The 60,948-nt window shown below is 39.9% G+C and overlaps 5 protein-coding genes across 7 annotated transcripts in view; 2 read left to right on the top strand and 3 right to left on the bottom strand.

Moving 5' to 3' along the window:
- Positions 1 to 8,668, top strand: part of LOC144634228 (neutral alpha-glucosidase AB-like) — a 27,760-nt gene extending 19,092 nt beyond the window's left edge. For 2 of the 3 annotated variants that reach the window (XM_078493125.1, XM_078493126.1), the window contains exons 19-29: positions 438 to 539; positions 1,250 to 1,308; positions 1,732 to 1,916; positions 2,865 to 2,929; positions 3,029 to 3,105; positions 3,631 to 3,705; positions 4,184 to 4,297; positions 6,841 to 6,950; positions 7,400 to 7,474; positions 7,784 to 7,887; positions 8,375 to 8,668. In XM_078493125.1, the coding sequence (XP_078349251.1) occupies positions 438 to 539; positions 1,250 to 1,308; positions 1,732 to 1,916; positions 2,865 to 2,929; positions 3,029 to 3,105; positions 3,631 to 3,705; positions 4,184 to 4,297; positions 6,841 to 6,950; positions 7,400 to 7,474; positions 7,784 to 7,887; positions 8,375 to 8,487 (1,079 nt within the window). In that variant the 3' untranslated portion in view covers positions 8,488 to 8,668. The remainder of the gene's footprint in view (positions 1 to 437; positions 540 to 1,249; positions 1,309 to 1,731; positions 1,917 to 2,864; positions 2,930 to 3,028; positions 3,106 to 3,630; positions 3,706 to 4,183; positions 4,298 to 6,840; positions 6,951 to 7,399; positions 7,475 to 7,783; positions 7,888 to 8,374) is intronic. The other variant, XM_078493127.1, reaches the window with a different exon arrangement.
- A 1,836-nt stretch (positions 8,669 to 10,504) lies between these two features.
- LOC144637010 (uncharacterized) lies at positions 10,505 to 28,436 on the bottom strand. The gene is made up of 4 exons (XM_078496188.1): positions 25,739 to 28,436; positions 13,313 to 16,408; positions 12,679 to 12,712; positions 10,505 to 10,559 (listed from the first exon to the last, which is right to left on the bottom strand). The coding sequence occupies exons 1-2, from the start codon at positions 28,434 to 28,436 to the stop codon at positions 13,320 to 13,322; spliced, it is 5,787 nt and encodes a 1,928-aa protein (XP_078352314.1). The 3' UTR covers positions 10,505 to 10,559; positions 12,679 to 12,712; positions 13,313 to 13,319.
- A 6,277-nt stretch (positions 28,437 to 34,713) lies between these two features.
- On the bottom strand, positions 34,714 to 38,006 carry LOC144635479 (tetratricopeptide repeat protein 28-like). The gene has a single exon (XM_078494580.1). The coding sequence runs from the start codon at positions 37,170 to 37,172 to the stop codon at positions 35,649 to 35,651; it is 1,524 nt and encodes a 507-aa protein (XP_078350706.1). The 5' UTR covers positions 37,173 to 38,006; the 3' UTR covers positions 34,714 to 35,648.
- Positions 38,007 to 43,056: 5,050 nt separating this feature from the next.
- Positions 43,057 to 43,560, bottom strand: LOC144637011 (failed axon connections-like). The gene has a single exon (XM_078496189.1). The coding sequence runs from the start codon at positions 43,558 to 43,560 to the stop codon at positions 43,057 to 43,059; it is 504 nt and encodes a 167-aa protein (XP_078352315.1).
- Positions 43,561 to 47,485: 3,925 nt separating this feature from the next.
- LOC144634240 (acid phosphatase type 7-like) lies at positions 47,486 to 60,535 on the top strand. The gene is made up of 13 exons (XM_078493141.1): positions 47,486 to 47,645; positions 48,709 to 48,909; positions 50,119 to 50,301; positions 50,745 to 50,770; positions 51,950 to 52,047; positions 52,463 to 52,525; positions 53,209 to 53,323; positions 54,073 to 54,186; positions 56,914 to 56,974; positions 57,835 to 57,902; positions 57,993 to 58,064; positions 58,636 to 58,773; positions 60,152 to 60,535. The coding sequence occupies exons 1-13, from the start codon at positions 47,552 to 47,554 to the stop codon at positions 60,233 to 60,235; spliced, it is 1,317 nt and encodes a 438-aa protein (XP_078349267.1). The 5' UTR covers positions 47,486 to 47,551; the 3' UTR covers positions 60,236 to 60,535.
- The last annotated feature ends 413 nt before the right edge of the window (positions 60,536 to 60,948 follow it).

Here is a 60,948-nt window from a genome sequence, read left to right on the forward strand (position 1 = left end):
GTTTTGAACATTATTTGCGTCTGAAGTCTGTGGAGTCAATCTTTGCTGAGAGAAGGAGAGGAACACTGATTTATTTCCCCGAACAAAGGTTGATAATCAAGGCTCTTCCCTGCGCCTTCGGAAAAAAAGTCATTTTATAGATGGAACTGGCGTTGGAAGCTAGTCCAGAGTTTGGAATGGCACTTCTTTGTTGTTGTCGTTGTTAAAAAAAATTGTTCGTAGAAAAGAGGGGATTTTTTTGTAAGCAAGTAACTGATGTGTCCTTGAATTAATTTAGCGTATCAATTTTTAACCTCAAGCGTGAACTAACTTATTTTAAATCAGGTTATTGGAATCTTTAGTGTGAAAGGCGTTTATTTTCTAAGCAGGAAAATCCCTTGCGGTTTATCATGCTTTTTGTGCAAACATAACCCTTTTAACTGATTATTGGGTTCCAGGTCCCATTTGGACGGGTGATAACACGGCAGACTGGGGCCACCTGAAGGCATCTCTTCCCATGATCCTCACGCTGAATCTGGTTGGGTTACCGTTTTCTGGAGGTGAGGTGGTTTTTTAAAAAAATTAATTAACTTCTTAAATTTCATGCACCACTGGGGACTATGCCAAGCTCATTGGCGCAGACTGACCATTGTTATCAATGCAAACTGAAATCTACAAGTTCACTAGAGACCATACATACTAAAACAGGCTATGATATACAAATGGGTTGAGTTGTTCAAGGATTAGATAACGCTATCGTCTGGATATAACACTATGCAGTGGATAGTTTAGTTTGTTCTGTTAACACTTGGTGATTTATCAGCCAGAGGCCAGTTGCTCAAAGCATGATTAAAAAGTTGTCAGTGAGATTTTCTGTTTATATCTTTGATTATATTTTTTGGTTATATTTTTATCAGGTTTGGCGTCGACAAGTAAATGTATTCAGAGCTAAGGTTTCGTAGAGTTTGAGATTTAATCTCAAACTCTACGAAACCCTACCTCTGAATACATTTACTTGTATACAAAGGAAATTAAAACCTAGATCAACTTTTTATTATGGATTAGTTTTGATCAGCCTTTAAACTACCCTGGCCAGGCAGGCAGATTATCCACCATTTGAACAACTGGATCTTGATCTTAAATCGAACCTTACAATAGTGCCAAATCAACTGAGAAATGTTAGGTTCGCAATTTGTGCAGAGTGAGAACTATGAAGCTATGTAGCTGTAGCCCTTTTGTTTACCGAATTTGTTTCTCTTGTGCTTTTCAGCTGATATTGGTGGATTCTTCCTCAATCCTGACCCAGAGTTGCTAGTCAGGTGGTATCAGGTGGGTCACCTTTGTGGTGGATTTTGTTACTTTTTTTTTGAAATGGTTGGTCACAGCAGAACAAGACATTATTTTATCACTTGGGTAATTAACAAAAAAATGTGTTGGACACACGTAAGCGCTCAAAACCAGGGTGAAAAGGTGACTTATACTTCATGCTGGCCATTGTCTCAAACTTGCCTCCTCAGCTTTTCGCAAAAAATTAGAAGATTTTGAAAGCGCGATATTCAAGGACACTTAATTTTTGCAAATTTGTTTAATTGTAAACGCTTCACTTTCTTTTTTTTGCGCCATCACAAACACGAACATTTGATTTCACAAAAAAACTCCGTGTAATAAGCCGCCTACTTTTTACTTGTTATCATTTCATTGGGTTGTTATGAGTGGCCACTCTATACACGCCTTGTATCGGATATGTTTCAGGCGGCGGCCTTCCTGCCATTTTTCCGTGCTCATGCTCATTTGGACACCAAGCGTCGTGAGCCCTGGCTGTACGAGGAGAATCACAAGAACATGATCAGAGAAGCTGTGCGTCTGAGATACTCCTTGCTGCCATACTGGTATACTTTGTTCTACCACGCTTCTGACACGGGCACGCCAATCGTCAGGTGAGCGCTGCAGGCTTTTACGTTTACCTCCAGTTACTCATATAGCCAGTGCATAATTTAACATTAGCGTAAATATGAGAAAGGCTAGATTTCCACTGACGCGTGTATTTTAACGTATGTTTACGTGCGTGAAAAAATTAAGAGACAATGTATGAACGACATACGTGAACGTTTACGCAAGTCATCCATACATTGTTTCCAAGTCGGTAACCAGCTATGAAGAAACTGCATGTAAGAGAATTTATCCCCCCCACCCCCCCCCCCCCGACCCCTGGATGGGATGCTAGTCCAAGGTCAGGTTACTCCCCAGCATTCTTTTAAGTTCTCTGCTCGTTGGTGGAGATAGGCACCTTGAGAGTGTCTTGACTAAGAACATAACGCAGTACCCCTAGCAAGGGCTCGAACCTGGACCGCTTAATCAATAGTCCAGCGCAAAATCATAAGGCCGTCGCGTCCCCAATACAGTAACAGCTACTTCGAGAAAGCTTGTCGAAAAAAAAAAACACAAAAGTACACGTGACAAGACCGAAAGGTAGTCTGGGTTTTCACTTTAATTTTGTACCTTGGCCTAGAGGAAATGTACAAGTTTGCATTTTTCACGTGAAGATTTTGTTTTTCCTCTCGGGAGGCCTTTTTTCTGAAGCTTTACTTCTTCTTTGGCATGTCTGAGTTTAAACATGCTTTAAATTTCAACGTGGCTAAAAGTAGCTTGTTTCCACATGTCTGAAGAGAAATAGCCTGTGTACATCCGTCCCGCTTCCCAATTTTTTTTAGGGGAGCGGGACGGCTGTGCACAGGCTAAAGAGAAAGAAAACATGAAATTCGCGTTTGTCATGTCGCCATCTTATTAGTATTCAGCACGTGCAGTAGCTCTCTACTTCTACTTTTTCCGACAACCTTTCTCGAATTAGCTGTATATTGAACTCCAAACGGTTCTTGTTCCACCAGGCCCTTGTGGGTGGAGTACCCAGAAGAGAAGAACACCTTTGCCATGGAAGATGAGTTTTTACTTGGTAAGTGCTGTCTTTTCTCCCCTGTAATGTGTTCAAGTGTTATTGTGTGTTAGGTCCGCTGAGTCTTTCTTATAAACGATATTTCAAATGCAATTTCAGGAAAGGATCTTCTCGTTAAACCAGTCACAACACAGGGACAAAATTCGATGGACGTTTACCTTCCAGGAAAAGGCGAGGTAGGATTGCGTTTATTCGCTTATTAGTGGACGTGCTCGTGCAATGGAAGGCATTGATCATTTTAGTCTAAGGGTTCAAAAGATCAATTCCCTTTACCATTGTCATAACTTTCTTTTAATGATAATTCAGAGAATTCGGTGGTAAGTCAAAACCTTAATCGCCTTTTAGTAAGTTGATTTTTTCTCGCCCGGACAATCACACTATGTCATTGTAAATTATACTCCAGATAGAAATGGTGAATTCGTTCTCCTTTGAGTGCAAATACATCACAAGGTCTCAACGGACGTCACACATACCTATCTCAGGGACAACTTTTTCTTTCTCTTGTGTTTTAACTTCACTATGTCTATACAAACTTTTTTTTCTTCGCCTTTTCGAGAACCTACAATTGGCTCTGAATTTGACTGACAGATCTTCTCTTAAAAATACTGGTTGTTCGTTTTCTTCTCGAAGGATTCTCAACTGCAGAAATAGAACGAAAAAAGGCTTGTAAAATGTTGGACTTGTATTTACTTTTGTTTCAGTTTTGGTACGACTTGCATGATTTCAAGATCTACCGTGGCGAGAGTACAATCTACGTGTCCACTCCACTCGAGAAGGTAAGACGAGTATAGTTGACTGTATTGCACTGGGGGAAGCGTGTTTTATAATGTTGTACAGCTGGAAAAACTATTTCGAGCGGTACTTCATAAAGAAGTTGAAACAATTTTTTTCCTTGTTTCCAAAGAGGTATATATTTTTTAAAAAAGAACACTCGTGAAAGTTTGGATAACTCGAGACGAGCAGTCTCTAAAAAGCGTTTCACTTTTCTTTAAATGAAAAAAAAAAAAAAAATACGGTCATAAGTTATTTGTGAAGGTCGCGGTCATCTGCAGAGCAGAAAGGTTGTTTTCTTTGCTTTGTTGAAGGGGAGCCTTCCTTTTTGTGGTCACGTTTGTTGATATAGCGTTTGAGTTTTGTAAGTCTCAACAATACCACAACTCACTACAGTACAAGGAATGTTTAGAAAAATGGAGAAAGACTGTGCATTGAAAGGTTAAATTCTGTGGTTAATATATTCTTTTTTTTTTCTTTCAGATTCCCTTGTTTCAACGTGGTGGAAGTATCGTTGCAACTAAACAACGAATTCGTCGCTGCAGCGCTCTGATGCACAAGGATCCTTACACTTTGACACTAGCCTTGAGCCCCAATGTAAGGATACAATTACTGTTTATAAACATGTAGAGCCCTACTATAGGACATTAACGCTTCCCCAAGGTCTCAGAAATTAACGCGCATTGGAGGAAAAAATTCTTTGGAATTAACCCTTAAAATACCACGCTTCTGTGATTTTTTCAGCCGTTTTCTGGGCTTAGGCAATCTTTTGAATTTCATGATGGCATATAAGAAGCTTAAGGTCGCGCAGGACCCTTGCAATCATTAGTATGTATTTATTTAAAGAGTATGCACGAACTGCCGGACGACTGAAGCCGACAACAAACGAAATATTCACGAGAATGTTTGTTTTTAAACTCTTTTGTACAAGTAATTACTAGTAATTGTTCTCAGCTTTGTGCCACGTGCACTGGAACATAGGGAATTATCATAATTAGATTCACAGCTTTGAATATATCACACATTGTTGTAAACATTGACTCGGGAGGTCTTCGGAAGCCTCAAAACCTGCAAATTTGTGTCCAAGTTTTCTCCGTCGATATACAATTTCAAGAGTTGATTCACGAGGAACATAAACTTGGTGTACTCTATTGTGCTATGACTAGAGCGAATTTTTAAATTTTCTTCTCAAAATGAAGATAGCACGTTTCAAAGTTTAGATTTCACATTTTTGCTCTCTTAGAAGCGATTAACTTGTAGCAGTTTTTGAAATCGAAAATTCCGTTCTAGTGGTAGCACAAAATAGGTTATGATTTATCACTAAGCTATACAATCATTTAATTTGGTGCGCTGTTCTAGCTGAAAACTTGGACACAAAATCGCATTATCTGCCTCTAAACTTTTAAGGGCTTGTAACATCACAGACAACGGTCATCTCTCAGTAAAAGGACAATCATGATGTAATTCCATCATCCCCGAATATCCTTGGTTAATTTTAGAGGAATCGATGTTCAAAATGTAGTGAATTAAAGCTATACAAGATAGCACTCCGTCAAGAAATTTGGCTAATGAATTTATTAATGAGCAAGGGTCCCGCGCGACCTTAAGTAATTAATATGTGCTGTTTCAAAACACTGAGGGCTCAAACTTTCATTGTGACGTCAGTATTCAGCCGTTGCGTCTTTGATAAGCGAGCACACGGGCTCGAATCTGGCAAAATTTTCGTTTATAAGTGTTTTTCCGAGTCATTTTCCACTGCAGAAGCCCCCAGGCTGGCATCATTAAGCTAGAATGGTGGGTAGAGGCAAACTTCTGAAAGAAACCAGAGGTGAGAGATGATTTGACGATGATTAGAACGCCAAAAACATCTGTATCGGAACATGGCGATTTATGAATGAAATTGTCTCTCTGGCCGTTCTGTGGATGGATTCCGAGACCTGCCAAGGCAAGTTGGACAACTTTTGACTTCCAAAGAATGCAGTCGGTGCAGTATTTTGCCGGTAGGATTGGGTGGCTCGACACTTATAAAAAAACCTATGAAATAGAGGTAGGTGGACTTGCATTTCGCCGACAAGGCAGTTTTACCCAGACATTCCTTTCGGTCACCAATAAGGAAATTGCAGGTTTGCAAGCATTGCTGTAATCGAATGGTGATTGCTCAGTCTGCTGAAAGATTTTTGAGAATTTTTCTTGTTGAGCGGAAAGGAATAGGCTCGAAGTTTGCTGCAAATGTACACTTTTGGATTCAGAATTAATTTTTCATTAAAAAAACTGAAAGCGAAGATGTATGTTTTTGTTGTTGTTCTATGGAGTAAAAAACGGGCATTTTCGGATTTGCTTCAGAAAAAAACAGCCATATACAACGGAAATCTAGAACTGTAGTCAGTTAGTTGGCTTTTAAAGCTATGAAAATTATCACTTTGCCATAACAAGGGATCATTACTATCATGTGTCCAGATATGCAAAGGCTGCAGATTTTTTAATCACTGCTGGTATTTTCTACGCAAATATGCGTTGTTGGTAGTTTAAGGGTTAAGGAAATTAAAGCGAGGGACGGTGCAAATTCTTAAAATGAAGAGAATGAACGCGATTTTTTATGTCTCAAGATATTTTGACTGCTGTACCGCTCTTCGAAAAGCAAAATAAACTGGAAACATTGCTAATGACGCATCTTAAGGGCTTTACATTGTAAGAGACTAAAATAGCGTACGGAAAAGAGAAGGTTATTGTTTCCTAGTTGCCATATGTTTTCGGACAATGTCCAGTGTCTGGAACGCTCCACTTCAATAATGTCGCGGAGATTTACGCTCATAAAAATTAACGCGACTTAAATAAACGCCAATTTTGAGAATTTGCGTTAATTTCATGGAGCGTTAATTTCCTGTAATAAGGGTTTGTCACCGACAGACAGATAGACCACCAAACCCACCTCAAAGATAACTATGCATACAATTTTGAAGGTCGAAATTTGCATGTACCAGTCATTGGTTTGACGAAATACCCCAATTGCCAGAGGTTTCTTTCTTCAATTCATGGGAAAGGTTTCGAAGCGCGAAAAAGCACATAGAAAAAAATTCTGGTACTCAAGGCACTGGTGGAATGTCCTCTTTTAAAATTGGCTTCCTTTTCTTTCCTTCCAGGCCGAAGCTGAGGGAGACCTTTATGTGGACGATGGTTACACCTTTGATTACAAGAACGGTGCTTATGTGTACATGAAGTTTACATTCCGTGGTGGGCGACTGACAGCAAAGTAAGATTTCTTTTTCCTGTGTTCTTTCTATAACTCATTAACGTTTTTTTTTTTTGTCGGTGTCGGTACACGGCGTCGTATTTGGACTTGGTTTATAACAATTGGCCGCGAAGAACAACAGGCAACAGGACGAACGAAAAATCTTAACGCGATTTCGGTGCTAATGAAAACGGGCTCAACTTGTTCAAGAAACAAGTTTTGATAGCTTGAAGAGCTCAAGAAGAAATGCTAAGTTAATCTGAGTTTTGGTTCCCAATTTCGATTAATTTGTCGCTAGCGCAATCAAATCAGAAAGAGATGATTCCAGAAGGGTGCCTTCTCCCTTCCCGTCACCCCTTGCGCCTTCTCTGTTCCATAACTCCCGAGATTTTCCCCGGAAATTTCTGTTCGAAGTTCTTGATCTTTTCAGCGTGCTTTTAAACTAGGATGTTTTCCGTTCCACCCTGTAGGAATGAATCTAAACCCATTCCCCTTCAGCCTCAGACTGAAGATTCCGGGATTTTATCATCCATGTGGAACTTCTTGTTAGTAGCTTCATTGTTGTTTTTACTCAATGTATGTTTTGCTATTGTGGCGCAGATCGCAAATCATTTCGTTTTTGGTATTTTTGTTTGCATGTTCTTGTCACGGCGTAAAAAACGCTTAACTGAGAGCGCACGGGAGTCAATGAAAACTCACGAGGCTAGGTGGTGAAACAAAAGAGTTTGAACTCTCTTTTAGCTCTCACACCAACCCTAACATTTGTTAACCAGTTATCTCATGTTATTTACGTAAATGGCTGCAGAATTGATTTTCAAAGCACTAATGATGCCTCTTGCGTTTTCTTTTTGCAGACGAGAGAAGCCCAACACTCAATACAACACTGATGCATGGATAGAACGCATTGTTATTCTGGGAATAAGCAACGCTCCTAAAGGAATCTTCCTTACTGCTGATGGTATGAATATTTGTTTTTTATGTTTTCTCTAAAGCGTTACAGTGGGCTTTTCATTCTTTTAAAGTTTGTACGCTATACCACCCTAAAAGGGAAATCCCGCTAGCTAGCATATTTTACAGTATCTTTAGATTTTTACCTCCCTACACGCACTTCGCACCCCTCTCTCCCCGTGCATTTTTCCCAATAGACCACATTAGTATTCTCGGTACTGGACTGGAACTAGCCTGCAATAGAGGCTAATTTGGGGAATCTTTTCAAATGCAAATTTCATAAAGCTCTTTATAGTTATATTCCCCCGCATTAGCCTCCATTGCAGGCTAGTTCCAGTCAAATACCGCGAATACGAATATGGTCTATTTCACAGTCCTCTGGAAAGTTCTTCATTGCTGATCATTTTTATTGATGTACATTTAGTTAAACAGGTCTCAATAATTTGATTTTTGTCTTGCAAAGGTGATCATTAAAAATTCAACTCTGTTTCTTTAAGGTGGCGAAAACAGGCATCTTCATTTCACTCACGATTCTTCCACGAACACAATGACTATCAAAAAGCCAGGAGTCAACATCGCCAAAGAATGGACCATCTCTATGCACGCTTAGATTAGATTTCATTAAATTATCAGCCTTTTTTACACTATCCATGTTTTTGGGAGATTGTTTTCACGATAGCAAGACGGAATCCTCTCGTCTTTAATGGGGCACGGATATCATCCAAGATGCAAGAAAAATTTTGTAACGACTTGTTGAAGAAAAACAAATAAAGTGATTTGTATAAATAGAATAGTTGGCTTGTAACGTGTTAGTAGACCTTTGAGAACTCCAACCAGAGATGTTTTTGTAGATAAGCCGCACCCCCGATTTTGAGGGAAAAGGTGCGGCTCATAAATGGATCTTTACGGTATATCATGTGACGTCGAATTAGCAATAAGAGTGCACGCTGTTTGGGAAAAATTTCTACATATTTTACAAAAATCGTAAAGCAAAGCTTGAGTAAATGGGGAATTTTCTTCACTCCCCAATTCTAACTCTGCTTAAAGTCCTCCGTGGAACTTAGCTCTGCAAAAATTCATTTAGTGTCTGCTCTCTTGAATTGGTCATTACTCGGGTTAATTTTTTCGCGCACATAACAACGAATTAATGGCACTGCAAATATCCTTGTAGAACTAGAATCTTATACTACTGAATGAATCACAAATATAAGCAAGACCCCCTATAGAAAAACTTCGAGAGAAGCGCTCGGGCACGGATTGATCGACTAATAAAAATATTTTCTATGCCAAGTCATCGCTCTAAAATGCCCGAAAAGCGCGGCCAATAATTGGACAGGTAAGAGTTTACTGATTCCGTTTTTGTTTTTTGACCGTAGAATGTGCTACACTTGTTTGCTGCAACGAAATGATCAGGTCTCTATTTGAAAAGGCTTCAAGCATTTATTATTACTCTTCTGCCAAGCTTAATTAACAACTATGACTGCAATCAAACTTGTTACGATTGACAATTTAATCTTACAAAGTTTAACCTGCTTAATTACCTACAAACATCCAGTGAAACGTTTCTCAAGGTAAAATTAGAGAAGTTTCCTAGATATGTAAGAATCTCGTCACTATAGGTGGCAATCTTTAGCAATCTACTTCGACGGCAAGTCTCAACCTGGCCCCAATATAGCCTGCGAGCAGGCTCTCTATTCGGGGGCAACGTGAATATATTATTATTATTGAATTTTCTCGCGCCTTCGGCGCTCGAAGAGTTCATTATTCACGTTGCCCCCGATAGAGAGCCTGCTCGCAGGCTAATTCCCATACCACACCCTGATCAAGGCCGTGAGGAGATCCATGCCCATAGTAGGATTTAAAGCTAATTGATTACTTGTAAGGAAAAGTACAACATACGATAAACTGTTTCAATACTGTGCTATCCATGACAAGGCCTCAAGTCCGCAGACTCTCCTGGCACAGTAACAATTAACTTAAACTTGTAGTATTTACAATCTGCTAATGGTTACTTTGCAGTTTAAAATATCTTTAATACAAAAGTACCGCTATATATATCAATTTTTTTTGCCTGCAGATAAGTAATTCATATATTTTACAATATTCCAGCCTACACTCTGAGAGGCTGGGGAAAACACTCAATTGGAATGATCTGACTTAAGTTGCTTCGTGCTCAAAGGTTCTAAATTTTGCTCGTTCTAAAATTAAACGCATCAAGCTATTACACAAGCTGGGTCTAGGTAAAGAGTGTAATGTATATTAACAAAAGAACCTCTAAATGAAGGCTTGCAATATTCGAGTAAAGTTTCATCCGATCCGAGGTTTGATCAGGTTTAACTGTAATATAAGTTTTCAGGGAGAATTAAATTTTATTCTTAACTCGAATAATCAGTCTACCGATCACTTAAGTTAAAGTGTACGAAGGCTTGCATGAGCATGAACATTGATTTCTTCTGTTTTTAAAGTTTCCTTGATCGACAACACTGTTGAACCAAACAGATATTCAAGCGGTCATCTGTAAACTCCAATTTCCCGCGAACTCCTCAGTCTGCTAACCAATCAAAAGTTAGCGTCGCCACAGCGGTCATCTGTAAGCGGTAATCAATAAGCCCACACGGAGATTCCTGAACAAACAGCAGTGTCCCAAAGGTGTTGATATCTTGGACTTCTGCAATTCAAAATCTGGAAGGGAAAAAGAAATGGCTCTTCAGCCGGTAGAGATATTTGAAGAGGAAAGAAGATGGAAAACAAAGCTGCAACCAAAATAGGTGTTTTTTAAAGGAAATTGGCTCTAGATGGGTGATTATTTTATCAATCAAAATAAACAAAGAACAAATGGTGATGATGTTTTTCGTAAACTGACAAGTGGCAATAAGGCAAGTAAAGACAAATACTGTCTTTACTCTCCCAGGCGCCCATTACGCGTAGCGAGCTGTTGTGTTAAAGGGACTGTGTCGCGGATTTTGAAGCCAAATCTAGGCATGAAGCACGACCATCAAATTCGGTGAAATATAAAAATAACCTTGTAAAACAGTGAAGGAACATTTCAATAACACAGAAAATACAAAAGACGTACGGATGGCCAAATGCAACGACGATTGATATATTGTTGGGCTGAACAGTTTTCAGTCTCGTTTGCTTGAAACTTTAAATTTTAACGCCCGGGAGACACATTTGATTGCAATGAAGCTATGGTTTTGTCATTTAGATCCATAGAAGTAAATTCTTTGCAAACATTAAAGTGCCAATGAAATGAGATTTTCGACCCCTCTTTTATTGCAGAAAATGAAAGTATATGTAATTGGCAAAACTAAATAAAATAAACTTAACTCAGCCTTGATACAGTCCCTTAATAGGCCCCCTTTACATGGAAAGAGGATGATCCTAGTGCCAGTATCATCCTAGAAGGTTCATTTGGTTTACATGCAAAAATGGGACTTCTGGGATCAGCGTTTCATTTGGTTTACATGCAAAATTTGGCAGAACGGTTCCAGTACTTTTTAGTACTTACTCAGTACTTTTTTACATCAGTTGGAGGCTCGCTAACCTTATCCGTACCAAATTCTACCGGAAATCTTAAAGCCAGGCGACGATGGACTTCAGTGTACAATTCCTTTAGGTCCGCTTCAAAGTCAACGGCATTAAAATCACATACCGTTTTGTAATCCTTGATTTTTTTAATGAGCGCCTCAACATACTCCTCTTTCCAACTCCATTTCGCTCTTTTTTCTCTTTAAAGTTTTTGGTCGACCCTCTGGCTGCTCAACTTCGGCTTGTTGGTAGTCGTCCACCACATGTGATGAAGAGGCCGCCATGTTCAAGATGGCGGGTGTGTGCGAAGAGAGCCCTGGGCCTTTCGAGCCTGTTTACATGGAGCTAGGATGATCCTTGCGCTAGGATCATCCCTCGTCTCAGATAGGATGATCCTAGCGCTAGGATGATCCTAGCACTGGAACCAAATGCAGCCCTTCGCATGTAAACTGAAAGCTGAAAACATGTCGCGCTCGGATGATCCTAGTGCTAGGATGATCCTGGCACTAGGATCATCCTCTTTCCATGTAAAGGGGGCCTAAGTTGATGCCAGAGCTATTGTACAGACCGGGCTATTTTTAAACTCCAATTTCCCGCGAACTCCTTTTCTGCTAACCAATGGAAGTTAGCGTAAAGGACCATAAAGGGTAGCAACTTTCGGGTTGAACAGAATTTATATTATATCAAAGCAAAGTCAACAAAATCAAATATTAACATAAAGGTCATCAAAACAATATCAATTTGATACAGCTTGTCAAGTTACGTTTGTAGTCGCTATTTTCGGAGAGTTTATTTATTTTATTTATTTAACATTTCTTTATACACGGTTAAAAATTATCACGTAATACTAGTAATTAAAGTTTTATAAAAATTAATACAAATACACTATTAATCAACAGTCCATGCTAAATACTAATTACCACTTCAGGGGGATAGTAACTTTTGGTGTTGTAATTATTAGCTTTACCATTTACAACTGCTCAAATGCTATAATCAAGACGAACCATTGCCATCGGTCCATTTACGAAAAGGTTGTCATTCTTTGTTCTTGATCAAAAGGCCCACTTCACCTTCAACAATTTTTTTTACCTTTTAAGTAACGTGTATCATTTACGTAACTTAAAACTCCAAGTTTCTTTTTTTCGACCCTCACCCTTGTAAAACTGTTCTCTCCGTGAAAGATATAACGACGCTAAAATAATTTGACAGGAGGAATACATAATTATTCGAATCCTGAAAAAGGATATGACAACTTCTAGTAACTTCTCACCAAATTGTTTTCTCTGTACTTGATTATTCAGCATCTGCAAGTGGAAACAATTCATTTATTCTTTCTGACCAAGAATTACACCTTAAACTTACACTTATTAAATTATCCTGTATGTGTTAGCGAAGTTCGTGTCGACTGTTGCTGGAAAATGCGTAAAGAGAGATGGCACCGTATTTTCAGTCATGATGACTGCATTGGCTTGCAGGACGAGAGAACAATGGAATACACAGTAAAAGTTTTCAAATAAATAATAACTGATGACCACTGATTAATAATGTGAAGGTATATACTTTTTCTCGATGTTCTGTCTCGACACTTGAAAAGCTTTTGAAAGTTTATTTACACCCACACTGCAGAGAAACAGCGACAGTTCCCATACCATGAGTACGTAAACATATATAAGAAAATACTGTAACGAAAACTGCTTTTCCTTCTTCGCTTTCTACGTGAACATAGTTTTTGGAACTCGAGCAACAATGATCAGCTGTTCGCGAAATGACACGGTACCCCAGAAAGCAAGAAATTTAACTAAATGCTAAAGAAAAAATATACCACGCGAAACAAATTTACAAGTGCCCATTACTACTAAAAACAAACTTAACGCTGTTTAAAGCTACCAAAAGGTGCTACTTACAATGGGCTTACTGATTTTCTCCAAATTCTATGGTGACGTCATCACCGATGAGTACAAACGGAGCCCAGTACTTTACGGCACCAAACTTCGCTGATTCTCTAAGGCATTTCATAGCCCGGTGAAGAGCTACACTGGCGCTACATCCACGAACAAGATGTCTGTAGAAACATTTCATAAACTCCAAAGTAGCTTCGTCATCAATTGCCCAGAGAGACACCAGAACAGAACGAGCACCCGCAGCCAGGAAAGCTCTCCCAATACCGATCACACCATCAGCCGTAACCTTTCCTTGAGCGCTGTGACAGCAACTGAGCACAACAAGCCTTGCACGCAGCTTCACTGCTTGCACATCTGCCATTTTCAAAATGAAATCTTTCTCTTCAGGGATCTTGGATGCCCTTGCGGGGTTTGGTGCCAAAGCAATTTCCCCATTTTCCATATTGCCATGTGCTGCAACGTGCACCAAGGCAACTGAACTGATTCGTCTTAGCACTTTGTCCTTTGTTGCTTCTTTTCCAATGAGAGGAGGGATTTTCAGCATGCGTCCAATCGTCTCTACTTCCTCTCTTGCGCATGGCAAAGGTGATAAAATGGGCTCGCCCATCTCGTTTGTAACTTCCTCCAACCATGGATCTCCCACGAGCAGCGCCCCAGTCGTGTTATGGCAGCCCTGAGAACAACCTGTGATCAGTTTTAAACTTGTTAGTGAAGGAAGAATTCGGATCCTGGTAGATTCACTGAGGTATCTGGAAGCTTCATCTACACACGCAGCATAAGGGAACAACCATAGTGGGCCATCCGGGACAATGATCAACTTATCGCCTTCAAGCAAATCTGCAATGGGGCCAATAACACAATTATAAAAAAGGCGCAAAGAATGGTTATTGTACTGTAATGGCTTTACTGTTTCCTGAACGAATTCTTCACTTGGTGGTGTTTTCTTTCTTAGCTCATCCAGTGCACGATTTTCACAGGCGACTCTACCAGTAATTTGATGTTCTTTGAAGAACTCTTTCCTTGCAGACTCCAAGAAAGCAACGGCATCTTCACCTGCTAATTCTTTTTGTCTAAAGTAAACATTCCTTTCTTGACAGAGTACCCATAAATGAATATTGTTACTTTCAAGTGCTACAAAAACTGTTTGTGTAGTTGTATTACCTAATATGCTTGAGATCGTTAGCTCAGAATCAAATGACATAAACGTTTCCAATTTAGAGTCATATTGTAACTTGATGAGATCTTTCAACGCCTGTGCTCTTCCTTGCTCAGCAACACACAAAGCCTCATCAGTCCTCTGTAGCTTTATTAGGGTTCTCTCAAGAGCAGTGTAAGCATGCTGAAGAGAATTACGAAATGATATTTTCCACACATCTTCGGACTGAAGAAGAGCTCTCACTTTATTAAACAGTTTAACACTGTATCGGTAATAACCGAGAGCTTCATCCAAAGAACCCGAGATTTCAAAGTCAATTCCTAGAAAATAAAATGCATGTCCTTCCCCAGCCTTTTCTCCCAGCTCTTTGGTAATGCTTAGATATTGGTTGTGGTACTTAATGGCTTGCTTAAAATCACCCAGACTATGGTAAACATTGCCAGGATTGCCATAAGCACTTCCTTCCCCGGCCTTGTCCCCCAGTTCTTTGGCTATGATAACAAGTTGGTTGAGGTATTTGAAGGCTTGTTCCAAATTACCCAGACGCTGGTAAGCATTGCCAAGATTGCCATAAGCGCATCCTTCTCTATCTCTCTGTCCCAGTTCTTTGGCAATGACAAGAAGGTGGTTGTGGTACTCAATTGCTTGTTTGAAATCACCCAAATTCTGATAAGCCCTGCCAAGACTACCGTAAGAAGCTCCTTCTGCAGCCCTGTTACCCAGTTCTTTGGCAATGCTCAGATCTTGGCTGTGCCACTCAATGGCTTGTTTGAAATCACCTAGACTATGGTAGGCAATGCCAAGATTGCCATAAGCAATTTCTTCTTTATCTCTCTCCCCCAATTCCTTGGCAATCCTAAGCATTTGGCTGTGGTACTTAATGGCTTGTCTAAAATCGCTCAGACACTGGTAAGCATTGCCAAGATTTCCATAAGCATGTCCTTCTCTATCTCTCTCCCCCAGCTCTTTGGCAATGCTAAGATCTTTGTTATGGTACTCAATGGCTTGTTTTAAATCACCCAGACTCTTGTAAGCAACGCCAAGATTGCCATAAGCACGCCCTTCTGCAGCCCTGTCCCCTAGATCTTTGGCAATACTAAGATGTCGGTTGTGGTATTCAATGGCTTGTTTAAAATCTCCAAGACTCTGGTAAACAGTGCCAAGATTACCATAAGCACTTCCTTCCCAATATCTCTGCCCCAATTTTTTTGCAATGCCAAGTAGCTGATTATCGTAGTCAATGGCTTGTTTAAAATCACCCATCCTCCGGTAAGCATTGCCCAGATTTCCACATGCAGTTCCTTCTGCGGCCGTGTCTGCAAGTTCTTTTGCAATGGTCAGGTGTTGGCTGTAGTACTCAATGGCTTGTTTAGAATCACCCAGACTCAGGTAAGCATTGCCAAGATTACCATAAGCACTTCCCTCCCTATCTCTCTGTCCTAGTTCTTTAGCAATGCTAAGAAGTTGGTTCTCGTATTCAATGGCTCGCTTAAAATTACCCAGACTGTTGAAGGCATTACCAAGATTGCCATAAGCACGTCCTTCTCCAGATCTGTCCCGCAATTCTTTGGCAATGCGTAGATGTTTGTCGTGATACTTAATGGCTTGATTAAAATCACTCATACTCTGGTAATCAATGCCAAGATTGCCATAAGCAATACCTTCCCAATTTCTCTGCCCCAGTTCTTTGGCAATACTAAGAAATTGGTTGTCGTACTCAATGGCTTGTTTCAAATCACCCAAACACCGGAAGGCATTTCCAAGATTTCCATAAGCACGTCCTTCACCAGCCCTGTCTCTCAGTTCTTTGGCAATGTTAAGATCTTGGTTGTGGTACTTAATGGCTTGTTTAAAATTACCCAGACTCTGGTAAGCGTTGCCAAGATTGCAATAAGCAGTTCCTTCTCTATCTCTCTGGCCCAGTTCTTTGGCAATGCCTAGATCTTGGTTGTGGTACTCAATCGCTTGTTTAAAATTACCCAGATTTCCGTAAGCATTGCCAAGGCCTCTACAGGCAACTCCTTCTAGAGCTCTTTCATCCCGTTCTTTAGCAATGCTCAGATTTTGCAAGTAGACCTCAATCTGTTTCTTTGACATTTGTGTAACTGTATATTATTTCACGAATTTACTTGGCTGCTGTCAAGTACACATCATATCTACTAAAAAAATGAAATATAAATAAGTATTTCGCCATGTTGCCAGATACACCTGGAAGGCCACTGGCATTGGACAGTAAGTCTCTTTTGAAAGTTCAACCATTATATTACAATCTAATATATCCATCTGTGTAATGTTTTGCAATCTTCAATGCGATACCTTTTTCAAAGGTAGTGAACATACCATGCCAATGAAGTCATTAGCAATTAAGATATCAATTTAAAAAGATACGAATTAACCGCGCTTTGTTAAAATTATATTTTTTTTTCATTGATAAAATTGAATTTCCGGGGTTTAAGTAGTAGATCTTTTGAACAATGAGGTACTTTTTTGTTCAAACCGAACGAAGTCATTTGCATGAGTTAACTCACATCTGCGACTTATACCACAAGCAAAACTCCTGTTCAGCGTCGTCTAATCGGGCAGGTTGGTATTTGGGTGGGTGAGCAGCTAGCAATACCCCGTGTTGTACGCTTGGTTTCTTCATACCATGGCCTACGCCACGTTAGAAATTTGGCTTATGCGTGGTCAGTACCAAATTCAACTCGCAAATCCAACTCGAGTTCTTACCTCGGTAAATAGACAACACCTGTAAACTCACTGTTTTCCATGTTTGGGAAAACTAGTGAGCATCTGTGATGAGGTAGCCTGCGAATACAGCCGCCTCTCATTCGCTCCCGCTACGTGCGGGAGCGAATGAGAGGCGGCTGTATTCGCAGGCTAGTGATGAGGTTACTGGCCGATGTAAAAGCAAACCTGACGCACGAACTACATGCAAATTGACTTTAATATATGTATACTACTCCTAATTGCAACAGTAACGTTGTCATAGAAAAAAAAAACAAAATGAAGAAATCAAATAACAATTGATTAGCTTTATCATCATAGCTGGATGCATTTACAGGAAACTCCCGAGTTTATATTTGTACACATATTAATCGCTTTATATGATAAATTGATTTACATAAATTTTGAGGCGTTTTGAGCCCGTTTCTTTGGACGAATTTCAAACATATCGTTGTAATGCCTAATAAATTCCTATTTGCCTTTTGTAAAACCTAGAAGATAAGCATTTCATTAAAAGCAACTGATTCGATTCAACGCCAGCAATTTCATGACTTACAGGTTTTGAAACGGAGACGTGCCCAAAATCAGTAGCTCTTAAGTTCCAAAATTGTCACGAAATCCACGGCAAGTTAGAATTTTCATCCGACAACAAAGCGAAATAATTTTTATAGTCCTTTTCCGTTATCTATGAGAAATTTAAAAAATCAAATTTCTGACAAAACAGCCCATAGGGTACAAGCAGTAAGAAACAAATTTTCCTGTAACAATACAATTCAGTGATTTTTATTTATGGAAAAAATTGTTAAAGGACCCCACTCAGCCTCCGCCATTTTCGATGGCATCGAAATTATGAAAATTGTATGACGAAGCGAAAGCTTATTGCATTGCTTTTAGTTGTATCACTGGAAGTCTATTTAACTATCGATAATTACCTTTTTCAGTTTCACAGTGAACTCTTACTCTAGAATGTAATACCGAAATTATCGCATGTGAACAAAAACAAACATAAATTTGCGTTCAGTCACACAAAACTCTGTCAATATCTGTTGCTGTGTCTGCCCAGTGTAGTTCATTCGACGCGGTTATTTTAGTTTACAATTCAGTTACATTAAACCCAGAAGTTGGATATAACTCTGAATAAATGTCTATTTGGCGGAGATTTCTGGTCACGAGAAAGAGAGAAGTTTTAGCTGCTACTGTTGGTAATCTGTAATCAGTGTATTCAGTACTGTTGTTGTTCAATATAACCCGAGTCTTCATGCGGTGCTAACTCAAATGTTACTCTTGCAATTGACAAATTTCAAGAATAGTCTGTATAAATGTTAATCTTTTATCTTTGTAAACAATTAGGGCCAAAGTCGGAATGACTTTTTGGAAATCAATATTCGAAATAAAATACGAAATGGGAGGCAGGCATCACAGAAAAAGTAGGCAAGCTTCAACAAGAGGTCTTTTTAAGAAGACAGAAGGTTAACTTACCTTTGGCCAAAAACGCAGCACATACGATGCCATGAACCGTAGATTTAACAAAACGTGCGCAAGTACAATTTATGATAGCGTCAGTGCAATGGTCCATTTAACAAGGGCAGTGATTTTTATCACGAAATCGATGCATTTGCATTTTGATTTCGTAATCAAAACAGGACGTTTAAACAATCACGTTTATTTATAATTCTTCGAATTCTATTTCATTACTCGTTTGTGGTTCCATTCCAAGATTCCGTTGCAATTATTTGATGATACTGTCTGAACACTTCGTTTTTACGCTGGGTGACGTTGAAAAATATAAGACCATATAATTTTTTTTTCTTCAGGTGGCTTGGCTATATATCCGTCTTCTCGAGGCACTGCAGCTCAACAGGCATGAGTAAATCTGTAAACAGGAAAATAGTAATAGCATACTGTAGCCGAACCGGTTAATTAATTGTTCACGTGAATACAGTGAATGGCCGCTGTGTATTGGCTACGGTATAAAAGAAGAGGGAGGGGGCCCCCCCCCCCCATTATTTGTTTCCTCTGTTTCAGTGGCATGCCTGTAAACTAGCTATCTCGTTGAGATATGAAGCTAAGTCCGCATGACCACTATAAACATAATATATATATTTTTTTAAATAATGATTCTGACGATTGTAGACTCTGTTTCCATCTAAAAATCTAACGGGATCTCACACCGCTCCGAGGGAATTTTCTAACTTTGAACTAACAATGAGATGTATCGTAACATTCTGGCCCCAAGTTGGTCGAAGGGTGATTGCGCTATCCACTGGATAAATCACTATTCATTGGAGAGCGTAGTATGTTTTTTCAACACTTATCAAAAATCATCGCCTTAACATTTCCATGAAACGCGGCTGAGACGCGAGGGCTTACAAATTTTCCCTTTGTTTTAACCCTATTCAGACCGGGGGGGGGGGGGGGGGGGAGGCCCGCGCTGACTTTGAACTTTTATAACTTTTTTAAGATTTAACCAAACACTGCCAAACTTTCTGAGTTTTCCTAAAATTTATCTGGCAACAAATTGGTAGGGTTGGATGATGTGTCAGGAACTTGACATCACCATGGCAACGGCATTTTGACAGGCATGTTTTCCCAAATTTGTAATTTTGCGTGTTTCTGTTAATAAAAATCAACTTAAATGGCATTATTTTTACATTTTTACGGGTTTAAAGCACATTTTTATTCATTTTGAGTACTTTGCAATGATGTTGGGTGGTTTTCTGGCATTTTGGAAAAATTTTGAAATCCAAGATGGCGGATCCAAGATGGCGGCTATTTGACATCATGATGTAATTGTCACGTGATGTGACGTCAACATCCCACGTGACGTATACCAAAAGAAAGAGTTTCGGAAGTACAATACATCCTATAAGTGTCATGGTGATTGCTTAAATATTCTGGAGGTTACATAGGGGGGGGCTTCCAAAGCCCCCCCCCCCCCGGTCTGAGAAGGTCCAAAAAAGCCCGGTCTGAATAGGGTTAAAGCGCAGACTTAGATACACTCGCTTGCTGCAACAAAATGATCAGGTCTGTATTTGAAAAGGCTACAAGCTTTTATTATTACTATCCTGCCAAGCTTTTAAATTAACAAATATGACTGCAATTATGAATGTCCATGCACAGGTACAATTAATAATTTTATCTTACAAATGGTCTTATAAAGTTTAACCATTCCTTACCATCATTAAATAACGTTGGACATGTTTGTCATTCAGCTACCACAAACTTCCAGTGAAATGTTTGTCAAGATAATACTAACAACGGGCTACCTTTTAGATTTAAAAATTTGTCACTCATTGGCAATCCATAGCACTCCACTTCGACGGCAGGTCACAACCCTGCGCCCATTCCCATAGGACGCCCTAGTCAAGGGCCTGAGGAGATCCATTTACGCAAACATATCCACATTAGAATTAAAAGTGATTGATTACTTGTGAAAATTCTTGTGAAAATTAGTTCAATACAATGCTATCCTTGACACGACTATAGGTCCACAGACTGTCTGTGCACAATTGCAGTGAGCTTAACCTTACCGTATTAATAATAATGTGCTAATGGTTACCCCACAGTATAAATGTCCTTTTAAAATATTAAAATTTTATTGTATTAAAATACAATGCCTGCAGATATGAGTCTCACGTTTACAATATTCCAGCTGCTGCTCTGAGAGGCGGGGGGAAAAATCTGACCTTAGTTGCTTAGTACTCATGATACGTTCCATCTGAGAATGAACAAACTAAAGAACGATTGATCAATCGTTGATAAGTTTGCTCATTCTAAAATGGAACGCATCAAGCGATTACAAAAGCTTAGTCGAAATTAAATGTATTCTTCTTTGAAAAATGTGCTAATTTAAAAAAAACTCCAAATAAGGGCTTGCAAGGACTTCGATTTCTTCTGTATTGCTGTATCATCGACACCACTGCTTCACCAAATCGATACTTGAACGGTTATTTGTAATACATTATTTAATTTACAAGATTAGTTTCCTTATATTAACAAACAGCCTCAAGAAAAGGTTTCTAAAGGAAATTTGCTTCAGATCAAGGCGTCCAGACATTAATTTCGCAGACAAGAAGCATTTTTTCTGATTTGGCTGAAGTTCCCTCAGATAACTGCCCACTTTTGTTGCCTTTTTTGTTCAAGCAAATCCCCGTTATCAAACACCCAGCTTTAAGGTGGCTCCGTAGTTATTCCAGGCGCACTCGTCCATGTCAAACTTTGCGTCATAACTTTTTCGGCTTTGACGCGATAGCTATGAATCTTTGGGAAAACTTTCACCTATCATTTAGTAATGATATGATTTAATTTGATTTCACTGGTGAAAAATATTTTCAATGTTACTGGCGTTTAACTGGGCCCCACGTTTTGAACATCGTCGGAGCAGAAGTCCGGAAATACCAAGGTCATGTAAATTCAACGCTTAGATTCTATTGAAAGTTTCCATACTTGACGCTCGTCGAAGTAACAAGCTACGACCCCAAATTTTCGTGAGAAGCCTCTCCAATGCTTGCTAAATCGGAGTGCCTAGCCGATTGTTAATCGTACGAACCGTTAGAAAGTATTCGCTAGTTCTGTAAACATTATAAAATGCATGAAAACGTTCTCCAACCTCCAAAGTTGCGTTTTGCAGCTTTTTTTTGAAAATTAAAACGCAGTTTTGCTTCAAACTCTTGCCACATAAATTTCAAGGTACTGCAAAATGTTTGCATCGATTTGTGTTGCTGTGCCGTGCCGTGCGCTGTGAGCTGGAGAATTCTTCTTGGAATTGTAAGCTACTTCGCGACTGATAGTAGGCGAGTAGTTTGTTTATATAATTACGAATACGAAATGAGCATGTGCGTCATTCATTCCAAGAATTCGCACCTATGATATGGCGGCGTCAGTGATATGCGTGCTAACCACCCCAGGAAGGGATGGGAGATGTACTCTCCATAAGACAAATCATGAGGTGGTGTTATTAAATGTGGGGATTAAAAAAAAAAGTTTTTTCTGGTTTCCGGGTTTTCCCTTTTTTTTTTTTTTCGGGGTTTTCCCCCCCCTTGGGCCCCCCCCTTTTTCCCTTCTTTCCGGGGGGGGAAAAAAAAAAACCCCCCCCCCCGCGCCCCCCCCCCCCCCCCCCCCCCCCCCCCCCCCCCCCCAAATGTGGGGATTACGCTAAAATTACTTTTTTTTCTAACAAGATTACGAAAACACAAACCTCCACTAACAGCAATAAGTTGCATTAGTGCTTGCAATTTTTATAAACGGTGCACATATAGTTTAAATTCTTTGATCCTCCCCTCCTGACGTGGTTGACGCGCATATCACTGACGCCCCCTTATGAAGGTGCGAATTCTTGGAACAAATGACGCACATGCTTATTTCGTATTCATAATTATATAAACAAAACTGCTCGCCTGCTTTCAGTTGCGGAGTAGCTTACAATTCCAAGAAGAATTCTCCAGCTCACAGCACGGCACAGCAACAACAATCGATGCAAACATTTTGCAGTACATTGAAATTTATGTGGCAGGAGTTTGACGCAAAACCGCGGTATAATTTTCGCAAAATGCTGCAAGGAGGGTGAAAAAGGTTTTCATGCATTTTGTAATGTTTACAGAACTAGCGGATACTTTTTAACGGTTTGCACGATTAACAATCGGCTAGGCACTCCGATTAAGCAAGCATTGGAGAGGCTTCTCACGAAAATTTGGGGTCGTAGCTTGCTTCGTCGACGAGCGTCAAGTATGGAAACTTTCAAAAGAATGTAGGAGTTGAGTTTACATGACCTTAGTATTTCCGGACTTCTGCTCCAACGATTTTAAAGAAACTTGGCTGTGGTGTGTATTAAGTGAATATAAGCTGATTCCAGAAATTTAGCAAAAATATATCAGCAAAATTTTTTACCGGGACGCGATTTTGTCCAAAAAGTGGGGTCCAGTTAATCGCCAGTAACATTGAAAATATTTTTTACCAGTGAAATCAAATTAAATCATATCATTACTGAATGATAGGCAAAAGTTTTGCCAAAGTTTCATAGCCATCACGTCAAAGCCGAAAAAGTTATAACGCAAAGTTTGACATGGACGAGTGCGCCTGGAATAACTACGGAGCCACCTTAAGCCAATGATACACGGTTCAACATTTGTTGACCGACAAATGTCGCGACAACAAATTTTTGAACTTGTTGAACGGAATAGAGCAAGGTTCTATACTGTTCAACAAACAAATGCTCAAAAGTAAAAAAAGCAAACCCAGAGACAATTTCTGTGACAGGTGCTGTATTCCGCACTTTAAACAGACAAAAAAAGGTCGATTACCAATTCTTAGAAATGAGCCCCCCTCGCTCACCCTCTTACAATGTCTCCCACTTCCGTCAATTTTGCAACATTGCTTTTGGGAGGGAAGGGGGTTCATTTCTTAGAACTGGTAACCAAATGTCATGTTACTGTTGTTTAAAGTTTCCAATGGAACTTTGACTCGGAATGAAGACATTTAGAAGTTTGACCATTGTGGTAACCCACAAAATCTTGCAAGCAACAAGAAAATCTCTACCTAGTCCCTAGTATCTCAGATTCTCCACACGCACAGGTGAACAAACAAGTCCACATGAAAAACTAACACTGGTGAGTTATATTTTGTACATTATGTATTGAACGTTACTTATTCAAGTAAGGTACGATGTATTCTACTCCAGTAATTGAATACGGTGTCGCCGTGGCTTTATAAAATTAACAGTTACACAAATGTCACCATTAAGTAACAGCAGTACAGTCATAAAAGCTTTCAGTTTCAGTTTCCAGTCCCTTTTAGCATCTTGCTGTCCCGGGTCTGTTTTCTCAGCGTTGGTCTGTAATGTGGCTCTTATCACTTTCTCCGAGAAAGCATTATTTACCGTTCGGGCAATAATGATCAGTTGCTGGAGCAGTGTAAAATAGGGAATCAAAAAGAACCCCCAAACGAAATGAATTCAATTAAGAGCTGTCTAAAAATTAACGCCAAACGCGAAACAAAATTCAAAGCACTCATTAAAACTAAAAGCAATCTTAAAACGCTGTAAAAAGTTTAAAAATAGTACTAGTCGCAATGCTCTTACTGATTTTCTCCAAAAGCTAGCGTGACGTCATCACCGATGAGTACAAACGGAGCCCAGTACTTTACGGCACCAAACCTCTCTGACTCTCTAAGACATTTCATAGCCTGGTTAAGCGCTACACTGGCGCTACAGCCACCACCCAGATGTTTGTAGAAACATTTCATAAACTCCATGGTGGCCTCGTCATTAATTGCCCAGAGTGACACCAGAACAGAACGAGCACCCGCCCCAAGGAAAGCCCGTCCAATACCAACCACACCTTCAGCTGTTACCTTCCCTTGAGCACTATGGCAGCAGCTAAGCACAACAAGCTTTGCTCGTAGTTGGACAGCTTGTACATCTGACATTGTTAACAGATAGTCTTTATCTTTAGGGATCTTGGACGTCCGATCGGGATTTGGAGCCAAAGCAATCTCACCAGCTTCCATATCGCCATGTGCAGCGATGTGTACCAGGGCAACAGAACTCATTCGTTTAAGCACTTCATTTTTAGTTGCATCTCTTCCCGTGAGCGGTTCGGTGTTCAGAATCTCGCCTATGATTTTTACTTCTTCCTCGGCTCGTGGCAAAGGCAATGGTCTAAAACGCTTACCCCGTTTCCTCTTTATTTCCTCCACACATGGATTTCCCACGAGCAGCGCCCCAATCTTACTGTGGTAGTCCTCAGGACAATCTGTGATCAGTTTTAAACTCGTAAGTGAGGGAAGCATGCGGATCCTGGTAGATTCACTGAGATATTTAGAAGCCTCATCCACGCACGCAGCATAAGGGACCAAACATAGTGGACCATCCGGGACAATGACTAACTCGTCGCCTTCTGGTATGTCTGCAATTGGGCTTATTATAGAATCAAACAACAGACGCAGAGAATTGTTTTTGCTGTCGACTATTCCTTGAGAAGATTCCTTATTAGCACGTGCGTCACCTTCTGGATCATCCAATGAACGATTTTCGCATTTAACACGAACACCAACACCAATTTCCTCGAAAGCCTTTTTTAAAAGCATGGTGGCATCGCCGATGTTCTTTTCTTTAAAATGGACGTCTGTTCCCTTGAGTACCCACAAGTAAATTGTGTTCCTTTCCAATGCTACAAAAGCTGTTTGTGTAGATGTATCACTTAATATACTCGAGATCGTTAGTTCAGGATCTAATGACCTAGAAGCTAGCATATCAGAGTCATATCGTAACTTGATAAGATCCTTCAAGGCCTGTGCTCTTCCTTGCTCAGCAACACACAAAGCCTCATCGGTCTTTTGAAGTCTTACTAGAGTTCTCCAAAGAGCGGTGTAGGAAGACTGATACAGATTACGGAAGGATATTTTCCAGTCATCTTCCGACTGAAGAAGGGCTCTTACTTCATTGTACATTCTTACGCTGGATCGATAGTAATCAAGAGCTTCAGGCAAAGAACCCGAGCACTCGAAATCACTTCCTAGAAAATAAAATGCACTTGCTTCTTCAGCTCTTTTACCTAGCTCTTTGGCAATGCTCAGATAGTGGTTGTGGTACTCAATAGCCTGTTTAAAATCACCCAGACCCTGGTAAGCACAGCCAAGATTGCCATAAGCATATCCTTCTTCAGCCCTTTCCCCAAGTTCTTTGGCAATGCTAACATGTTGGTTGTGGTACTCTATGGCTTGTTTAAAATCACCCAGATTCCCATAAGCATACCCAAGATTTCCGTAAGCACGCCCTTCGCCAGCCTTGTCCCCCAGTTCTTTTGCAATATCAAGATGCAGGTTGCAGTGATCTATGGCTTGTGCAAAATCACCCAAACTATGGCAAGCTTTGCCCAGATTTCCATAAGCATCTTTTACTCCAGTCCTATTCTCCTGTTCTTTGGCAATGCCAAGACTTTGGTTGTGGTACTCAACGGCCTTGTGGAAATAACCCAGACTCTGGTAAGCATTGCCAAGATTGCAATAAGCACCCCCTTCTCCAGTCCTATCCCCCACCTCTTTGGCGATGTCAAGATGTTGGTTGCAGTACTTGATGGCTTGTTTAAAATCACCCTGGCTCTGGTAAGAATTCCCAAGATTGCCGTAAGCACGTCCTTCGCCAGCCCGATCCTCCAGTTCTTTAGCAATGCTAAGATGGTGGCTGTGGAACTCAATTCCTTGTTTAAAATCACCAAGACTCTGGTAAGCATTGCCAAGGTTGCCGTAAGCACCACCTTCTCCAGCTCTGTCACCCAGTTCTTTGGCAATGCTGAGCTGTTGTTTGTGGTACTTGATGGCCTGGTTGAAATCACCGAGACCCTGGTAAGCATTCCCAAGATTTCCATAAGCGGCTCCTTCTCCAGCCTTGTCACCCAGCTCTTTGGCAATGTTAAAATCTTGATTGTGGTACTCAATGGCTTGTTTAAAATCACCCTGACACTGGTACGCATTGCCAAGATTGCCGTAGGCACGACCTTCTCCAGCCCTATCTCCCAGCTCTTTGGCAATGGTAAGATGTTGCTTGTAGTGCTCAATGGCTTTGTTAAAATCACCCAGACTCAGGTAAGCATTGCCAAGATTGCCATAAGCACTTCCTTCACTATGTCTTTGCCCCAGTTCTTTGGCCATGCTAAGATGTCGGTTGTGGTACTCAATGGCTTGTTTAAAATTACCCAGGCACTCGTAAGCATTGCCAAGATTGCCGTAAGCATCTCCTTCTCCAGCTCTGTCATTTAGTTCTTTGGCAATCGTAAGATGTTGGTTGTGGTACTCAATGGTCTGTTTATAATCACCAAGATTCCGGTAAGCATTCCCAAGATTGCCATAAGCACCTCCTTCTCCGTACCTATCCCCCAGTTTTTTAGCAATGCTAAGGTGTTGGTTGAAGTACTCAATTGCTTGTTTAAAATCACCAAGATTCCGATACGCATTCCCAAGATTGCAGTAAGCAGATCCTTCTCCAACCCTGTCCCGCAATTCCTTGGCAATGTTAGCATGTTGGTTGTGGTACTTAATGGCTCTTTTAAAATCACCCAGACTGTGGTAAGCATTGCCAAGATTGCCATAAGCACGTCCTTTTCCAGCCATATCCCCAAGTTCGTTGGCAATGCTTAGGTCTCGGTTGTGGTAGTTAATTGCTTGGTTAAAATTACCCAAACTCTGGTAAGCATTGCCAAGATTGCCATATGCGTCTCCTTCTCCAGCCTTGTCACCAAGTGCTTTGGCAATGGTAAGATCTAGGTTGTGGTACTCAATGGCTTGGTCAAAACCACCCAGTCTCTGGTAAGAATTGCCAAGATTGCCGTAAGCACGACCCTCTCCAGCTCTGTCGCCCTGTTCTTTGGCAACGCTAAGTTGTTGGTTGTGGTACTCAATGGCCTTTTTAAAATAGCCCAGACTTTGATAAGCATTGCCAAGATTGCCATAAGCACCTCCTTCTTCAGCCTTGTCACCCAGTTCTTTGGCAATGGTAAGACCTTGATTGTGGCACGCAACGGCTTCTTGGAAATCACCCTGACACTGGTACAAATTGCCAAGATTGACATAAGCACGTTGTTCTCCAGCCCTATCTCCCAGTTCTTTGGCAATGCAAAGATTTTGCTTGTAATGCTCAATTGCTTGATTAAAATCGCCCAGGCTCAGGTACGCATTGCCAAGATTGCCATATGCACATCCTTCTCTATCTCTTTGCCCCAGTTCTTTGGCAATGCTAAGAAGCTGACTGTGATACTCGATGGCTTGTTTAAAATCACGCAGACTTTGGTAAGCATTTCCAAGATTCCCACAGGCAGCTCCCTCTTCAGCCCTGTCCCCCAGTTCTTTGGCAATGCTTAGATGTTGGCTGTGGTACTCAATGGCTTTTTTAAAATCACCCATACCCCGGTAGGCATTGGCAAGATTGCCATAAGAAGCTCTTTCTCCAGCCCTGTCCCCCAGTTCTTTGGCAATGCCTAGATCTTGGTTGTAGTACTCAATGGCCTGTTTAAAATCACCCATACTCTCGTAAGCATTGCCAAGATTGCCATAAGCAGCTCTTTCTTCAGCCCTGTCTTCTAGTTCTTTAGCAATGCCGAGATGTTGGTTGTGGTACTCGATTGCTTGTTTATAGTTACCCAGCGCTGCGTAAACAATGCCAAGACCTTGATAGGCATCTCCTTCAAAAGCCCTGTCATCCAGTCCTTTGGCAATGCTAAGATATTGCTGGAATTTTTCAATTTGTTCTGTTGCCATTTTTTAATGCCTTTATTAATGTGAGAAATTTGCTCGTAACGTACACACCTGGTAAAAAGTGAAATATGAATAAGTATTTTGACAGGTTGACTAAGACATTGAAATGTTGCCATTTTACAATTTCCCATCTCGTTGGGGAGGTGCAGTTGTTATTAAGCAAAACAGGTAATGCCGTTTCCATTATGTTAGTTAAAACAGTCAAAACCCCGTATTTCGAACTCTGAAGGGATATGAAAAACAGTTCGAGTTAGTGGGGGTTCGAGTTATCGGGGTCGATTAAATATTTAATTTGATAGTTTACTGATTATTCAGCACTTCAGTGTACAGCACAACACGACTATGCATTCTTATGTTACGATCGGGAAATGGCTGTCACAGGATGTTTTGCAGATTTAATTGCAAAATTGAATAGTTTAATTAAATTTTGATTTAGTGGCTTTTAAGGTTAAGGTAATTAGTGCCGAAGCTTCTAGAAAATCTGAAATATATCGAAAATAACTATAAATAAAGAGGCTTTAGACCCATAGTGTTAATTGATTAAGAATGCGACCCCGAGATCGCCTTTTTTATAGCCACTGAACTGAGGCACGGCCTGCGCCCATTCCTGTACACCAAAGTGTTTTCTTGTATTTAAGTTCTTGTTTTGTGATTTTTATGTCTTAAAAACTAAGTTTAGGAATATTCGTGATTGTGAACGTGAGTTCAGTTCACTGATAATGGAACTAATATTATATCGAACTGTCAACCGTGGAAGATCGGATCTCAATCTTGTCATTTACCCCGTGAGAACTACTTTTGCTAATACCACCAAAACCCCTTCGGCAACCGAAATAACGCAAGGAATTAATGTATCTTAATGATTTTGTGATCCATTAGTAACTAGGGAAAGATGATTTAAAAGATATGCATGTAATTAAGCAGCTAAAAAACATATATAAGCAACACTGTAAAACTAATAATTTAGAAGGAGAGGAGAAGAAGAAGGAGAAGAAGACAGTAACTTGTGAGTGAAGAAGCTTGAAAGAAGCTATAGATGGAAGTCAAGACTCGAAGGAAGTAAATTGTAAGTTAAGACCAGAAGTAGGCAATGATGAAAATTACAAGAAAGAAGATGTAAAATCAAAGAAGACCATTAGTCGCTTGCTGTTCGACAGCTGGAGTACCTCAGCTCTGAGCTAATCCCCGTCTCAGCTAATTCCCTACAGAAAGAACGCTTTCACACTATCGAAACTCCAAGAAACCTCCATTCACATGGCCGTGAAATACGTGATCTGTTCGTTGCACTTATTAAAATCATATTGCTGTAGTGTTAGTTTTTGCGTTTAAATCCGATTACACGACAAGAAGAAGTACTGGGGTATTTCAGTAGGCATCCATAGCGAGTTTCAAGAACCAGAATTCGAGTTATCGTGGTAAATTTGTAAATGTGATCTAGAGAAACGAAATTTATTCCGAGTTAGCGGGGAATTCGAGTTAACCGAGTAAAACTGACTTAAAAGTGGGGTCAAATCAAAGGGTAATGGGACCTAGTTTGAGTTAGCGAGGAGTTCGAGCTCTCCGAGTTCGAGTTACCGGGGTTCTACTGTAAGAGGTGTTTTTTGTTAAAAAAAAAAAAAAATAGCGAAAATAAGCAGCGGGGAAGAAATGGGTTAGACGAAGTCTATACCAGCCAATGGCTTCCACAGGTTTATTACCAGACTATTCCCATTCCCCTATTCGCCACCTCCAACCACTCCGATGGATCCGATTTACCTGGCCACGAATTAACCAAGGAGGCTTGAAAGAGTTTCTTGTAATGTTAAAACAATTGCAATAAAATGTACGCGAAATGTGCAATCATAGAACTGATACATATGTTATTCTATAATTAACGGAACAACGCTTATCAGAAAGAACAAGACGCTGTTATAAGTGTCTCTTTGGACGTCTTCTAGAACTAGTTCTTTCGCTGAAAAAGTTAATTGCAGGGATTTTACACTTCCTGCCCCCCCCCCCCCCCCCCCCCTTACATAATGCCTTCAATTGCTGCCTACTTTTGCTCCCAAACTGAAACGCGCTACACAAGGAGTTAGGGCGCACTGAGCTTAGGCGTTGGCGGATTGTGCTCCTAAAAGTGGCATATTATGCTACTAGCAGTGCCCAAAATTTTGCCAAATTGTGCCAAAAAATTATGCCAGGATTCCCAAATTATGCTCCTGATTTCCGAAATTATGCTCACAAAATGACGTAGATTCTCGAATAGAGGCGCGCAATAACGACACCAAATTATGATGTTTTTCAAATGAACGGTTTTTGTAAATTTATTTGTGTTTTATGGCAGTTTGTCTCGGCCGTCAGCCGTCAATACTACTATTAGCGTAGCTAAAACACGCATTGCAAGAACATACTACCTAAATTTAATTTATTTCTGTAGAAAATACACCAAATTTACTAAATATTATTATGAATTTATGCTCCAAAAAGTGCTAAAATTTACTAATTATGCCGTGCTCGTTTAAAAAACTATGCTTTTTTGCTTCAATTATGCCAGAAATTATGCTAGCACAATCCGCCAAGGCCTAATTGAGCTATCCATCACTGAAATGGGGGGATGGGGGTGGGTGTGCCAAGGAGTTTGTCAATGATTGTAGTATCGAACTGCTGATTAACTACATTATTGATACTCTCTTTTACTTTTAACCCCGGACGCGCACCACACCCCCACCACGAGGGGGGGGGGGGGGGAGGAACCCCCCGGAGTCGAAAAGGAAGCGAAATCGCACGAGAAGAAGCCCAGCACCACAAGAGAAATTGGCGTGACGTCACCACGTACGTGACGTAAGAGGCCACTGGAGCCACTGGAAAGAAGAAAGGAAGAGAAAGCAGAAGAGGGAGAAAGACGGGAGTGAATGACGAGGAAGACCGCCGAATGACGGCCAGGCAACGCAAAACAGGAGACATGAGACACAAAACGAAAGGAGAGAACAGCACGAAGAGCAGAGAGAACGCATGGGAGGGGGGGGGGAGCACCCCCCCCCCCCCCCTGTACGTCGAGGGTTAACTTTCAAATCTATCTGCCAATGTACACATTTTTGAAATAGTAGGAAAGCAATGAACTTAAAAGGCCGTTTACACGACAGAAAAAATGGCACGGACTGGTCAACAGGTGTACCGTGCCAAGGTACACAGGAGTATCATAACAATGTCATAACGGATGTGTAGAAGCAGCGAAGTATTGGGCATGCTCGCTCGCATGAAGTTCAGTTGCGGAAACATGACGATTCTGTTGGCTTCAAAATGAGAATTTTGCATACAAAATTTGAATGCCAATGGTTTGGTTTCGGCTGCGCTTCGATCATAACTTCTTAGAACGTATCCTTCAATAGATTTGCTGCACGGCCGCGACATTTACTGAAATCAATATCAGGTATCACTTGAGTCATGATCTGCTTTTGGTTCCAGACTGAAAACCGAAAATAAAAAGTAGGAATACGGGTGAAAGGTTTAGGAAATCAGATCATTTAGTTAAAAAATATAAAATGCGAATAACGTCAATAAACATTCTTTCCAAGAAGACCATTCCTGCGGTTATATCGTTTCTTTTAATTTACCGCCAAAACTATAATTGTCACCCAATCCTCGACCATTATATGCAATCGGTTGTTAAAATGAACTGATTAAGGTTTGTCAACAGAGGATTGTCTTGCAAGACCTTAAAACCAACTAGAAGTGCAGGAATGATTGAGTTTTGTTGTCGAATTTGACGCAAAATGATAAAAAAATATCGGATGGAAGGTAATAATTATTGAAGATTTTTTTTATGATTTCAGTCACAATCCGCGGAAAGATCGGAAAGGTCGCTTCAACTGAAAGTCTTAATAAAGCCATTTTAAAGTAATAGATTCGATTCAATGCCAGGAATCGGTTCGATTCAACATCAGGAAAAGAAGAAAAGTCTTTTGTTATGGTAATGACGTTAATTTGAGCAATTTCATGACACACCACACAGGTTTGAAACAAGAAGCTCTCAAAAAGACGTGCCCAAGATCTGTAGCTCTAAAAGCATAGCTGGATTAACACAGGAAGTTCAAATTGTCATGAGACAAAAAAGCTAAGATTGTATTCCTTGTTCGTTTTCTGGGAATTCTAAAAATATCACATTCTACAATCTTTATAAAAAAGATACGATTTTTGACAAAACAGCTGACGGACTTTAATATGTTGGTGGAAAAATAAAAATTCAGAAAATGAAACAATTTCTGCATTGGGCCACAAAAGTGACACAATACTTACCCTGTCAATATCTGTTGCCGAGCCTGCCCAATGTAACTCATTCACGCGGTTATTTCAGCTTGTAACGTTTAAACTAAGAAGTTAACATAACGGGCTAGAGTAAATATATAAAATAGCTGAATAAATTTCTATTTGGCGGAGGTATCTGGTCACGAGAAGTTGAGAAGTTTGCTGTTACTTTAGTTAACTTGTAATATGTTTTTGAAGGTTATAACTTAGTAGTGGAATAGAGTTTTGATATGAATTCCATTCACGTACTGTTGTTGTTCAATATAACAACGAGTCTTTCTGTGGCACTAACTCAAATGTTACTCCTGCAATTAACAAATTTCGAGATCTAAGTCTGCCTTGAAAACAAAAAGGTAATGAAGTCATAACCTACCTTTGACCAAAAAAGCAACACACACAATGCCAAGCCAGTAAATAGATTTAGCAGAACGTACGCAGGTACAATTTATGATAGCATGAGTGAAATGGTCCGTTTAGCAATAAGGGCAGTGATTTTTATCACGAAATCGATGCATTTGCATTTTGAGTCCGTAATCAAAACAGGAAGTTTTTACAATCACGATAATTCCTCGAATTCTTTTTCATTTTCCTGTCCGGTTTGAAGATTCCGTTGCAATTATTTGATGATACTGAACATGTTGATTACCTTTCTTCGAGTGGTTTGCTCTAAAATATTATATTTTACCGTCTTTTTGAGTCACTGCAGCTAATCAGGCCCGAGACAAGCTATAAACAGGAAAATAAAAAATGATAATAGAATGCTGCAGCTGAAAGCCGTATAGATAAAGTGGAACGTATAGATAAAGTGGAAAATTGAATATTTGCAAAAGAGAATCCCAGCAACCCAAACGTGAATTAAGTTAACTCAAAACACAAGAAACGAGGTCTGGGACCGAGTAGCGATGTTCTCACAACTTGCAACGCGATCAATTCACGATCTAGTCAGCGGTCTTTTCGCGCAAAATGGAAGCTATAGCAACCACATACGATGTCGTGGATTCAGTGATTGTAAAGGGGTCACAACCATCTTCACTAAAAATGTAAATGCACTGTTTTTATCTCAAAATTTCGACATCGTCGTGTAGTCATAAAAAAGCAGAACTTTATGATGTCGTGTTACTTTTAAGCGCTGAAATGCAAATTATTGAACCACGACTTTTAACGCGCGTGGAGATTAAAAATGACGTAAAACAAGAACGACCAAGTCAACAAACAACCTCGAAACAATAGGGAAAGAACAATAGCTCAACCGGCACGGGAAAATGGGATTGATAAAAACTCCAAGTGTATTGCAGTATCAGTGATTGCACCAAATCGATATTTTATAATCGAACGGTTATTTGTAAGTAGATCATTTAATCTCAAACGATTAGCTTCCTGAACAAACAGCCTGAGAAAAGATGTTTCCCAAGGAATTTCCTCTAGATGGGTGCAGATTTTAATTTCGCAGACAAAAAGCATTTGATTGATTTGGCTAAAATGTTCTCAGACACCTACCCTCGTTTAGTTGACAGTTTTTGTACAAGCAAACCCCCGTTATCAAACATCAAATGTTGGAGCGGTATTTGGATAATGTGTGACAAAACTTAACATATCCGAGTCAACAATCCTTCTGGTCTACGCCAGGGATCGAGACCTCTGGCCGGCTTCAACACCGGAAGTCCGCTATTCACGGACTCATTGTCAAATCTGATTGGCTAAATATAGAGAACGAGTTCTTTGTGCATGCACACAAATCGGGACCGACCAGAGGTCTCCATCTTTGGCGCAGACCAGAAGGATCGTGGGCTCTGGGGACGAAATGGGGGGGGGGCTTTTCCCTTTTTTTAAATTTTTTAACCAATTTTCATTTTTTTTTTTTTAAAAAAATTCCCCGAAAAAATTATCCCCCATTTTTTAAAATTTGAGGTTTTTTTTTTTGGGGCCCCCTTCAAAATGTTATAATTAACAAGAAACTCTCTACTTAGTCCCTGGTAACACAGATTCTCCAACAAGCTGCGACAAACATGTCCACAATAACACTAATATGAATAATATTTTTGCTCATTACATATAAAAGTAAGATACATTGAATTCTACTCCAGTAATTGAATGTTGTGTTGTTCGTCGCTGAATAAAATTAAATGTTGAGCAAATATCATCGTTTGACATCAGTTCGCATTGAAGCTGTTAATTTATGTTTTCAGTCTCTTTTTGCATTTGCTGTCCCAGCACTTTTCTCTCAACGGCGGCCTGCAATGTGGCCCTTATCAGGCTGGGTTTACACAGGTTCTACGTGTGGCGGTCATTATGTCATCGCTATGACGTCATAAAAGCGTCATTCGTTCCACAGTCAGCAGATGGGTGAGAACAATTATGGGAAATGCATCGGATGATCATCTCCAAATCAGACACGCCAAAATACCAATACGTTAGCCTCCCATAAAAGATATCTTTTATTCTTCCGGACCGAAACTTCCGCGTTAAATTTACACTAATTAAGTTATCCTGGAAAATGTTTTGTCTCTTTCTTCGCTTTCTACGAGAACACAGTTTGTAGCGTTCGGGCAATAAAGATCAGTTGTCCGCAGACATGTATACGATAAAGAGTCAAAGGAAACCCCAAAACGAAATACAGTCAATTCTCGTTATAGCGGTCACGCTCGGGGCGTCCTTTAGTGCCCGTTACAGCGAGAGTCCGTAATAGCGGGAGTCATTTGCAGTCAGAGAGTCCGTAATAGCGGGAGTCATTTGCAGTCAAACCTTTTTCGCCGGGGATCTGGGTTTTGTCCGTAATAGCGACTGTCCGCAAGGCGAGAATTGACTGTAAATTCCATTAAGTATTGTCGAAATTCACATCATTCGGTCCAAATTTACAAATACTTATTAAAACTAAAAAAAATCTTAGTTACCCAGTGAAAAGATTAAAAAACAGTGCTACTCACAATACTCTTACTGATTTTGTCCAAAATCTATGGTGACGTCATCACCGATGAGTACAAATGGGGCCCAGTACTTTACGGCACCAAATTTCTCTGACTCTCTAAGGCATTTCATAGCGCTGTTAAGAGCTACACTGGCGCTACATCCACCGCCCAGATGGTTGTAGAAACATTTCATAAACTCCATAGTGGCCTCGTCATTAATTGCCCAAAGTGACACCAGAACAGAACGAGCACCAGCACCCAAGAAAGCTCGTCCAATGCCGACCACACCCTCAGCCGTAACCTTCCCTTGAGCACTATGACAGCAGCTAAGGACAACAAGCTTTGCTCGTAGCTGGACAGCTTGTACATCTGACATTGTTAACAGATAGTCTTTATCTTTAGGGACTTTAGACGTCCGAACGAGATTTGGAGCCAGGGCAATCTCACCAGCTTCCATATCGCCATGTGCTGCGATGTGTACTAAGGCAACTGAACCCATTCGTTTAAGCACCTCCTCTTTAGTTGCCTCTCTTCCAGTGAGTGGTTTGGTGTTGAGTATCTTGCCAATGATCTTTACTTCTTCCTCGGCCCATGGCAAAGAAGCTAATCTGACACGCTTACCCCGCCTCCTCTTTACTTCCTCCACATATGGATCTCCCACGAGCAGCGCCCCATTCTTTCTGTGGTAGTCCTCAGGACAATCTGTGATCAGTTTTAAGCTCGTTAGTGAGGGAAGAATGCGGATCCTGGTGGATTCGCTGAGGTATCTGGAGGCCTCATCCACACACGCAGCATAAGGGACCAAACATAGTGGACCGTCCGGGACAATGACCAATTCATCGCCATCCAGCATGTTTGCAATTGGGCTCATTATAGAATCAAACAACTGACGCAAAGAATTATTTTTGCTGTCCTCAATTCCCTGAGATGATTCGTTATTGGGCGATTCGTCTCCTTCTGGCTCATCCAATGAACGGTTCTCACATTTAACATGAGCACGAACGCCAATTTCTTCGAAGGCCTTTTCCACAAGGAAGGTGGCATCTTCTATACTCGTTGTTTCAAAATGGACGTCTGTACCCTTGAGTAACCATAAGTAAATAGTGTTTCTTTCATGTGCAACAAAAACTGTTTGTGCAGATGTACCACTTAAATCAGGTTCTAAGGACCCAGAAGCTAGCAATTCAGAGTCATATTGTAATTTAATGAGATCTTTCAAGGCCTGCGCTCTTCCTTGCTCAGCAACACACAGAGCCTCATCAGTCCTCGCAAGTTTCACTAGATTTCTATAAAGAGCGGTGTATGCACACTGACACGCGTTACGAAAGGATATTTTCCAATCATCTTCGGACTGAAGAAGAGCTCTTACGTCATCGTACACTTTTACACTGGATCGATAGTAATCAAGAGCTTCATGTACAGAGCCGGAGAATTCAAAAACCATTCCTAGTGAATAAAACGCACGCCCTTCTCCATTCCTGTCCCCCAGCTCTTTAGCAATACGAAGACCTTGGTTATGGTACTCAGTGGCATGTTTATAATTACCCATACTGATGTAATCATTGCCGAGATTGCCATAGCTAATTCCTTCTCTATCTCTCTGCCCCAGTTCTTTTGCAATGCTAAGGGCTTGGTTGTGGTTTTCAATCGCTTGTTTAAAATCACCCAGACTATGGTACGCATTGCCAAGATTACCATATGACCGTCCTTCTCCAGCCCTGTTTCGCAGTTGTTTGGCAATGCTTAAACTTTGATTGGTGTACTCAATCGCATTTTCGAAATCACCCAGACTCTGGTAAGCAATTCCAAGATTGCCAGAAGCAGTTCCTTCTTGATCCTTGTTCCCAAGTTCTTTGGCAATACTAAGAGCTTGGTCGTGGTACTCAATGGCTCGTTTATAATTACCCAGACAAACATAAGTATTTCCAAGACTGCCATAAGCTAATACTTCTCCATCTCTCTGCCCCAGTTCTTTGGCAATGGTTAGATGTTGGCTGTGGCACTCAATGGCTTGTTTAAAATAACCCAGACTCTGGTAACTATTGCCAAGGTTGCCATAAGCACTTCCTTCTCCAGCCCTGTCCCGAAGTTTAATTGCAATGCTTAGATATTGGTTGTGGTACTCAATGGCTTGCTTAAAATCACCTAGACTGAAGTAATCATTGCCAAGATTGTTATAAGCACTTCCTTCTGAAGGCCTGTCCCCCACTTCTTTAGCAATGCTTAAACTGTTGTTGTGGAACTCAATTGCTTGTTTAAAATCACCCAGTTTCAAATAATCACTGCCAAGGTTGCCATAAACACGTCCTTCTGCAGTCCTGTCACCCACTTCTTTAGCAATGCTTAAACTGTTGTTGTGGAACTCAATTGCTTGTTTAAAATGACCTAGTTTCAAATAATCACTAAGGCTACCCCTCTCTTCCTTTGTTCCCGCCCCCCCACCCCCCCCCCCCCCCCCCCCCCTCCCCCCCCCCCTCCCCCCCCTTCCAACCCCCCCCCCCCCCGCCAAGATTTCCATAAGCATCTTTTTCTCCAGCCCGGTCCCCCAGTTCCTTGGCAATGCTTAGATGTTGGTTGTGGCAATCAATTGCTTGTTCAAAATTACCCAGCCCACAGTTAACAATACCAAGACCTTTATAGGCATCTCCTTCCACAGCCCTTTCACCCAGTTGTTTGGCAATGCTAACATATTGCTTAAAGTCCTCAATCTGTTTTTCTGACATTTTAAGATTTTTGTATTAATGCTAGGAATTTGCTTGTCAGGTACACGCCTAGTAAAAAATAAAGTATGAATTAGTATTTTGGCAGATTGACTGAGACATTTTTATGTTGCTATTATTGTAGGTAGTAATAGATTAATGTGTTTTAAAATAAGCAACGGGGACAAAATGGTATTTAAACTAAGTCTGTATTAGCCAATGGCATCCACAGGTTTACTCCTCGCAATATTCCCATTCATCACAATGGGGCTACTATTATTCAGTAACGTATCAATGCTAATCGGAAAGATCAAGACGCTTTAACAGCGACTTCAACCTCGTCTAAAAAATTTAGTTTTCCTAGAAAGGTGTGTACATTTTCATAATTTTATAAGTATATATTTATCTTGTGTTGTGCAATTAAAAATAAAACCTCTCTAGATTAAACGTAAAATTCTAGAAACGGAAAATAAGTAAAAACATTTCTTCAATTCATTTCTTCTTCGGTGGTCTTTAAGTTCCCGAAACGTTCGCAAGCAGGACACCATGTCAACGAAAACATGCCGAAAACATGTGAGTGAAAACGTTTTTTTCTTTTTCATGGATGTTTTTTCTGTAATGTGCTAAATGAGCACAGCAGTGATATATCAAGTTTAAAACACGAGGCGACGCCGAGTGTTTTCGATTTGAAAAGAAAAAAAAAGAACTGCGAATTTATTGAACGGCTTCAAATTCCTCTGATATAGATCAACTCATTCTTCAGACACTGATATTTAGATTTTGCCGGTTATTTTGGTCTAGAAAATGGGACGTTAAGTTTAGCCGTGTATTTATCAGACATGGAAACACTTGTTAAACATTAATTTCTTTTGCATTTTTCTTTATGAATTATTAACGAGTTTTTAAATGTATGCTAATATTTCTTCGCACATGTACAAAGCGCAATTGTTTGTACTCCTTAGGTACACGCTTTTGAAGGAATGTATTAGAAGTCGTGCAAAACACTCACAGCACGCGCTTTATCAAATCTAAAGCCTGGGGCGCTTTCCATTCGACCAAAAATTCTGGTTTGAGTTTCCGGAAAATTCCAGTGGCGAATGGAACAGCATTTTTCAACTTTTCCGGTTGACTGCACGGAAGGCAAAACAAAATTTCCATGTGATCAGGTTGTGCGTCAATATATGGGAAATTTCTACGGTGCATTAAATTAATGCTCTGTGGCCGGTTTCCTGCACATATAGTTCGATATTTTTGCAAATAAAAAGCATTCCGAGCACTGAAAATAAACGCCATGAATGACATCGTGGCCACGAATACAGGGACCTCTCAAAAGGCACACTAAAAGCAACGAAAACATCGCCAACCCAAAAAGTTTAATGAGCTAAACTATGGCGTAGCCTGCACGCGCGTTATAAATATTTGTACATTTCTTTGCTGCCGCCTGCAAAACAACAACGAAAAACAACCGAGTTCACCTAAATTTTTTGTTTGGATTTTCAAGAATGCTTCCTTAACACATGTAGCTGCTTTCAGCCGCACAAATCGCTAAATTTTCTGCCAAAGGAACATAGGCTGAGCGTAAAATGGTAGCTTTTTCCAAAATTTCCGGAAAAGAGGACAACCTCGCAAGGTAGACCCAAATTTTCGAAAACAATTTCCGGGAACTTTCAGTTCCATTTGATTTTGCTCCTGGAATTTCCGGGGTTTTCGGTTGAATGGTTCGCATTTCGGAAAGTCAACACTTTCCGGATTTTCTGGGAACTTTCCCAGGAAATTTCTGTACCATTCGCCCTTGTTCCGAAATTTCCGGAATTTTTGGTCGAATGGAAAGCGCCCCTGGTTTTCACTTGCGACGCAAGCACAAGCGCAAGCATATATAAGCGCAATCACGCAAAAACGACGAATTTTGATCCTTGTTCTTGTGCTTGCCGCAGGCACAAGTACAACCCGGGAAGTACAAGCATAAAACTGCAATGCGCTTGTGCTTTGCTTGAGTCGAAGCCGTTTTCACGGTGAACTAAGAGCTGTTATTCTTGGGCTTGTGCTTGCGTCGCTAGTGAAAACCAGGCTTAAAAATTCGAGGTAGCGAAAACACTGCTGTTCGTGTTTTAAACATTACTTGGAAATGATAATTTGTCTCTTTTTTTAGTTTATTTCTCTGCACGTGTTCTTGTGGTGTCAATCCATGTACTTTATTTAGCTATTCATGTAACACCTTTTGTTTAAAAAACTTGTATATTAACTTAAATATTCAAATTTTACTCGATGTCAATCGATGTACTTTATTTAGCTATTTCAGTATTGTTCAAATCTTGTATATTAACTTAAATATTCAAATTTCACCCTCACACTGTAACTGAAGATGACAGTTGAAACTGTCGAAACATGACTTTAAAACTAAGAAGTGACGTCTTTTTCTTGAAACATATAGTGAGACCTTTTGACAAAATCAGTATTTGAAATGAGATATTGAGAAATATAACAGAAATTCAAAATGCAGGGAAGTTTTGACTGTTGACAGTATAATCGTTTCAATTCAGCGAGAGAACCGATTCGAAGTTTATAGTGGACAGAAGGTTTACGTACTTACCTTTTGCCAAAAAAAGCAGCCCACACGATCCCGAGAACAGTAGATTTAGCAAAACGAACGTAATGTACGAGTTATGATAGCATGAGCGGAATGGCCGTTTAGCAATGCATACAGGGTAGTTATGGTTATTGACAAGAGATCGATCGTATTTGGATTTCGTGATCAAAACAGGAAGCATATTGTATTAATTCTCATTATTCTCTTTAGCGATAGCGTCATGACGGCGGCGCTTATACCATCAGGCGGTGGCGTCTGTTTTTCTGTTAGCGATCGATCGATCAATAACGTGAACAGAAATCAGCTTTAAGTTATGTTTAATAAATGAGCAGCAGTGTTTTATCAAGTTAAAAACACGAGCCGCAGCCGAGTGTTTTAGACTTGATAGAACACGAACTGCGTATTTATTAAGCGGCTTCAAAATCTTCTGATGTAGATCAACTCATTCTTGCACTGATATTTAGATCTGGGGTTATTTTGATATAAAGTCACTCATAAAAAATTTCTTTTATATTTTCTTTGTGAATTATTAATGAGATTTTGAACTCAACAAGAAATCGCCGCGTATAACAAAAGCAAAATACTCCCGGGTAGTGAGACTGGAAGTTTACTTAAGTGCGGAGGGCAGCACCCATAAGTAAGCAAATCGTACCTTATTGCTACTTATTTCCGCGGGACTTAATTTTTGAGATTGTCAAAAAATCGCGAAATTAAAGACCCGCGAAAATTGATTTTCAACGTTTTCTATTGTATTTTTTATGTTAATTACGTATTTTTGGCCAACTCGCAAAAATTAAGTCCCGCGAAATATGCCCGTTACATTTTCGCGAATGTAAGTTCCCGCGAAAAAAAGTTACAATAAGGTAATCCATTGATCCCAGAATTTTTGGGGGTCGCCATCCCCGTACGTACGTACGTACGCACCGATTAGGCCTGGGGACGACGTTGCCCGCCCGTGGCTAAAGAAAAGTAGGGAAATTACAAACAGCAAATAAAGCTTGCAGACCAAGACAAAATATAATCAACGGATAAAATTACTCGACGACACTACACAGCAAAACATCTGAGAGGTTTATTATCCAACTGCTCTATTTTAATTTGTTTGTCTTTTTTCATGTGTGAGTGTATCGAAACGTCGATGCGCCTTCACGCAAAAAAATGTGGCTCTCTTTTGATCGCTGCACGGTTAAACTGTAATTTTATTGGTCTTTGGTTGCAACGAGCAATTGACTTTATCTTCTATCGACTAATGATGAGGACGTTTCAGTTAGAACTAAACGAAGTTATGGATGAAAACGGGGGGAAATTTGTTGCGCGTATTGTAGTTCCCGACTACACTTAAGGCCTCTTTAAATGGACAACAGTTGTTGCTGGTAGGAGAGTTATCTTCTACCCCCAGCCAAGAGTTTGACCCTCTGATACGCCTGCTCTTTAAAGGGACCATGTCACGGGGATTTCGCGGAATTCTTTGTCTAAGCTGTTCTGAAATAAGTGGTAGGCACATTTACCCATGAAAAACATTATCTTTGAACACTTAACTGAAGATTAACCTTTATTTGGGGATAGAAATCAAACTTCGGCTATAAATATCAATTTTTTTTTTGAGTCGAGCGGAAACAACTTGGTGTAATTCGTTCTCGTGAGCAGAATTTCCACCCCGCAAAATGCTCCACGATTGTAAACCGGTAAATATTTGGGAGCAAGATCCTGAGGAAAATTGAGCAAACTTAAAAAATGCTCCCTCGTGTGTACTGTTCGAGGAGTTCTGCCTCTGGGGCGTGTTCCAGAAGCAGAAACACACGTGTGTGCCGACCTTTATATTCCGTTCAGTAACGCTCTTTGAACTTCATCTCGACAACATTATCCTCAACTCAGTTGACAGAGGGGGGAGGTACAGAATAGGGAGGGGGGAAATGGCCAAAAAATTAGGGAGGAGGGAGAAATTTTGGCTAAAAAAATAGGTAAGAGGGAGAAATTTTAGCTTAAAAAGTAGGGAGGGGGAGAAAGGCGCAAAAAGTAGGGAGGAGGGATAAATTCTCGCAAAAAGTAGGGAGGAAGTAGAAATTCTCTCAAAAAGTAGGGAGGAGGGAGATTAACCCTCCTGTCCCTCCCCCTCTTGACAAGCCAGAGGAAGCAAAAGGTTGTCTTTAACCAGATTTATCTTTCTTCGAAATGATTTCATCCCAGCCTGGATAGAACAGTTCCTTCATCCTCTTGGCGTGCTCGTCAAGATTCTTTGCTTTAGACTTGATGAATAAACCTAACGGACTTTCTGGATTATACCACGTGAATGCAGCGATGAAGGCAAACAGCACTGCGTCAACTAGACAAGGCTTGTCTCCAAACAGAAATTTCTTCCGGCCCAAAATTTGCGGCACCGCAAGCAAATCTTTCTCACCTATGCCATACAGGTCTTGTTCGGAGTGTCGACCAATGCCGTGCGACCACAGATAATTTCTGTATTGCCTCTGGAACCAGTAAAATGCCAGATATTTGACTGGAAAGAAGAGATGGCCGAGCCAGTTATCTCTAACAAACGGCGCATAGTCAGAACACCAGCGATAGTAAACTATGGTCCTGTGGAGGGGAAGGAAGCGAAAAGAGTAAAGGTTGCGTTCATTCCTGCCAGGGTAAATTCCGAGAAGCGACATGGCCCGAAAGGTAGCAACAGCAAATAAAATAAAATCGCGACAAATGACAACCCCTATGAAAAACTTAAACTCCGACAAGAACAGGCAATTTTGCTTCAATTTAACAAATAGATTCCATTTTGCCGTGCGTCTGTTCAGTTATAGATCACAGATGACGTCAAAATGTGGTAAGAACAAAAAAAGTGGCCCACGAGCCGCAAGGCGAGTGGGTCACTGTTGTTCTTACCACATTCTTACCACAGTCACACCACCGCGTGACGATTGGTTCTTACTTATGATCTATTAGAGTACAGACGCATAGATGACGTCACTCGGTGATGTGACTCGCGCGCGTGATCAAAGTTCATAGTCCAAATCAGAGTTTTATTATATAAAACAAATAGATTTAATTTCGCCGTGGGTCTGTTCAGTTATAGATCACAGAAGACTTCAAAATGTGGTAAGAACAACAGTGACCCACTCGCCTAGCGGCTCGTGGGCCACTTTTTTTGTTCTTACCACATTTTGACGTTATCTGTGATCTATAACTGAACAGACGCACGGCAAAATGGAATCTATTTGTTAAATAGAAAACAGTCGCGCGCGCGTAGCTCTTTGAGGGGTAAATTTCCTTGATTTTTGTCCTCAAAGTGCACAATATTGTAGTTTTTAGACTGCAATCCTTTAGAGTTTCTACTAAAACAATTAGACTACTCGCCCTCGTTTTCTATAAGCGATAGTCAACGAGGCGCAGCCGAGTTGACTATTTGCTCATAGAAAACTCGGGCTCGTAGTCTAATTGTTAAATAGAAAACAGTGGGAGAACCAATCAGATTCGCGGATTTCCAATAGAACACAGCTGAGTTTCTACTAAACTACATGTAGTTATTTTCGCGGGAACTTAATTTCGCGAAAATGGAACGGGCATATTTCGCTGGACTTTATTTCCGCGATAAGGCCAAAAATGCGTAATAAGCATAAAGAATACAATAAAAAACTTTTAAAATAAATTTTCCCGGGTTTTTAATTTACCGATTTTTTGAAAACCGCGAAAATTAAGTCCGGCGAAAATAAGTAGTGGAACCCCGTTAATACGGACACCAAGGGGACATGCCAATTTGTCCGTATTAACGGGGTGTCCGTATTAAGCGGGTTCTCAGAAAAAAGTCACGGACACACGTTTTATCGATATACAAGAAATAAAACGCATTTCAACAGCAACCGAACGTGTTCTATAAAGTTTCCTTTGTAACTGAAACTAACCGTAACCGTTCTTAAAAAGTTTTTTCTGAAAGAGTCGGTAGTTTAACTTTGCACGAACGCTGTTAGCTTGCGACACAACCAGGCGGACCGACAAAACCTTTGCAAGGCACGCTTTTAAGCTACTCTTTGTAATAAAATCGTTTTAACTCGTCGAATTCTGTCATTATTTGACCAGGGTAAAGTTAGCAAATAATCGCGACAATGAAAATTGACAGTGCAGAGATAAACAGTGTCCGTATAGCAAGGTGGATAATGTACAAGAGTTTGTCATTGGGGACACAGAGAAGTGTCCGTTGTCCGTAATACCGGGGTGTCCGTATTAAGCAGGTGTCCGTAAAGCGGGGTTCCACTGTAACAATAAGGTAGAAATTGATGGAGGGTGGGGGCATGGAGACTACATGTGTTTTCGTTCTATCTGTGTTTTATAAATGACTTGTACCCAGCTAGGTTTGGACCTTGAACAAGTACTTTTTTCACTGATTTTCAGTGAAATAAAAAGTTACGTAAAGGTTCAGTGGTTCTCATATAATCGCCCTGATAGTTCCTATCGCCTCTGTCACCAAAAAGTTTTCTTGCGATCGGGGAGTTTATATGAGAACATTACACAGACGATCGCTGACGTCTGCGGCGATTGGGGCGACCACGATCGCTTGGATCGCCCGATATATCGATTTTTTGATGACGCGCGGAAACAACTTGAAAACGTTAGTCTAACTTTTTCACGGATGCAATCCTTTTTCATATGAGCGTTCCGCAGCCAAAGATGCTTGATAACAGTTAAGTGCTCTTATATTTTGTAATAAAAATGGACTATTATTTTTAGGTTTCCTGCGACACAAATATAAATTTTGGCTGTTCAAAGATCTGGCTGTTCAAAGATCTGGTAAAATCTCTACGGGAGGGTCAAACTTATACGGCATCAGCATCCGTAATGCCTACAGTTGACTCCCGATAACTCGAACCTTCAAGGGAAATTGAAAATGGTTCGAGTTATCGTGAGTTCGAGTTATCGAGAGTTGAGAACAAATGATCGGAAATATGTAAAAAACGGCGTTCACTGTATTTGATTCATACAATGTACGTTTTAATTTAGTTGCAGAGAAGTCGAGTTAAAATGGAACAAAAAGTCATTGCATTACTGTATAAATCAGAAAGTAACATCACGTGAAACAAAACAAAGCAAAGCAAGGGAAACGAAAATTTGGTTCGAGTTAGCGGGAGGTTCGAGTTACCGAGGGTTTGAGTTACCGAGGGTAAAATTACAGTAAATTTATAACGAAAATCCAGGGAAAATCGATTTTGGTTCGAGTTAGCGCGAGGTTCGAGTTAGCGAGGGTTCGAGTTATCGGGAGTCGACTGTAATTAATTCGTTTTATAAAATTTAAAATTAAAGTATCTCAATTCAGATTGAAGAATCACTGGAAAAAAAATTAATGAGGTAGAAATATGCTTGACTACCGTATTTACTCGAATAAGCGCCGCCCCCGAATAAGCGTCGCATTTGTCTCGCAGAAGAGTGCGATTATGGCTAAATCGGAGAATAGTAAAATATGAATTGTGACGTACAATTCTTCCGATTCTCCGATTATTCTTATTCTCCGTGTTCTACACGATTGTCCGATTTTTCCGATTATACGATTCTTCCGATTGTTATTTTGCGATTTTTCCGATTCTCCGTGTTCTACACAATTCTCCGATTTTTCCGATTAAACGATTCTTCCGATTGTTATTCTCCGATTTTTCCGATTCTCCTAGTTCTACACGATTGTGCGATTTTTCCGATTATACGATTCTTCCGATTGTTATTCTCCGAACAGTTAATAAGCGCCGCAGTCCCGATGCGTTGGTGATTCGAGGAAGTCCGTTAAATTAAAAACAGCACTACAAAGCAACTTTAAAACAAACTTGGACATTTCTTTTCATCAAAAGCGATGTTTTGCGTTCAAAGTGATTGTTCTACCACTCGTCTATTAGTTTTTCTATCCAACATTCTTACAATACATAGATTTGAAAATGTTGTGAAGGCCGCGAACTTTGCCAGGACAGCTAACGCTACATCTATCAACATCAAGAGACGAAGACTGATAATGAAAATATGACCCTGGCATCACAGGCGGACCACCCTATGTGTTCGTGGTTAATAATTGTTGACATAAGGTCATGTTGAAATCAATGGCGCATATAGAAGATATATAGAGAAACATTACGTCGGCTTCGATTTACTACAAAATATAAAGTTTACACTAAATGATTCAATAAAAGTTAAGATGAAATGATGAATGAGTCTTGTGTCGTGTTTTTTGCCGCCCCGAGCCCTTTAAGCCGTTATTTTTGCGAGATCATTTAGCGACCGGTCGCTAAATGATCTCGCAAAGATAACGGCTTAAAGGGCTCGGGGCGGCAAAAAACACGACACAAGACTCATTCATCATTTCATCTTAACTTTTATTGAATCATTTAGTGTAAACTTTATATTTTGTAGTAAATCGAAGACGACGTAATGTTTCTCTATACTGTCTATATATCTTCTATATGCGCCATTGATTTCAACATGACCTTATGTCAACAATTATTAACCACGAACACATAGGGTGGTCCGCCTGTGCTGGCATACTTGAAACACTAGTCGGCGAAAAACAGACAGAACAGAGGAACGAGATCAGATGCATTTCACGTGACATGAACCCAGACCTCTGCGCGAGCGGATAACAACAAACTTCGTCAAGAACGCAGTGTGGCGGCGTCGAACATGTTGAGGATGATTTGGTTCGTTTTGCTGATTTGTCTTCATTTTTCACATGGAGCTGATCCTCAACCTGAACAGATTCATCTTTCAAGTACAGGTAAGGGAAAAAAAAAGCTATCAAACGGAAAACATGTTGGAAATCACGAGTCTCAAATGTTGCATTGTTGTACCTATTCAAATCTCCTTTCAAACTTCAGATTGGACAGAAAATCCATGACAAACATCGATTATGGTTGTGCAAATGTCTTGAAATTAGAAGGATTCTTAAGTTTAAGAGTTATATCTTTGATCGAACTGAAGTTAGCGCTGAAAAAATAGCGAAAGCGGCTAGAAGTGTTTTGTTTGTCTGTTACATAAAGACATATTAAAGCTTATTATTTGGTTTGGTCAAGAAGCTGTCGACTCCAAAATTCTGTTCATGATAAGACGTTCAATCGCACGCTTTCAGTGGATCTTTGTCCAATCTGATCTGAAAAGAAATAAAATTAAAGCTAAGTTTGTGGTGGTCTTTTACAGGAAGTCTTTGTTTGCAGAATACATGTAAGTAAGCTTTAAAATTCCCAAGTTCACTCAGTGGGGTATGTGACATGAACTTCTCGATTTCAATGGGAAATTCAAGACATTTTGAAACCAAGGTTTTAAATAATAATTTAATGAAATTTGTCGAATAAGCCAATAGTACATACCGGTACATGTTCAACAATGCACTACAAATCTCTCAGGAAATTTCAATTTTGTGACAGCCATCTTGAAAAATAAAGAAAAAATAATGTATGCATGCATACAGGCATGATTCATTGGGCAGACTGATAAAAATAACAACCCAATGCCAAGTAATTTCCGTAAAATGTTCTCCAGAAGACCTTGGCTGATCTGCTGGTGGCCGAAAAATAATGGTTGAGAAATACAGTTAAATGCCGATAACTCAAATGTTCAAGGGAAAAGGAATAGGTTCGAGTTATCCAGGGTTTGAATGATTAGAATTCAAGTGTAACAAAAATAATGAAAGAGGTGGCGAATTGGTCCTTCTTCTCGGTGGCTACAGCTGAGAAAGATTAAGACAGATAATGAGCAACAAACTTGGAAAATTGATTTCTACCATTTTTTTTTCAAGATGTGCCATTCCTAAAATTTTGAGAGATGCACTGTTTTATTTTCAGGAGACCCAACAGAGATGATGGTTACATGGGTGACATTAGCTCCCACAAACTACTCTATTGTAGAGTACAATAAAGCTGGTTTTTCCCTGACATTACAAGCTTCTGGTGGCGTAACTAAATTCACTGATGGCGGATCAGAGCATCGAGTATTGTATATCCACAGAGTGAAACTGACAGGACTGGTTCCTGATCAATCGTATGGTAGGTACACGGTCATACTGTATCCTATTCAGAAAATCTACAAGAAAAAAGTATAGACTGAAAATTTTTGTCAGTGGCTAATTTTCTAATCCTGGAGAATTATTTATGGTTAGCCTAAATAACAGATTGGTCAGCATAAGTAGTACTTGAGTTAGCCTATTAAAAGCTCTCTGGTCAGCCTCTACAGTAGCTAGTTAGCTTATCCTTTTAAATATTCAGATATTTGGGACTTCTGGCTCCTTTGGCTTGTGAATTATGGTTACCGTAGTCATTCTTGTAAGCCTATATAGATAGGGCACTCTAGTTAGCCTACAGTTAGGTAATGTTTAATAAATGAGCAGCAGTGTTTTATCAAGTTTAAAACACGAGATAAAACACGAACTAAAACACGAGATAAAACACGAACTGCGAATTTATTGAACGGCTTAAAAATCTTCTGATGTAGATCAACTCATTCTTGCACTAATATTTAGATTTGGGTTTATTTTGGTCAGAAAATTGGACGTAAAGTTTAGCTGTGTCTTTATCAGATATAAAGACACTCATTAAACATTAAACAAATTTCTTTTGTATTTTCTTTATGAATTATTAATGAGTTTTTTAATTAATTACAATAGGTAGCTTGCGGGTAGCCTTTAAAATGATTAGGATTTTGGATTTCTGGTTTGCATGGTTTGTTGGGTTGCATATTGTCGCAATGTCCCCACTTATATAACTCTATGTGGATGCAAGACAATAAATTATTCTAGACAGCAGCTACAAATTTTGCCAAAATTTAATTGTCTCATTTATTTTGTATTATTATTGAAATGTGAATAAGAAATGTTTAAACATGAAAAGAGCTGAATGGAATTTTTTTCTAATTATATTTTTATATTATTTTTACATATTGTAAACAGCGCTTTAGAATATTTATAGTTTTAGCGCTATATAAATGTATAAATTATTATTATTAATTTTCACCAGTTTTTCAACACTGGTTTCTATCATGTAATGCAGACATGTAACTACAATCTGTTTCCATGATATCTTCAGTGGAAATCATTATCTAGATAATGTGCCTTCAGAATTTTCTGACAGGGTTGTACTGTAGTTGAGAGATTTCAGTGGTAGTGTGTCCGTTGAATGATATTATACACGATTGAAGAATGTGTCCAGCACTAATGCTCATTCCACTTTAAATTCTTGCTTGTTATTTTAAACAATCAGAGTACCATTGTGGTGGATATGATGGCTGGAGTGCACTGTATTCATTTAAAGCTCTCAAGTCTGGTGTGGATTGGAGTCCTCGCATGGCTGTGTTTGGAGATATGGGAAGTGTTAATGCAAAATCTATTGCCTATCTGCAGGAAGAAACTCAACAAGGAAAATATGATGCTTTCCTTCATGTTGGTAAGTGTGACGAGTGAAAATTTAGAAACTGAGGCCGGTTGTTCTTGATTTCAGATTCTTAAAGTTTTCAGTGAAGTTTTCTGTTTATACTTTCTATCCCCTAGTTTTAATGTCAACTAACCTCAAACTCCACAACACAACACATTCAAGTAATTAAATAAACACTTATACAAGAGAAAATGAACCCTAGATCAGCGTCTGGGTTAGTTGTGGGTTAATGTTAAGTTAGCTTTTGAACAACTTTACCCAATTATCAACAGACGGTATATTTGTTAACAGAGGGTTACAGGATTGAAGTATTTCATGAAGATCAATTGTTAAGGGCAAAATGCCAAATGATGTGTCTACCCACTTCCTTTTCCTATGCTCCTATGACTATTGTTTTTAATTGTTTGTTCATATTATTTTTGACACTCAATTTTTATATCTTTTTTTTTTTTCAGGTGACTTTGCATACAACATGGCCTCTGTAAGACATTTTTCAGCATTTTATTTCAACCAGTTTTAACATTCTTTGTAGGGGTATAGAATGGTTTATACACTATAATTTTATAGAAACAGCAAATGTAAGCAGAGTCTCAGATTCTCATTTTAAGTCTGGGAACCTCTTGAGACATGTTTCTAGAGCAACCCTCCAAGATTACTTTTTTCCTAAGTGGCCATTTGGCCACCAACTACTCAAGTTTTGGTCGCCAGTGAAAAATTTTAGTCACCAAATTAAGCTGATACTTTCAATCATTCCTCTCAATTTTAGTCGCCAGGCTGGCGACCTTGGTTCAAATTTAGTCGCCAGCTCCAAAATTTTAGTCGCCATGGCGACTAAAATGGTCTTAACTTGGAGGGTTGTAGAGGCAAGCCATAAACAAAATTCATATGATAGAGTTACATGTCAGTGGCAGATCCAGGCCTTCAAATAAATGGGGGCCCAATCATCCAGACCCTGGAAAAAGAGGAGGGCCTGCCCTCAAAAATAATTTTCTTTGCCCTTTATGCCTCAGTTTGGTACCCGGAAAGCACCCAGAAAGCCATAGCAAAATCTCAAACCTTATGATTGCGTCGTTTTTTTTTTCATGATATTTTTAATGTAAACATAGGCTCCCTACATACAAAGTTTTAGGCCTAAACAGATACAACTAAACAGATGTAACTAAAAATGGTTTTACGGGCCCAAAAAGTTACCGGGGCTTTCGAGAAACGGGCCCCTGGGCCCCTCCACTATATCTTCCACTCCATGAACTCAAAATTGGTTAATTGTTTTGAAATCATTTGCTTGTAACTCCAACCTTTATGACCAACAGCACTTGATTATCACATCTTAGGCTTGATTCTTTAAAGATAAGAACGTCACAGACTATTTTTTCAGATTGGAAAATCTCTCTCTGATTTTCAAACAAGGATCACAGTGTCCTGTATATGAAAAAAATGAATAAACTCTGGGTAACTTTTTTGACAGGCCCAAATCTCTATGCAGTTGAGTTCACTCTTTTTCTGCTTAGTAATTTTAACCATTAAAATTGCTAGAAAGAAAAATTATTCTTGAGTTTACTTTTTTAAGTTCAGGATTTGGGCTTTCTGTGGAAAACATTACAACCAATAGATCAAGACTAGAGCTCTGGACTTTGAATGTGTTCTTTTTTTACACAAACAGGATAATGCACTAGTAGGAGATGACTTCATGAATCAAATTCAGACCATTGCTGCTTATGTACCATACATGACATGTCCAGGAAATCATGAATATGCTTAGTAAGTTGTCAGTGAAATGAATTTAATTTATGGTTTAATAAAAATATCATGATATTTAAACATGTATCATTTATTGCTTGCATGAATCCATGTACTCCTAAATTAATGGAATGAAACCAAATGCTAAATGTATAGAGATGTCAGCTACCAATTAGAAAGAGACATCTGTTGTGTCAAATTGCCAAAAAAAAAAAGGAATCAATGGATTGGAAAGCCCTATGTACAAAATGTAGCACCCAGTATAAGCAGAAAACACGCAACAAAATTTATAACTAAATAGTTTTATGTTCAGGACTGTAATGATCAATAACTTGCAATTAAATAATTATTCCGTGTTAACGTTGCTGTATGTACATTCAAACATGTACAAGCATGTCACCTTTTTCACTTTAATTTATTATTTCTTTTCTTATAGCAATTTTTCAAACTACAGAAACAGGTTTTCCATGCCAGGAAACTCTGAAAGTATCTTTTACAGGTAAAATGCATCAGAATGTCCATTTTCAGTACTTTGCTTTTATTACAGAAACTTTATTATTCCCAGCAAAGAGCTAGGAAAGTAAAATAATAGCAAAGCACGTCAAAACTCAGACAAGACTCAGACAAACAAACGAAAATAGCGGATAATTTTACCAACACTTTCACAGCTGGTGTCTTTTATTAAATTAATAAAACAAAAAACAAAAACTTCTCTTAGATTCCGCTCACTTTTCTGAGCTTGGTAGGGGTTATATTCGTTTGCATTCTATTTTTAGACCTCACGCGCTTCGCTGGAAATTCTAATTAAGCTTCATACATTTCCTTATAGTTTTTGGTCTTTTAGGAACCCTGACCTACCCCCCAGAATTTTCCAATGTTCACACACTAGGGTTTTTTTTTTACAGAAAGTTACTTTTTTGATATCGTTAATTTATCTGAGGTAACAATTGACCTGGTGATGAGGCTCAGGAGGAAAGAGGGTGGAAGATGGGATTTCAGAGATAGTAGGAATAAAAAAAAAATTGAAAAAAATTGCAACATTGTTTGAGTATTCTGCAATAGAAAGTAAACAGTACAGGAAGCAGAGGGCTCACCCCCCCCCCCTCCCCCTGCTTTCCCCGGCTCTTGTGTACATTGCATCTGACTAACTGTGATCTCCCATGTTTTTGGTTCATGGTTTAGTTGGAACATTGGACCTGCGCACATCATCAGCTTTTCAACAGAAGTCTACTTCTTCTACCAGTATGGAATTGAACAGATTGTTCAACAATATGAATGGCTTGAAAGAGACCTGCAGGTTATACAAAAAAATCTCATTTTCCAACTACAGTATACTTGTTCACAGGAATGCTTATTTTACACACTACATTCATAATTATATTACCAAAAGGAATGTTTTTCAAAGAATGCTTTAGCTAGGAGGCACTTGAACGGATGAGTTTTCTGCACGTTTTGTTCTAAACTGCGATCAGACATTCTTTTTATCATGGCGGGAGGAAAACTCGCCGGGGGGCACCCTGTATATTTTTGGGTGGGGGTGTGCCACTGGGACTCTGGAACCCTTACCCTATATATATACCAGACCATCTTCAGTTGGTTTTGCAACCCTATACTGGACTAGATAACGAAAATCTCTACCCTATCCCAGACTTGCTTCTTTTTAGAACTGCATCACTATAAGTGTTTTTAATGGAAACCATCTGTCAACAACGTTGTCACAATGATTTTATTTACGTCTACGGAAGCCTTTTTCTCTTCCGAGTTTCTATTCCTATTCTGGACTTTATTCTTCATACCACTGATCAGTTTCTCGGCAAATGATACCCTATTCTAGACCAAAACTCTCTGATTTCTATACCCTATCGCAGACTAAACTCCTTGAAAACCATACCCTAAACAGCGGCACATACCTATATAGCTCATATAATTATGGGAGTGCCCCCCCCCCCCCCCCTCCAGGGAAAACTCGCAAAGGAAAAGAAGGCCTGATCGTAGCTTAGCCTTGTTGCAAAATTCCAAACAACTTCACTTTTTATGACATGTTAGGAAGCTGCTTCTCCTGAGAACCGTGCATTGCGTCCCTGGATCATCACAATGGCTCACAGACCAATGTACTGCAGTAATTCTGATGGCGATGACTGTACCAAACACGAGAGTAAGGTATGTTGACTATAATATACTCTCTTTCAAAGAGGTTGTTATTCCACCCACCTGGAAAACTCTCGTGGCTTTAATGTAAAGATAACATGAGTTTCTACAAACTATAGTTCGACTTAAAAGTAAGTTACCACCTCTCGTCTTGTTGCCCATGAGACGGGCTTCGAAACTAGCCTGCGAACACAGACGTATTTCTGGCTGTCGTTTCTCTTTGCAGTCAGAAATACGTCTGCGTTCATAGGCTTGTTTCGAAGCGGTAATTTTAGAATAAACTGCGACCAATTATCTTGCGAGAAGACGAGTATTCTCTCCCGATGTGTCTGTGACGTTAGGTCGGATTGTTGGTTGTGGCCATTCCGTCGAAGTTCGGTTGTTTGCAGTGGTTTTGAAAGGGACACTGTCACCAGTTTCACTTCAAATACTCAAGTGCCTAAAGACATCTGGAAACTACGAATAGTGGTCCAATTTTGCTAAAAATCACCATGCAAGTGTACTGAAGCGATAAACAAGTGATATTGTTGTGATGCCATCAGGAACTTAAGATCTCAACTTGAAAAAATCAGGCTGATTTTTTTCAAGTTTTGTCCTTGTGGACCGGAAAAACACCTAAAAATTATTATGGCTCCCTCCTTCCTTCAACAACAATTTTCTTTATATCTCCATTTTGATGTGCTAGGTTCATTTTATGTGCGAGAAGACCTACCGGTATTTGCCAATTTTAGTACTTTTTACCAAAAAGCGCTAATATCCCGCGATAGTCTCCCTTTAAATGTTCTTTTCATACTCTTTTAGAAGGTTTTTCGGTTAATGATTGTCGCGTTATCACAGATGCAGTCTCCTTTGCTAGTGAATCAAGTGAGTAAACTTGCGTAAAATCACACATGTTCTTGTCGGATTATTTTTAGTTCACTCCGAGGCGTTGAATTTGCGTGTTGTGTGCGTGCGAACAACTCGAATGATTAAGACTTGCTACAATGTACATGTACATTTGTTAGTAAGTAAGAAACTTTATTTAACCATTGCTGTTGTTTTGAAACATCACAGTAATAGTTTATGACGGAAGAAGAACATTTTTAGGGCGTTTAATTGAAGGCGTGAGCGCAAGAAACGCACTTTGAGTTTTGGCCAAATTGAAAATTGTCACAAACAACTCCAAATTTCGCACGCAAGTTCGTTTACGTGTGCTTGACATTGATCTGTATTCAAATTCGCTGAATCTAGCTTCGTTTTTTAGAAATAACGTATGCAAAGAACAAAGGCGTTTTGCAAAGCTTACGTTCTCCACAGTCAGCCAGCAGCATGAGTTTTTCGACATATCGCGTGTAAATCTTTCCTTCTAGCGTTATTTAACTGTCCGGGGAGGTTGAAAAACGTGTCAGAGCCATGCTTTTAGTTTCTAGCCACCATTTTGAGGATTCGCTTTAAGAAAAGGACTGGATAACACATTGTGACGCGATGTCACCTGATAGGTGTCACGTGAGAGGAAAGAGAAAAAAAAAATGGCCGTCTGTTCCTGAAAATCATTTGAAGCCTTTGGTTAGTTTTAGCGTAAGTGCGGCTGCCAGGTGGTTGAAGGACATCATTAAGTCTGAATACCCGTAAGTTTACAGCATCGCTCGAAGAACTGAGTGATATTTCTGCCTTTGTTTTGTACAACAGCGCTGTTTAGCGCTTCGGAAAAAACGTTGCAAACAAGGTAGTTTTGAGCCTGGCCGCATAGAAGGCCTAAAACAAGAGGTTTCTTGCCGGGAACTTCGTCAACGCGAGTTTTACAGGGTCCGCTTGGGTTCTGCCGCGACAAAGTTGCCGAGAAGTGACCTGGTTTTAGACTTTAAAAAATTCTTTATAGGTTTGGCAGGGCACGTTCCCTTTGCAAAATTTTTTCTGTGCCTCATTAAATATTCATCAATCAATCTATCGATTCGTGCGAACGAAAACCTCAGAAGTTTATCTTGTTTTCGCGGGATTTTGTAGATGTGTGATGATGTAAGGAGTGGAGATAGAAGTGAGAGCAAGCCGGCGGCACTCAACTGAAAGCAAAACTAGTATAATGTGACAACACGAGCAAACGTATTCAATCAACAATCAGTCTTTATTTCACTTTCACCTCGGCAAATTACAGCTAACGGTAACAGAGTAAAATAGTCTTGCCCGAAACAACAAAAACTAGCTAACCGCAAGCAGACTGCAGAAAAAGCTAGCTGCAAGCAAACTGGCGTGAAAGCTTACTGCATTAAAAGCGCGATCTAAAGGTTGAGGCTGACTCTGATCCTAAACTTAACTTGAAACGGCTTAACTCCCTAATCCCTTGGGGTTAGTGTTAAGCTTTTTTTTGCGTTAGGGCTAAGTCTGTAACCCTAATCTGAAACTCTAACCCCGACCCTACGGCCTTGGGGTTACCTTTTGCGTTAGGGCTAGGACTGTAACCCTTAAAATTTAGCTGACTTCATCGTCTTGAGAAACAAAAGGTTTCCTTTGTTTATCGTTTGTAAAAAAAAAGTCAAAAGACGCCGCGCAAGCAAAAACCTTGTTTTTTTGCATGTGTTATTTTTCGAAAACAAAGGAAAGACCAGCAAAATTAAATACAGGGCAGTGTTGAGCACACGTAAATGAACTTGCGTGTGAAATTTGGAGTTGTTTGTGACAATTTTCAATTTGGCCAAAACTCAAAGTGCTTTTCTTGCGCTCACGCCTTCAATTACAACCTTACGTCACGTCACTCTTTTTCAGGTGCGTACTGGAATCACTTCCAAACATTTGTTTGCTTTGGAAGAGCTGTTTTACAAATACGGTGGGTAACAGGTTACTCAAGAGTTAGACTGTGGTTGAAAATCAAAGTTGTATTTTTATATGAATAGCATTTATTGTAAAACCATCATTGTGTACAATAGTCCCCTTCCTTGATTTTTCCTTGTTGTCAAGAGATGGCAAAGTGAAACAAGTACTGGATAGCAAAATTTGGTACTTAACTATCACAAATGGTTAGATGTTGCCTATGCCTAGCCTGGGTAGCAAGTGTTTCTGTATTTTGGTTGCGCTAAAATCGAGGCGAAAAAGAATAAGGAGAGGGAGAGGGAAGGGTGCCCCCCCCCCCCTTCTGTTGCTATTTTTTGCCTTCGCCCCAATTTTTGTGAACTCATTCGTACCAAAACGCTTGCTACGCTGGATAGCTTCTGCTGCTGTCTCTAAACTTGCCTTAGGAGGGTTTCTACTGCACAGGCACCATTTTTTGGATAAAGGAGGGGGGGGGGGGGGGGGAGCCTCGAGCCTAGTGGCCCACGCTGCTTATCCCGGTTTCAATAGCATTAAGCAGCTAGGAATATTTTTACTACCCCCTGGATGGGAAGCTAGTCCATACACCTGGGTAGAGAGACGCACTGTGGGACTTAAGTGTCTTGCCCAAGAACACAACTCAATGACCCAGGCCAGGGCTTGAACGGAACCGTTCGACCCGGACTTTGGCGCGCTAACCACTATGCCACTGCACCTCCCACAACCGTTATCTCAAAACTTGCCTCAAAATGGTTTGATTTTTTATGCTACTTGTACTGCACAGGCACTGTTTTGGATAGCTGTGTACAAATTTCTGACAATTGTACAAGAGTTCTTTTTCCTTATCACGTTGGTTATCGTCTTAATTCTTCTATTTAGGTGTCGATCTGACTTTCTGGGCTCATGAGCACTCTTATGAACGACTCTTGCCTCTCTACAACAGGCAGGTAAGATATCGAATTCTTTGAATTTACAGTTATTAAAACTACCCTTTTTTGGCCATCAAACCAACGTTTATATATTTTCGTTTATTGCAGGTTTGCAATGGATCACGGGAAGAACCATACACCAACCCTTGCGCCCCAGTTCACTTAACTACTGGTTCAGCGGTATGTTATCGACTCTTAAAATGATTGTTATAATGACCAGGGGTGATGGGCACATGCTGCAATTTTTTGCGCACAATGATGTACGCTTTGTTAGGTACACACGCTCTCTAGCAAAAACGGCTGTCTAAATGCAATCGCAAATGACCATCCAGTTACGTCGAGAATCGGGGGTGGGGGTGGGGTGGAGGTGCCACTTATACCTAAGCTGTAAAGGTATGTGCGGCGCCCAAGGGCGTGGTTTTTAAGCCGTTTGGATCTGAAATTGGGATTTTAACCGAATAAATGTTAACGCAAACCGACGCATTTCCCTGGGTAGGTTCTGGTCTGAAATCACTCTAAATAAGGGGAGGGAAAATCGAATTGTTTTGGCCTGAAATAGGGTGAGGATTTCAGGAAGCGCACTGCACACCCACCTGAATTTTTGGATGGTGTACCCTCCCTGGATCGAAGACAGGGCATAGTTTATGTCGGACAGGTGTGCCACTGAACTCTCAGATTGTTTTGACCAGCATTGTGAATAGTTACAATATAGCGAGTATCTGAAACCACGTTTCGCGTTTTTTTTTTTCAGGGTTGTAGTGAAGATCATGACCCATTTCCTAAAGATTACCCTCCTTGGACAGCTTACCGCTCAGAAGATTATGGTTACACACGAATGACCATCCACAACAAGACACACTTATACATGGAGCAAGTCAGTGTGGATCTGGTGAGTGAGGGGGGTGGGGTGCGGGGCAACTTAGTTAAGGAATAGGCTTCTTTTGATATATTAAAATTCAGCTTAAAAGCGAGGCCAAAAAAACTGAATAACCATGCTTGTCAAATTTATTTTGTTTGTGACCTTCTAGGCCTCGCTACCAAGCTGAATTTTGATATATCGAAAGAAGCCTATTGTCCGTACAATCTTGAATTGCCCTGGAAAAGAAAAGTTCGCTTGGGAAGTGCTGAAATTTCATTTCGTACCAGGAATCATCTTTCCAAATTACAATTGAACGAAACACTCACAGCATAACACAAAACAAGCTATAATTAATTATTAAAAACTAGCAATGGTAGTATTGCAATTCATGAGTTTTGATTGGTTGACAGGCAATGGTATATGAGCTCATATACCACTGACCACAAAAATAGTAGCCGAAAGGCGTCAACGAAAACAGCTGGGGAGCTCAAATATTGGAATTCTTAGGGCGTTTTTAATAAAACAATTATTCCACTCGCGCTTGTTGGATTTGAGATCGTTATAGCCAGCTTGCGCTACGCGCCTCGTTGGCTATCTTACCATCTCATATCCAACGCACTCTCGTGGAATAATTGTTAAATATGAGAGAGAGATTTTGGCGTTTGAGATTTTGGGGGTGAGGGACTCGTTTTATAGGATGGGGAAAAGGAACATTTGACGTTTACTCCATTTTGTTGGGAAATGTCTGTTTAAAAAGGCCGATTTACAGGAACGGAACTTTTTCCGAATGTGTCAAGCGTACGACGTGGCTGCCAACAGAACTATTTCTTGAAAATTTTACTTATAAGAGGCTTACAATTGTAGCGTAGAAAACGATAAAATGTCGTAGGATCGGAAACATATTTTTAAACCCCACGGTAATCGTAGCCACAGAAAATAGGGGGCTTGTTTAGACGGGCTAAAATTTGACGCAACAGCAAGCGTTTTTCGTTCCGCTCGCTCACGTTCTTTTGCTTTTAAAAATAGAGGCTGTGAGCAGTCTAATTGTTTCATGTGAATGATTGTCTAGTACTAAGCTAAAATGGCGCAGATTTTGAAAAGTTTTTAAACTCTAAGACAATGGTAACGTCAGACGATGTTATATGATGAGTAAAGGTGTTAAGTATTTTTGCATTACGGGCTATAAAGTAGCATGTAATTGAGGTGTACCGTATAAATGTCAGTAAAGTCACTCTGTTCTATCAGCGGATAGAAAACAATGGGAGAACCCATCAGATTCGCCAATTTTCCAACAGAACACGGCTGAGTACTAACGAGTAACGGTAGCCATATTCAAAACCGGTAACCTCCAGAAATGCTATGTTATCCTGTCCTTATACTTAGAATCTAAACTGCTTTTTTCATGCAGGGTGGAGAAGTGATTGACAAAGTAATGATAATTAAAGACGTGCATGGACCAGAGGCCTGGATTCCAAAGAAGATGAAGAATTGAACTGAATCAAGATAAAATAACCCCCAGTTACTGTGGCTACAGTACATACGACTGATTGTCGAGCTGCCAAAGAACGCTGGCAAAATTTTAATTTGTAGATAAACAATTTTTTCTACACATTTGAAGAATCCTGGATGAAAATTCCAAATTCTATTAGTGAAAATTTTTAAGAATTCATTTTTGTCACTCGTTCACTAGATCTCTTGTCAAGGTGTTTTGAGTGTAAATTGTAAAGAAATCTTTTAGAAAATAATTGCCTGTGCCGCAACAAAAATAAAGAAAATAAATTTCCTTTATTTAGACACGGTAAGGATTAAAGCTATAAGCTTGTGGGGCCGTGTATTCCGTGTATTCCAGTCCAAATTTATTCGTTGTGACGTCCGACCTGCGATCAGATCCTCACTTCCTTCTTTTTGTTTTGTTTTCCTTTTTTATGCTCATTCATGAATGAGGATATTAGAGTGATACAGATGTTGACGGAAGTTGTTTTGCACGCGTGTGCGTGTACAAAAATTGTGTGGACGGAAGTTGTAGACCGGAAGTAATTTTACATGCTACCCCTCCCCCCTTAGTAATGTCCAAAATAACTTCAATGAAGCTCAGATGCAAATGTGAAAAGAAATGAAATCCTTATATAGTGTAATAAATAAATTTACATAAAATCACAATTTCGGAACTTCTAAAAAGTGCAACGTGAATCAATGTTGTCACCT

This window comes from Oculina patagonica, chromosome 13 (genome assembly GCF_052425735.1).
Source record: "Oculina patagonica isolate OP01 chromosome 13, crgOcupat, whole genome shotgun sequence".
In the NCBI taxonomy this organism is placed as follows: Eukaryota; Metazoa; Cnidaria; class Anthozoa; order Scleractinia; family Oculinidae; genus Oculina; species Oculina patagonica.

Bases quoted from the DNA above. Each gene is read 5' to 3' on its own strand.
- LOC144637010 (XM_078496188.1), bottom strand. From the start codon at position 28,436: ATGGCAACAGAACAAATTGAAAAATTCCAGCAATATCTTAGCATTGCC. The intron at 16,409-25,738 runs GTAAAAGAGCTG...ACCACAACCAAG, and splicing joins GAGCATTGCCAAAGAGCTAG to ATCTAGGCATTGCCAAAGAA.
- LOC144635479 (XM_078494580.1), bottom strand. From the start codon at position 37,172: ATGGGTAATTATAAACATGCCACTGAGTACCATAACCAAGGTCTTCGT.
- LOC144637011 (XM_078496189.1), bottom strand. From the start codon at position 43,560: ATGTCGCTTCTCGGAATTTACCCTGGCAGGAATGAACGCAACCTTTAC.
- LOC144634240 (XM_078493141.1), top strand. From the start codon at position 47,552: ATGTTGAGGATGATTTGGTTCGTTTTGCTGATTTGTCTTCATTTTTCA. The intron at 50,302-50,744 runs GTAAGTGTGACG...TTTTTTTTTCAG, and splicing joins TGATGCTTTCCTTCATGTTG to GTGACTTTGCATACAACATG. The intron at 58,065-58,635 runs GTATGTTATCGA...TTTTTTTTTCAG, and splicing joins ACTTAACTACTGGTTCAGCG to GGTTGTAGTGAAGATCATGA.